Below are 60,948 nucleotides of genomic sequence, written 5' to 3'. Positions count from 1 at the left end.
GCAGCCAATGACTGCACATCAACATCAACATCATGATGGTGATGTGCAGCCAATGGGGGAGCCCTTTCACCTCTTTTTTGCAGGGCTCCTTCAGTTTAGACTTCCTCTGCATGAAAATATAACATTAACCTTTTACCCCTGTGGGCCTTTCTCTGATAAGGTAGTTCATCATTATAATTTCCTTGAGTACAGGTATGGCAAATGTAGGTGACCACAAGTCCAACCTACTGCTATTATTCCCACCATGACTGGATGATCTGAGCCACTGAATCCATAATCTGATCTTTAAAATTCTCTCAATATAATTTAAATTATTTTTTTGTAGAGATGGACCTTGCCTATTATTAGACGGCTATTCGACATGTAATCAAGACTATGCGCGGGTCATCTCATGGTTCTTAGTTCCTACCAAGCCATTACAAGTGGAATGGAAGATGTTTTTTTTTTTGACTGGTAAAAGACTAAAATGACCCTGGATCCGAAAAGATGAAAATTGCCTTGTAAGAAGATCAAAATACCCATGATGACTTGATGTGGTGGGTCCGACCAACGTAAAATTGTGAGCCCAACTATATACATGGGTTCATGTGAAGGTCGTGGGACCTACCCATGACAACTTGACCGTTGCTAAAAATCCTAAAAGCCCCATGTCTTTGTAGGAATTTTATGTTCTTAGTCCTTGTAATTATGCTAACTCGTGGGAAGATTTTTGGAACGTTACATCTAATTTCATTTATTCAGACTCAAGAGATTTTCCATGATTTGACAACATCTTTCTTCCACGCCAAGCTTCCTACATCACTCTATAAAACGTACAGGTCACAAAGCGACCGCAAAACGCCATTTTCTCCGCATTTTATCGTCACACCAAAAAATACACGATATTTTAAAGAGACCCCTGTAGGATTATGCGCCCCTCTTGTTTGTAGGCAGACTTTCAAGTGGGGCGCATAATCCTAAAGTGGGGTGAAAACATCGTCTCCCTACTTTAAAATATATCTTGTTATTTTCACTAGAATTTGAATAGGGAAATGTTATCAGCAGTGCTATATGTTGATGAGGGCACTCCTCATTTTATTAAAAGTACCGTATTGCCCGTACTATAGGATGATCCAAACCGTCCATTAGATTGGCCACACCCTAAATAGCTTGTGTCCCAAAAAATATTTCCATAGGTCGACCATAACCCTCCAATCTATGGACGGTTAGGATCGACCCTCTAACATTTAGATCGGAGGGTTAGGATCAACCTATGGAAATGATTTTTGGGAACAACATATTTAGGGTGTCGGCCATCTAATGGACGGTTTGGATCATCCTATGGTGCGGGCCATATCGTACTTTTAATAAAGTGAGGAGTGTCCTCATCAAAATATAGTAGTGGTGATAACATTTCCCTTAGAATATAATAGCTAATCAAAATTTCATTTGTACGTCATATGAGAAATTGAAAAGGAATGTCCCCTAGTTTCCGCCAATTTATCCTACAATATGGTTTCTCCCCAAACGATAAATTGAAAAGGCTTTCTTCTTTTGTCGTTATTAGAGAAGACGTGTACATCCAGGAAGCTACGTCAGAAGCACGTAAACTGCTAAGTGGGCCCAGCCTTATTTTTAATCTTTGTTTCTTATACTAACCGTGGTTGAGGATCGGTTTCCCAAAATATCGTGGTATTTTACAGACGTTTTTAAAAACAAATATCTCATTGCTCTGACTATTATTTTAACATTTTATTACATGATTTGGTACGGATCATCAAAGAAAGCATTTCTCAGACCCTCTGTTGCACGAGAAAGCAGACACATTGGGCATATATTTTGTCTTATTCATTTAATTCATCTGAGGTGCCTGCTCTCTCATGCAACAGCTGGTCCGTGAAACGCGTTATGCGATGGTCCCTAGCAAATGCCTTTTATTAATAAGGAAAAATACATTCCTCAGTAATAAGCACATTTCGTGTATGGTATGTACCTCATGTATGTGATCGAATCCATCAATCTTTGATTTGGGTTCTGCCGATGCATCTTAAACCGTTGATTTCTGTAGAACTTTATCTTACAAGTTACATACGAGATCTCCTTTTGATTTCCCATGCCTAGTTATTCTCTCTTATCTTTTAAGAGCAGATTTAAAATATTAAAACAAACAAGAGGAAGTTTAAACTGAAGGGAGCCCTAGCAAAAAAGAGGTGAAAGAGCTCTTCCATTGGCTGCACATCGTGCATTAATAACTGCCGAAAAGTCAAATATGATGGTGATTTGCAGCCAATGGGGGATGTGCAGCTAATGGAAAAACCCTTTTACCTCTTTTTTTTTTTTGGCAAAGGCTCCCTTCAGTCTAGAATTTCTCTTAAAAATATTTTTCCTACTGCCAAAATCCAAAGAGGGCCTAAAGGCTTGGGACCTCCACAGACCACAATGATTCATTTACCATCTAATTTCTGATTTTGTGAGATTTTATATGGTGTAAGCCCTTATAGTCCCGTATTTTTCAAAAAGTACTGTTGGTACCCACACTATAGGATGATCCAAACCGTCCATGTGAAAATAAGTTCCTCTGTATATCGGAGGGTTGGTCCTTAACCTCCGATAGTTAAAGAACTGTCAAAAGGACATTGCATTTCCCAAAATCTCTTACAAGCCATTTAATACTAAAAGACAAGATAGATTAGTGTCTATAACAAAACATAGTTGTGGTGATATCGTTTCCCTAAATTTAAACCCACTCTGAGTTAAAAATTGAAAAGGGGTTGGCTCAAGTCATATCCTTTCGCCTAACTCTTCCGCGTCAAACTTTAAAACAATATCTTTTGGGGAGTGATAAATCATTAAATCGTAGGGCCGGGTTTGGGAATCGTGGGTTTTCCGAAAAAAAACCCGACCCGACCCGACCCGAGATATTTCTCGGGTAGGGTTGGGTTCTCCAAAACCCGACCCACCCGACCCGAGTTGCAGCCCTAATAAATCGACTCCCTAAATTAATGAATAGACGCATGGGGAGTCGATTTATCCATTAGGGGAGTCGATTTATCACTGCCATATCTTTTGTCCTTATCAATTGAAGATCCCACGAGATTTTCACGATACGTTAGTTTAAATACGTAGACTATAAAGAAAGCGACACGCTATAAGACTGAAAACGGAAGCTCTCCACTAAAACGAACTGCTTATCTGATAACCAAGTCTACTTATCAGTGATAAGTCGGTGGCGGAGAAGAAGAAATACCCTGCAAAACGCATCGAAGAAAGTAAGAACTAGTCCTTTTCTTCTCTCTCTCTCTCTCTCCTTTATCTTTTTCCTCAACTTCCCTCTCTAGCTATCGTTGAAGATGTGAAACAAAAACCCTAGATTTTTTTTTGGGGGAGTGAGAGAAATATTCTGCCATAAACTAAACAAATTACAGCCTCTAATCCTCCCTCCCTCCTTCCCTCGGTGAGATTTTTCTACTCAAATCAAAATTCATTTTTTCATGTTTGTTTTTTGGTTTGATTTTATCTCTATTTGAATTCTAAACACTAACGTAGCACAGTTTTAGGAAGAAAAAATGTCTTCTTTGAGCAGAGAATTGGTGTTTCTTATCCTGCAATTCCTTGACGAGGAAAAGTTTAAGGAGTCCGTACACAAGTAATTTTTTATTTTTTTTTCCATTCTTCTTCTTCTGTTTTGAATTTTTCTGTTTATTATTATTATTTTTTTTCTGATGTTTTTTTAAAGATTTTTTTTTGGTTTTAATGGGTATGGATGATGTGGAGGTAGGTTGGAGCAGGAATCAGGGTTTTTCTTCAACATGAAGTATTTCGAGGAACGAGCGCAGGCAGGAGAATGGGATGAAGTCGAGAAGTACCTTTCGGGGTTTACTAAAGTTGATGATAATAAATACTCTATGAAGATTTTTTTTGAGATCAGGAAGCAGAAGTATCTCGAAGCGCTTGATAGGTATATGGGATTATAAAATCCCCCCCCCCCCCCCCCCCCCCCTGTTTTTTATTTTTATGTGCTAATTTATTTTATTTCAATTTTTGATTTTTTTTTTTGATTTTTTGTTTTTGTTTTCAGGCATGACAGAGCGAAGGCGGTTGAGATATTAGTGAAGGATTTGAAAGTGTTTGCTACGTTCAATGAGGAACTGTTTAAAGAAATCACGCAGCTTCTGACTCTTGAGAACTTCAGGTATTATAAAGGATATATTGATGCTTGGAAGAAAAATTACTAATTATTGTAAAAATTATCATTTGATTATGGAAACTGGGTAAGTAAGGATTTTTTTTTGTTCCTACTGCCAATTGAACACAGAAGATTTGAAAAAGATGAAAACATTTGTAACATTTATTTAGGCTCTGTTTGGATACAGGTAGTTAGTTACCTTGTAGATTAGTGGTATAAGTAGTCAATAGGGAGGAGACAAACATTTGATTTACCTAGAATTTTCCTTGTAGAATAGTGATAAGTAGTATTTGGTTGTCAAGTTTGTAGAGCAGTGAGAGGGGGTGTCATTACTAATATAGAAAGAGAAGAGAGAAGGAAGAGAGAGAAAGAACGAAAAAACATCATTTTCCAAGGCCAATTCCTTCTTTTTTTAGAAATTTGGCTTGGAAGGTATCAAGAGGGGACATTGGTGCCGCGCCACCAGACATGCAATTATTACCCCTGAAACTTGTCTGGTAGTCTCCTGGGCTACCAAGCACCATAAAGTTGAAGAAAAGTGCATTATTTGCTGAAAATGCGAGGCATGTGGCATCCAAACCGACCCTTAAGGAAAACATTTCTTATAATTTTTGGTTGATAGATCCGAGCTTTATACATTTGAGTTTTGACCAGCTCCCTCCTTGAGAAGATTGGCACCTCTTGATCTTTTTTCTAGCTTTCTCTTTCAATTGTTTGGATTTTATGTTTGCTTTTTTGTTTTAGACCACATCTGTCCCGTCGTTACTTCTTTCTTGGTTTAATTAAATTGTCGTCATTCAAAAAAAAAAAAAAGGAAAATTAATTTTAGTCTTGTACATCGATTATACAATGGCTAAGAATTATTAGCGGGGTTTGGACTCTGTGGTGCGTTTTGGTGGCATTCCCCATTGTTATTATGAGTTGGAGTTTAATGGACATTTATGGGAAGATTTTGGCCAATTCTAAGCCATTTTAACTGAACTTGTGTATTACTAATTCCCCCTTGATATAAAGGTAAGTAGGCTACAAGGGGCTACAATGAGTAAGGAAAAGAAACTATAGAAGCAAGAAACAAGTAGAAGATCCAAGGTGGACGATAAGATGCAAAGCATCGATTGTCTATCATAGGGAAGGCAGGGCCATGAGTGATATTCCATCCAACCGGTCAGTCAAGTTGCCTTAAACTCTAAAATCTCTTTTGATGCCTCCATCATTCATTGAGGGATTCTATATTCTCTCTCTAATTTTAATGAAGTTGCAAATGCCCTTGCTGTTCGTTTTCTAAACAGCAACCCTATACTGAGGAGAGGTCTTGGGTACTAGTTGCTTTACTGTTTTGTATCCTTTTCTCTATATGCACAGTTTTGATTCTTTTGAACCTTCAAGCCTAAGTTACAACTTTCAAAGTGAATGAAGTTCAGATTAGCCCAATGATTGTCATGTGAATTATTGAAATGTGTTATGTGTAGGACCGTCTGTTATCTATATAGGTCAAATGATGAAGATCTTTGGACATGATGCCCTTTTTCGTAGATTTCCCCTCACCCTCTGTTTTAAAGATGACACACATATCTATGAACTTGATGCATTTAAAGCATAGTTACCGGATTCGCCATCCGCCCTCCGACCCGCGATACGGGGTCGCACGATCCCAAACGTGGTTCTCTAGCGACCTAGATCGCCAAAAATGACGACCCGCGGGAGAGAAAGAGAGAGATGCATATAGACAAAGGGAGAGATGGAGAGAGAGCTACAAATTTTATATATTTTGGGTTGAATTGTAACTAGAGCTTTCTTTTGGAAAAAAAAAAATGTAAGGCATGCATGAGGTTTTTTATTTTGTTTATTAAATGGATGTAGTATAGAAGGATATTCATATATTACAACGGGAACTTTCTCTTTGAAAAAATATGTATGACATACATGAGGTTTTTTTATTTTGTGTATTAAATGTATGTAGTGTGTTCTATGGAATGATATTCTTGTAAAAATATATGAAATTATATATGTGTGTGTGTGTGTGTGTGTGTGGAGAGAGAGAGAGAAAGAGAGAGAGAGAGAGTATGAGTCTGAATTAGCGCTCCAAACTGACCTGCGACCCCGAATAGCGATCCAACATAGCATACCCTCATCGTACCGCGTACTTGGCTACCATCGAACTCCGTACCCGTTCCCGTACCACGTACCGGAATGAACCGCGTTCCAGGTAACATTGATTTAAAGTATGATTCTACCGATCGGGTTAGAGAAGAAGGACCGTGCAAAAAAACATAAAGAACAACGGAAATTACAGTAATCTACCTTGCATTTTCACTACTTCTCAAACAGGAAAAAAAAACTAAACAATTGTGTATTAGGTCATTACATAAAGGCCTTTACATAAAAACTTAAACCCTTGCTCTAATAATAGGAGAAAATATTTAAAGTACCTCATGATCATCACACAGTTGAGATTATACTTAAGTATTAAACATTTTTTGTCTAAAGCCCATTATACCCAAATGTGACGTCTTGAAACAGAACTGAAAAATGATGCAGCCAAGGAGTTTCTGGCCAAATGATGATGTCATCAATTCCCCTTGTTGTGAGGCCCGAGATATCGAGGAAGCATCCTTCCTTTTACTTTATTACTTTATTACTTCATTTGTCACTCCTTTTCATTGCTTTATCTTTCTTTCTTGTACAAGGGATAATAGAGTCCTTTTTAAATAAAAGAGAAATATTAAAGGGTATTTTAGTTATTTTTAGTGAAATTTTGTGATGTATAAAGAGGGAAAAGTGACTTGTAAAGGTTCTTTTTTACCTTTTGGATTTAGAAAGCATTGATCTTATGTGGATCTCCCTCTTTCTTCTTTGGTAGATTATTTACAGTGATTTTCTAGGTGCACCATTTCATGCCAGAGTAGGTTAATTTTGTAAGTCTCGAACTTTTGATTCAAAAAGATGCATTCATCAGAACATGAATTGCAATTCACAATTGCTGCAACATGAGCTTTTCTGATGTTCGTGATGGAGACTCACAATTAATCGAGTCAATCCAAAATCTAGACGAAGATATATTCTTTGATGCAACTTGTAACTTATTGAGAGAAGTCATGATCAGAAGCAATTGCCTTTGTGATACATGACTGGGGAAGTTAGTGAATTTAAAAACCTTCTCCTTAGTCAACCTCATGACTGAGCCTATCTTCCATGATGCCTTTTTCTTTCCATTTAGTTTCAGATTAATGCATCTAGAACTACACTGTATTGTGCTGTTTTATGCCTCTTCTGATCATTCAGTGATGACTGAAAATTCCCATTGTCAGAGATAAAAGGAGCACCTAAAGGTGGCCGTCTCATTTGTATTGGGTGGCAAAGCTAGACTTCAAATGTCGAAGCATCAACCATCCATCCATAAAAGAAGAAGAATAAATGCGATTTTAGAGTTTTAAGAAAGGTCATTTAAGTTTCCTTTTGGGTTTTGAAGTGTTTGAGGTGAGTGATTGAATTTAGGACCTATCCCTTAAGGCTTGCAAAGGAATTCAAATTTGTTTCATTTGTATTTTGAGTTAAAACATTTGAAATTGTGAGAAAAAAGTGACTGTTAATTAGAAAGGCTTTCACGTATGTATACCCTTAAGTAACTTAAATAGGGGTGTTTTGGTCCATTTTGGTGGCATTATTGAGGTTCAAATTGGGAATGAAAAAACCTAACGATTTTGAGTTTGCTTGTTTTTGAAGTTTCTAAGGATGAGTTCCTAAGTTTGTATTTACTTAACCCAGGTTGGGGCGCATTTTGGTTCCTTTTGATGTTTTTATTGATGTACAAATTGGGATTGAAAAATACCCCACGAGTTTTACTAGGGTTTTGTTTTCTCATTCTATTGGTTTCTAAGTTTGTTTTCAGTTCTTCTTTTTTATCTGAATGAAGACAAATTTCATTAAAGAACGGAAATAACAACAAGACCGAAGGGGTTCTCAAAAAAGAAAGCAAAAGAAAAAACAAACTACATTGGACCAACTATACACAAAAACAAGAAAACCGAAAGCAGCAAGGGCCTCAGGGAGGAAGGAAATCAAATATATAGATCTCATCTCTCGATCCTAGAGTGAGCAAGCCAGCCCACCTTGCAATCAGCTAAGTGCCAAACGTGTTGAATTTTCATTCTATGGCCCTCTATCACATGCAAAATCTCTTCAATATAATTGGCAACCCTCCATGGGAAGCAATAACTATCCCTAGCTCATCTAATAATGATCAAGGTTTGTTTTCAGTTCTCTTGAGTTAGATGATCAAGGGATGTGATCTATTGTACCTGGATACTCTTGTAGATCCAACATATTTTGTCAGATACGATACGATACTGATCCTCTGACTTTGCATGGATACTTTTGTTAGTCAAAATAACTATCACGTTCCAAACATGCTACTTTGAATTAACTATCGTGCTTATTTCTTGTTAGTGTCACATTTTTTTGAGAGAAAGTCTGTGTTTGTTGGAACTTTGAATTGGCTGTCATACTTTTTTCTTGTTTGTGTCACAGTTTTTAGAAAGTCAGCGTTTGTTTGAAACTTTGAATTAGCTGTCATACTTTTTCTCTTGTTAGTGTCACATTTTTTTTTTTTTTTTGAAAGAAAGTTATTGTTGCACATATATAGTATAATTTTGAGTATGTGTGTGTGTGTGATAGACACTATAATTAATATATTCATAATTCCATCTTTTAGTTAAATCTAGTTAAGTCTCATAATGCCTTATTTATACATGTCTTGAGATTAATAACTGCTCTGGGTATGGCTTGTAAAGAGTTATGCATACTTCTTTTTCTAGATTTTTTATTCTTTGTTCTTTATTGTCTTGAAAGGAAGGACTTTTCAAAAGCTAAAAGATATTACACAATGATATGAAGGAGTTGGCCATAGGGAGAAAGAGAGAAAGGAAAAGAGGGCATTGAAAAGGGAGTCAATGATTCAATGGATATTTATAGATAGATGGAATGCGATTTCTTGTTTTTCAATATGACGCCTAAAATTTTGTGAAATTATTCTACAAGATTCATGTGATGTGATGCTACGTGTTGCTACTAAATCCTTAGTACTCTTATTCATGTGGTGTAATTGTATTAAAATAAGACTAGATATGCAATTTGAACATGTATTGCTGGAGATTTTGTATGATTGCTTCTATAATATACGGTTCTATGGTTTTGATGGAAATTTCCTGCATCAAATTGGTATTAGAACTGGTTATCTGCAGTAACTTTAAAATATAAAAGATTAAATAATGCCTTCTCAAACAGGTCAAGCTTTTGGAGTAACTGGTTGTTTCACATGGTATTAGAGCCAAAGGTCCTGAGTTCAAACCTGGATAGCAAAAATCCACATACAATGGCCGAACCCAAAAGAGGGGCCACATGTGCCACGTGTAGGCCAAACCTAAAAGAGGGGCCACATGTGCCACGTGTAGGCCAAACCTAAAAGAGGGGCCGCCCCATGTGAGGGGGAGTGTTAAAGTATAAAAGATTAAATAACGCCTTACAGCTTAAGCTTTTGGAGTAACTGGTTGTTTCACAGGGATTAGACATTTGTTCTATCGCTAAGATAGTTTTGTTACCTTTGGTTTTTGGGTCCTTTAGTCATAAAAGTTCTTTACATCACCAGAAAGAGAAGCTCTTCCTGTGGGCCCTCAAACTGTGTTTCGGTGTTTCAGCTTTCAACAAGAATTTCAATACCGATATTAGGCAATGGATAGGCTAGTGCCCAAACTGGTACATGTCTTTTGTTGGCCAATGCAGCTGTAAGTTTCATTTTTTTTGCATTCATCCCGTTTAAAAGAAAATTAAAGAATTGGCTACAAATTCTTCTTTACATTTTCTTTTGGTGTTTTCGGCATTATTTTTTATCAAATTTCTTTGTTTTATATTTAATTAATGCCTGCAGTCCACTAGAGAGCCTTTTGTTCTTATAATTGCTCGAACTCGAATGTCTCCATTATGTAAAAATTTATTAACCAGTTCAATTTTTTGGAGACCTAGTTGTCCTCTGACTTCTGAATGCCTTTGTTGTGTAAAAATGTAACTCTGACCCTTTTTTTTATCTATTTTGCACATTCAAGGATCTATGCATAGATAGATGCCCAATCGACGAATTGATCCAAAATTGTGCAATTTGGGGATTTTTTTAATTCTAGTTTTATAGTCTACTTTTTATTTACCGTTAGGGATTGATTGTACTCAATTTCTTGTGAAAATACATGCATGATCCCTTGACATGCTAATGATATGGTGGATTCACTAGCTAGGAAAAAGGAGATAGGGATGATTTACATATTTAATGGCTGAAGTTTTCCTTTTGTAGCGTGCAGTTTTTGTGGGACTGATTTCATCTTATTTCTCCTCTTGGGGCTATTTCATCCATCTATCTTTACATTTTTTCATATAGTTTCTCATTATCTCTTAAAAAGCAAATAAAAACTAAAAATTCAAAAATTTTCATGAATGCTTTTGGTGAGATTTGATGGTTATATATGCAACTTTTTTATATATTTTTTCATGGGTTTCATATTTTTTCTACTCCTTTTCAAATTTCTTTCTCATGCAATCTTTTGTTTTCTTCATCAATATGTGAATCTATAAGCCCTATTTTGTTCTACTTTGTTTCCATTTTATTTTTTATTTACTTATTTTTCATGTTTATTTGTATGTTGGGTCTTGACATTCGTTTAGCTAGATTCACTTATTTAGGTTTATATATCATTGAATATATTACATCCTAGACATTTAGAAGCAGATAGTAATTAATACATAGCTATTAAATAGTGCGATACATGTTGCCTGATATTCAAAGCAATAGTTTCCACCATTTTATACTTTGTTATAGATTGAAGGGCATCTTAATGCTAGTTGCTTGTTAGTACCGATGCAAAACAGAAAATTTCCTATTGGCTTAATAATGCATTTGGAGTTTCTTTTTACATCCCGAAGCTCTTGGGAAGTTCTTGATATTGCAACTTAAGTTTGATTCATTTTTTTCAGCTCAGGATAAGTGGACAATTATCTAAGTATGGAAACCTTACATTGTTTGTTTCCTGTTTTTTCCCTCCTGGATATAGGGAAAATGAACAATTATCCAAGTATGGTGATACCAAATCAGCTCGAAGCATTATGCTGACAGAGCTCAAGAAACTGATTGAAGCGAATCCTCTGTTTCGAGAAAAATTGGTATTTCCTACTTTAAAAGCGTCAAGGTTGCGAACACTAATTAACCAAAGGTAAAGTCGGCACAAGAATGGGCTGTGTGGAACTTGCATTTTTCTTTCTTGTAATTAGGTTTGTGAAACCCAGCAATTATACTTTTAGGCTCTGTTTCTTTCGAGGTAAAAATGGACGTAAAATTTGTTTTATGTTGTAAAAATGAACATAAAACAAGTTTTATGTCCATTTTTACGTCGAAAGAAACGGAGGCTTACTGAAAGATGTCCACTATTGTCATTTTTTTTCTGATGTGAGCCACAAACTGCCATTTCTTATTTCATGGTGAGATATGAATCTTTGTTTGTTGGTTTTGGCAGTTTGAATTGGCAGCACCAGCTGTGTAAGAATCCGAGGCCAAACCCAGACATCAAGACATTATTCACAGACCATACATGTGCACTTTCAAATGGAGCTCATCATGCACCGACACCTGTCACTGTTCCACTTGCAGCGATTGCCAAAACTGCCACATACCCTGCCCTTGGAGCACATGGAGTATGCTTTTTTTTTTTTTTTTTTTGAAATTTGACAAATTTTATTAATATTAAGATTGCATTTGGGACTAAGTCCCATCTTGCTTTACAGAATATTAACAAGTAGCGACCCAGGCATACCCGAGCCAATTCGAAATACATAAGCTGAAATAACCTAACCTACTATTCTGTTACTTTCATACATCCCAAATGTTTTGATTTGTTTGGATGAAAGATCCACAGTTTAGGATGCTTACTACTTTATCTTTTTGCATGGTTTTATCTGAGGCAGCTTTTTCCACCCACTGCTGCAGCCGCAAATGCTAATGCTTTAGCAGGTTGGATGGCAAATGCCTCCGCTTCCTCATCTGTTCAGTCTGCTGTTGTTACTGGATCGTCAATGCCTGTTCCACCAAATCAAGGTTAGGGTTTGGATGTTGTTTCATTTGGCTTTATTGGAGTTAATATTTGCTTGATAATAGGAACATACTGTTAAAATGGCATATGGATCTCTTTGAAAAGTTTTTTTTGATTAAGAAGTGTTTCTTTTTTGCAAATGTTTATTCGACAGTGCACAAGCGTTTGAAAACCATTGGGAACCTTCTAATCTTCCCACTTTATTTCTTTCTTTTTTTGCATAGGATTGGGAAAAAAAGAAAAAAAGCCAGTCTTCTATATTATCTAAGAATGACTGTTTGTTGACCCATTATACTCTTAACTCGAGAATTATAATTAATCCTGTCTGCAAAGGATCTATAGAAAGAAAAATTACAGTTCAATCTCAACCCTCACCCCCCAACTACACCATGCTCACAAAAAAAAAATGTACCCCAAGCAAATGCCTCTTTAATATTGTGGCTGTCAACCTCAATAATTCATGTTTACTTTTGAATAGGCTATATCTGAGGCAATCTGAATGACACCTTTTTCACTGTTGTAGTTTGATGTAGTAGAAAGGAGACAAACATCACGATCAAACGAAAGAGAAGAGTCTGACATCCTCAGTTAAAAGTTGCTGACGTTTTTTTTTTCAATACTCAGATTTTGCAATTTGGCAACAAGCACTATGGTGTTTTTTGTGTTTTCCTGAGATAATGGAGGATCCAAGAAACACGTGACACTAGGGTTTCACTAATTAAGATGAGCTGTGAAGATTCAATTAAATTTGCATTTTGAAATTTCTGTGAAATGATGCAAATTTTTTAATTGAATGCCATAAAAACGATACATTTCTTTTTGATAAATTACCAATAAATATAATAATGACATTCTGATTGCAGTGAAAAGGTATGCTGGAAATTCTGAAAATTTGGGGGTAGATGCAGGTGGAAGTAGTAGTAGTTGCATTTGTAGGCTCATATAGGGCTCTTCCAATTCGTAGTGTTTGGTCATGGTTGATCTATCCAAATTTAGTCTTGGCAGCTTAAGATGCTTTATTTGGCTTTGGTGAAGCTATGTGCTTGTGCCTAAGGTTGTTTGGGTGTTGGAGCTTAAGAAGGTTGTTGAGGAGTTTGAGCTTAAGTCTTGACTGACATTCATGGTTATAAAGGGGTGTCTCTAGAAATGCCTCTTTAACATATAGAATACGATGGCATCTTCTGGAATCAGGTGTTTAATACTGTTTCCGATATTGCAGTATGGTTAACCCATGGTGTCTACATATTGACGAATGGAAAAAAGCTCATTCACGTGAGTGTAGTGGAAGTTTCTCTTGCAGAGTGCCTTTTCATGAATTGGGAGAATTATATGTTACATGCAAATGTGTGAGCATAGAAAAGGGAAACTATTTGAATTTTTTATTAAAGGAGCTTTTTCTGATTATCTCCTAAGACTTCCTTTCGAAGAAAAGTTGTTCTTAAAACTATTTTATTTTACCTTCTGGAAGGATCTAATGTTTTTTGTAGAGTTTTTAAATTTTAGTTTGCATTAATTGAAACTAAATGTGGAGGCATTTTATGCTTGCACCTGCAATTTATTCCCACTGGTTTATATTCTTGTACAGAGTATGAGCACTCTATCTCTTCTCTTTTCTACAGTTTCCATTTTGAAACATCCGAGAACTCCTCCAAATGGTCTGGGTATGGTTGATTATCAAAGTACTGACTCTGAACAACTAATGAAACGCTTGCGTTCTGCTGTGCCTCCTGTTGATGAGGTAATCCAGATTTCTTCATAATTGTCTACTCAGCATTCTGAAATGTATTTCTTTATATGTTTATACTACCGATTTATATGTGTTTTTTCTGATTATTAGAGCTTGATACCATATTCAATTTATTTGTTTTTCTTTCTTTCCCCCTATATTCAGGTAACATATCCAGTCCCTCTTCCTCAGGCTTCATGGTCAATGGATGACCTGCCAAGAACACTGGCTTGTACTTTTAATCAGGGATCTAATGTCACAAGCATGGACTTCCATCCTTCTCACCGGAATTTACTTCTTGGTATGAAATGCCTCATATTCTGTTGATCAAAAGAATAGGGCAACATCTATGTTCATTATGGTTAAATTAGGACGCAAACTTTGCGCTTTTTGTAACTTGGATTTGTATTTGAATAGTTGGTTCAGGAAATGGTGAAATAACACTTTGGGAAATTGGGCTACGTGAGAGCTTGGCATCAAAGCCATTCAAAATATGGGATATGACATCTTGTTCATTGCCCTTTCAGGTTCTGATCACTTCATTGTATTGACAACTTTATAATGACATAGTGCCTGCCTATTTATTTTGAGATTGACATGTTTATGTGTAGAGTGCACTTGGCTTGTTTTAGGTTTTATGTTTACTGTCTTCTATTGGTCATCCTGACTCCTCGATGTATATTCTTTAACTGTTAATAGATTTACTTTTGTTACTGCTCAAAGAAAGTGGCATGATTCTTGGAGAACAATTGGAAAAAACAAAACAATATTGTTTCTAGACACGAGTAAATATATTTTTCTCTTTTTGTTGGCCATCTTAGTTTTTCTTGCTGAAACTTGCAGACTGCAATTGTCAAAGATTCGTCATTGTCTATCACTCGTGTAACCTGGAGCCCAGATGGAAGTTTGATGGGTATGTGTCCCTAACAGGATTGACTGGATGGTTCTGGTTTCTGTTAATATTTCTTATGTTTTTTTTTTCTTGTTGCAGGGATTGCATTTACGAAACACTTAATTCACTTGTATTCTTACCATGGATCTAATGATCTACGCCAACATTTAGAGGTTTGATACAAGTTTTCTCTGCTTTTAACCATGACTTGAAATTTCGGTTCCGGTTTCGGTTTCGGCTTCGCCGTCAGACTAAAACGCAATTTTTGGTGGAAATTTCAGTGAAAATCTTATAATTTCGGCTGAAATTTGTATATTTCGGTCTCGATTTTGAATTTCGATCCCGGCCAAAATCCGAAATTTCGGGCCGAAATTTAAAACCATGCTTTTAACATGGAAATTGACTTTTAACTGCAATCTGACTTGTTTCTTTGCAGGTTGATGCTCATGTTGGTCGTGTCAATGACTTAGCGTTCTGTCATCCAAACAAGCAATTATGTGTAGTAACTTGTGGAGATGATAAGCTGATAAAGGTACGGGCAGGAATAGCTCCCTTCACTTTTAGCCCTTTCCTTATGGTTCAAGCCATTCTCACCTTCCCTAAATTAATATTTATATCCATTTGTTGTTTTCTAGGTGTGGGATTTGAATGGACGTAAGCTTTACAACTTTGAAGGGCATGAGGCACCTGTTTATTCTGTGTGCCCTCACCACAAGGAGAGCATTCAGGTACAAGAGTCTTATCATGTAGAGTTTTTAATCTGTATCTTAACTATCTGTTGCTTCCAGAATTCAATGATCAATAGTATAGGATACCAAAAAAAAAAAAAAAAGCCATCTTGTTGTATTGATTTCTGTTGGATTGAGCTCAACACCTAGAACTCTACTTTACCTTTGAAACTTCTAAATGAATAACAATTAGAACCTCACTGTGCCTTCAAGTATTGCCTCAGAATTCAAACACACTATGACAAAAAGGACTAAATTCTGTATTTTTGAACAATAAATATTCATGGCCGTTGTTAATTTGGTGGAATTTAAATGTAGTAAAGTGGTTGGTTCTTTCTCTAAGAACTTTTGCAATTTAACCTAGAAGATCTTATTTATCCATTAACGATAATACTTTAAAGCATACAATAAATGTCTGTTAAAGTATAAAAGATAAATAACGCCTTTCTCCAACAGCTTAAGCTTTTGGAGAAGTTGGTTAGTTAACATGGTATCAGAGCCAAAGGTCTCGAGTTCAAACCTCCCGGATAGTGAAAATCCACATGCAATGGTCGGCCCAAAGTGGGACCACATGTCCCATGTGTTTGCCAAGTGGGCCACACGTGCGGGGGAGTGTTAAATTATAAAAGATAAATAACGCCTTTCTCCAACAGCTTAAGCTTTTGGAGAAGTTGGTTAGTTAACAATGTCAAAGTAAAAATACCTGTCAACTGAAAATGGTTGACAAATTATGTTATCATTAAATAGAAAAGAGGATTTCTTCCTAATATATACATGTGTATAACATAAGCAGATATTACTAGTTGGAAATAAAAATCCTAGAAACTAAATAATATGGAAATAAATCCCTAAAAATCCTAATGGGCAAATATTCCACTTATTGGGCCTACAAAAAGCGTCAACTCCACTTGCATAAAGCGCCTACAGTAGTTAGGGAAACTACTGCCGGTTCAGACTGATTTCTCACACTAAGTTTCCTCCCGACACTGGATAGAGTTTTAGGTTGCTTCATTTCAACAAACTCCTCGACTTCTGGTTGCTTCACTTCTAGCCAGCAAGGGCCTAGGAGTGTCTATAGCCACTTGTCTCCTGCTAGACACAACTCTCCCAACTTCAAGGAGTGCCTAAGAGGTAGTTCCCTCCTTGAGCAGACAATGTATGATCCGTTTCTTGAAATCAGGTATCATTCTGTCAGATTTATACTCAAGCTAGAGAGAGTAGCACTGTTATGATTCGACAACTAGTATGATCCACTAGAAAGAGGGCAATACATATAAACCTAGTGCTTAAGACTGACAACTAGTAATCCACGAGCTTCATTGGTACTTGTACAGTTTCATCATCATCTTCACTGGCGTTTTTACAACCAAGTTCCAAGTACCAATGCTGCATAAGCTTAAAAAGAGATAGAAGAAAAGCCGCATGTACTTCAATGACGCCTGCAACTCACTAGTTACCACTCTGAACACCGTGCTGCCATGTAGATGCAATAGGGAACTCACACTGCCTCGGTAATGCAGTAACACTCTTTTAACTAAGTGGAGGCTTCATTCCAAATTTTAGTAAAAAAATCCTCATCCAGAGTAGGGCTTCAAACAGGCTAGGCAGGCCAGTGTCTGCCCAAAACCTGGTTTGTTTCTAATGTCCTGAAAACTATGCTCGACTTTACTCGTAATTCTTAAGTAGTCAGGCTGAGTCTTAAGACTTCCAACTCAGCTCTGTACCCAGATGATTTCTAAATGAGACTAAAAACTAAGCCCAAACCTATCTGCAACTGAGCGATTCCTTAGAGGGGCCTTTCCAACCATTTGCTGTCTTAATCCAAAGCTGTGTTTCATCCCTTTTAAGCCCCATTCTGATGCATATGTGACTTGTGGAGCCAAACCTTCTTCCCTATTCCCATGTAAATGCTTTTCTTTACATGCCCGTTTGGATGCAAGGAATGTGATGGAAGCCATGGGGAAATGACATCATTTTCCTATCAAATTCCTTTGACGAAGCATTTGGTTGCCAGGGGAAACAATTTTCAATTTTTGGGTTTCGCCTTGTCGACTCCGTGTTGGGTGAGGTGGCGCTTATCCCCCTGCACCCATGTTTATTCTTAAAGGAGAGGAAAATTGGGAGATTCCAGAGAGTCACGCTCTCTCTCTCTCTCTCTCTCTCTCTCTCTCTCTCTCTCTCTCTCTCGGGAGAATCCGATGAGAGAAAATTGTTTTCTTTGGGCAACGTCTTTCTCTCCTATCCCTTCACATTCGCCTAGACGCCTAGTACTCATTTCAAACAGCTCGGCTATGCTCTACAGGTCGCCGACATATTTCACAATGATAAAGAAGCCTCTCTCTTCTGATGAAGTTCACCCTACAACCGTTGCCCTTCACCTTTGCCTGGGAGCTTCGTACTCAATCCGAACAGCTCGACAATGCATTCCAGGGCCACCGATGTATTTCACGAATGACGATTATAAAGAAGCCTCTGTCTTATGACGAAGTTCACCCTACTACTGCTGCCCTTCGACGAAGTTCCGACTATGACCTTCCGCCCATTGCCCTACGACCATTGCACATGTAATCAGCCGAATTGCCATTGCTGCCTTGAGAAAAATCAGATTTGTAGCTTCCTTTTGTTCTTTCTCTGTCACCTTGTTCGAATGATCCTAGCTCTTTGATCTAGCAAGGTTTTTTTTTTTTTTTTTTTGAAATAGTGATTTCAATAAAAGAACCGAGATGGTTCAAAAGATACAGAGCAAAAAAAGGAGAAAATCAAATACAATTATGGAGGGAGATGATCAAACCACTCCAAACTAGATCTGCTAACCCTAGCTTTGGCTAGAGAGTCAGCTTCACCATTTGCCGATCTCCTGACATGCACATAAGATACAGAAGAATCCGATGCAAAATCAGCGATCTCCTCAATAAGACTAAGAAATCTCCAAGGAGGGGGAGCAATACCAGACAACCAATGAATTACATTAGAAGAATCTCCTTCCACTATCACCTTGTTCAAATAACGTTCATCTAGGTGCAGGATACTCGAATAAGCTGCTCTAACTTCCGCCTCATTTGAATCACTAATGCCATTAGGACCCGAGAACGCCCAAGACACCTCTCCTTTCTCATTCCTAAGAAGACCTCCAATCCCCGCTGCGCCTAGATTTCCAAAACAAGCACCATCAAAGTTTAATTTTAGAAAACCAATTGGAGGCGGGACCCATTTTGGAGTGACTTTCCTTCTCATTGATGCCTCATTACAAATAATCTGCCACCCTTCCCACAGATCATAGGCTGACACAGATCTGAATTGAGGTGGGATGACTTGGATTTTCCTTCGAAAACTCTATTGTTTCTTTCTTTCCAATAGACCACCACAGAGCCAACAGAGAGATTCTCCAGAGCATCTTTCCCTTCTTCTTCCAAGGAACAAAGTCCCAACACTCAATTTGTTGAAGAGTAGATTTCGGGAAAACCCATTGGAGGCCAAATCTACCCAATAGCAGCCCCCAAATTTCTCTTACATACTTACAGTGTATAAATAAATGGTCTATGAATTCTCCATCCTCCATACATAATGAACAGTGATCAACTAACCACATGCCTCTCTTTCTCAGAAATTCAATAGTTTGGATACGGCCATTGCAAACAGACCAAGCAAAGAAACAGGCTCGCGGAGGGCAATGAAAAGACCAAACTCTTGCCGATAAAGATTCCACATTCTCTGAGGGATCCCGATCATAAAAGGATTTTACTGAAAAAATTCCAGATGAGTTCCACTTCCAAATCCTTCTATCCGATCCTGACTTCTTAATACATCATTTTTCAATTAGATCAAATAATTGGGACAAAGATGCCAGTTCTCTTTCGAAGAAGTTTCTTCTAAATTGAGGACACCACAACACCTTCTGATTTACTCTTTCAAAATAGTCACAAACCAAGACTTCCTTCACTGATGACACAAGGAGTAAATTTGGGAACATTAGGCCCAACAGATCCTTTGAACACCAAGAATCAAGCCAAAACCTGATCCGATGACCCGAATAAATCTTAAAATGGCAACCTCTTTTGAATTCTTGATTCATTTTAAGAATATCGCGCCAAGTGGTAACTCCCTTTCTCTCATACCAATCAGCTGATTCCCAATTTCCAGAGAGACAGTCATATTTACTCCCTATTACCCTCACCCACAAAGCTGATTCCTCCTCTCCAAATCTCCAAAGCCATTTGCTTAAGAGAGCATGATTAAATCTTTTTATTCTCCTGATTCCAACCCGCCATAGTTTCGAGGAAGGCACACCTTTTCCCATTTAATCAAAGGAATACCACCCTTGTAATTAGCTCCTCCCCAAAGGAACCGGCGCTGAATTCTTTCAATTCTTAGAACTACACTTACAGGGCACTTGAATACTGAAAGAAAATACACCGGAATGTTAGCAAGGACCGAGTTTATCAAAGTTAGTCTCCCTCCTTTTGACACTGAATTTCTCTTCCAGGTATCCAGTCTCTTTTCTACTCTTTCAACAATAGGATCCCAAAGGGATTTAGAAGGCCTACCCACTCCCAAGGGTAGTCCAAGATAAGAGGAGGGAAAGATATCTAACTTGCAACCCAAAATCTCAGCATAGATCCCCATCTCTGCTGAAGGAACATTTATCGCAAACATTCTTGATTTAGAAAAATTTGATCTCTGCCCTGTTATTAATTCATAGCATCTCAGAATCGCCTTTAGATTTAGTAATTTCAAAGATTCCGGAACAAAAAATAGGAGGCTATCATCTGCAAACTGCAAAATAGATACTTCCACTCTATTCTTTCCCACTGTGAAACCTTCAATTAAATTCTTCTCACTCCCTTTTTGAATCAGTTTACTTAGAGTTTCCGCAACAATGACAAAAATGAAAGGAGATAAAGGATCTCCTTGTCTTAAGCCTCTTGAGGATTTGAAAAAACCTTTTGAGGATCCATTTACCAAAATAGAAAACCATGTCGAGGGCACACATCTTCGAATCCAGCCCCTCCAAACACATCCAAACCCCATTCTCCCCAGAAGATAATCCAGAAAATCCCATTCAACTCGATCATACGCCTTCTCCATATCCAACTTGCAGACCACTCCCTTTTCACCTTTTCTCATATAGTAGTCAATTGATTCATTAGCAATGAGGGAGCAATCCAGAATTTGCCTATTACTAACAAATGCACTTTGACTATCTGAAACCACCTTTGGCAGGACAACTTTTATACGGTCAGCCAGGACGTTAGATAGAATTTTGTACAAACAGCCCACCAGGCTAATGGGCCTAAACTCCGATACTTTCGAAGCTCCCTCCACTTTGGGAACCAAACCAAGGCAATGAATGTAGCTCCTATTCCTTTATCCAGCTGACAGCCTTCATGAAATTCCTTAAAGAATCTGAGAATGTCAGCTCTAACATAGGACCAACAGGATTGGAAGAACGCGAGACAAAATCCATCTGGCCCAGGAGCCTTGTCCCTATCCATAGAGAAAATAGCGTTTTTAATTTCATCCTCTTCCAAGGGCTTTTCCAAATTGGAGCTCTCCTCCAAAGACAGGCTACTAAACTCCACATCCTCCGGAATTGGACGAGACAAATTCTCAGAGGTATAGAGAGAAGAGAAGAAATCAACAATGGCCGAAGAAATCTCTTCCTTGCTCGAAATCGTAATACCATTTTCAGTGATAACTTCAACTCTGTTCCTTCGCCTTCTGGAGCTAGCCATTGCATGAAAGTAGGCTGAATTCTTGTCCCCTTCCTTTAACCATTTGACTCTAGACTTTTGCCGCCACGATATCTCTTCACGCAGAAGAATCGCTTGGTGATCTAGCAAGGTTCTATAAACAGAAACTAAAGTGTTGATTTTCGCAGTTATTTATCTTATGCATAAGAAATTTGTTTGGCATGGAACCTAGACCACTTGACTCACCTCATGATACTCTTCAAGTTCAACGGCTTGGATTGCACATAGATGCACCCATGTGGGACCCTAGAGTTGATCAGCACCCCGGATCTCGACAATACAAAATGCCCTAAAATGGGGAGCTCAACAAAGATGAAAAAGATACAAAAATGCCATAAAATGCCCTTTAGAAGTAATGATAACTGCACCCATGTTAGAGGCTATTTTTTTAATGGAACTCAGGACCCACTTTCCTTACGAATTGACAACCAAACACCCCTTGGAAATTGAAAAGTTTGCATGAGTTTCACTTTCCTGCTATTTTCATTTTACATTCGCCACGTCGTTTTCATGGATTTCATCCCTTTCACTCCATCTAAACGAACCCTAGGGGCTTCTCTATTGTCCTGAAAAAGGAAACCAAGAAATGGTTTCCGTTATTTTGCGATAATAAGAGCGCTATGCGTTGAACATGGTCTTCCATGTCCTGGCAAAGCACATCAAGGTTGAATGCCTCTACATTTGTTAGGAGTTTCTTTACTGCTCTGTACTCTTTTCTCATCTTCTCCCTTCCACGTAAGTTTCCGATTTGTTCATCAAGATTCTTGCCATGGCTTGACATCAGTTCCTCGTTAACAAATTCTTGATGCCTAAGCAAGTGAAAATTACATTTCTCCGTGCTAATCTAGGTGTAATTAATACCCACACCAAAATTCGAGGGAATGTCTTGATAAAAGCATTTTCTAAGGACCTTACTGTCGTTTCTGTTCTATAATATTCTTTTTCATATTGTAGGCCCAGAGAGGTATGCAGTTTACGTAATGTTGAGAAAAATAGTCATTTCTAATTTCCTTATATTGGTAATTCTGGTATTTGACGACATTAATTACTGAAACTGATTATTGTTTGTTTTTCTCTTTCAAGTGGGCTGATCACTTTACACCTTCACTGTCTTCAATCATCTCATATTTTTTATTTTCTCTTTCAAGTGGGCTGAGCAATTTATACCTTCGCTCTCTCCAATCATCTCAAAATAGCATTTAAATCTTGAAAAGTATCTATAAAATTGTAATTAAATTACCAGTTTCGACTCTTAAATCTGATCTAACTGGAAAACAAGTAGCAGAAGCTATTAAATTTGTGTAAATTCTCTGGCTCAGATAGGAGCACTCAAAATATTTACTCTCGAAGTTATTAATAAAATACCCTAAAAAATCATCCAGTCCCGAGCCCCAGATCTTTCCCGTGTTAGTGATTAGAATATGAAACATGTGTTCAACCATTCAGGCTCAACTTCGTCCTTGTTGGGTTACCATTTCCTTGTCAAGGGGCTAGAGCATTGAAATCCGTACCCTGAGTCACACAAAGACTCATCTTTGAATAGATGGCAGTAAGATAACCTACGCCACCAAAAAAAGTTAGGCAGTAATATTGAGTTCAGAAATAGTTTAAAATGAGATTAATGTGAGCTGGATCCTGAAACAGGAAGGATGAACATATTTTGCTTATAAGATTTGTTATGTGTGAACCCTTTCGTTCCATAGTGGCACGCCCAAATAACAATTTGATTTACGTAATATCTTTGCAGTTTATTTTTTCAACTGCTCTTGATGGAAAAATTAAGGCGTGGCTGTATGACAATATGGGTTCTCGAGTTGACTATGATGCTCCTGGACACGGGTGTACTACAATGCTTTATAGTGCGGATGGAAGTAGGTAAGTGAATTGAACTTCAATAATTAGACAATAAATTGAGATTTTTTTTGAAAGGTATAAATTGAGAATTTTAGATTAGAATGTTTATGATACTTTATCTTTTCTATAGATACATTCCTTATAATCATTAAATTTTATCACTCAGATTGTTTTCTTGTGGGACAAGTAAAGATGGGGACTCTTACCTGGTTGAATGGAATGAAAGTGAAGGAGCAATAAAGAGGACGTATTCTGGGTTCAGAAAGAAATCAGATGGTGTTGTACAATTTGACACTACAAAGAATCACTTTTTGGCTGTTGGGGAAGATCACCAGATAAAATTTTGGAATATGGACAACGTTAACCTTCTCACTAGCACTGATGCTGAGGGTGGACTACCGGTTAGCTCTAATTTGTAGCTTTTTAAAGTTTTAGTTTTTGGAATTGACATCACTTGATGTTAATCAGTTCTCTGACATTATTAATTTAATTGCTTCAGAATCTTCCCCGCGTGAGGTTTAACAAAGAGGGAAATCTACTTGCTGTTGCTACAGCAGACAATGGTATCAAGATCCTCGCTAATGCTGACAGCCTCAGATCTCTGCGGTCAATTGAGCCTTCTCCTCCAATTAAGGTTTTGATTTTTGTAATTAAAATATTGGACTCATAGGGGCTGTTTGGATACGTGGATTTTAGAATCCAGGTTTTAGTTTGAAAGCGGTGTAAAATTGTGATTTTTTTTTACAATCCATTATCCTGGATTTTAAGTGAGAAATCCAGGTTTTAGAAATCTCTCCCCCATCCTAAGATTTCTAAAACCTGGAAACACGGGACGATCTCTCTCTCTCTCTCTCTCTCTCTCTCTCTCTCTCTCTCTACGTAAAGAACGGTGATAAATCAGAAAACGAGAGATGGTCTCCTTCTTTTGTCATCTCCCATCCAGGATTTTGAGGAAATCCAAGATTCTAGAATCCGCGTATCCAAACTGCTCCATAAGGTTTCTTTACTGATTCATGCCGTGTTCATTGATCAGGTATCGGCTGCTGCTGTGGTTCCAATAATCAATGCAACTATTAGTAGAGTGGAGCATGTAGACAGCCCTGCAAGGCCTTCTTCTATTCTTGTATGTGATAAAGAGGGACTTACAATTCTAGTGCATTTTCAGCTTGTACATGTCAAAAGATAAATAAGCATTTTTGCGTGAATTTTCTTACCGATTCTGTCATCTAATATGTATTTGCCTCCCTATCATAGTTTTAAAACTCCCTCGCGTCATTGTGGACTCCCCCGAATCGACTCCCTTTTCCCTTGGCCGCGTTCCGCTTTTTGCCACCGTGTTCCGCATTTTTTCCTACATAGTCAATAAAAACTTTTTTGACTCTCCCGTGTTATGACCGCATCAACCGCGTTCTTGGCCACGTCCGCCCTGAGTCGACAAGGATTTTTCTTGGCGGCATTTTGACCCGCATCCGCGTTTTTAAACACTACTCTCCATTCTTATGACATGGGCTGCTATTTTGGCTCTAGCTTGCTGTACTTTGCATCCCTCTTAGTTTTATTCACAGTTAGCTCTGAACCACTTGGGATAGTATAATCCTATGTGTCTAATATCTCTATCAAGGGTGCTTCCTTTCCCAGCCAGTTGGGTTGCTGTTCTAATTCTGTAATCCAGTCTAGCCCTAGATAATATAAGTGATTTATTTACCTAAACAACCATTCCATTGTGTTCTGTAGAATGGGATTGATACTGGTTCTAGAAGCTCGGAAAAGCTGAGAGTTTCAGAAGAAATAGCTGATAAAACTAAACCCTGGGAATTGGCTGAAGTTGTGGATCCCATTCAGTGTCGAGTTGTCACCATGCCCAGTGGCACAGATCCTCCCAGCAAGGTGTGCTTCTGTTTATTATATTTCATATTTTATATATGTGGATCTACCCTCATTTATCGACCCCATTCATGTCAGGTTGCTAGACTTCTTTACACAAACTCTGGCATTGGCTTATTGGCACTCAGATCAAACGGGATTCAGAAGTTATGGAAGTGGAGCCGCAGTGAGCAAAATCCAAGTGGCAAGGTAATGATTAAAACTGTATTATTTTCATGCATGTTGAATATTTATGTGAAATGTTCGATTTAAGACGAGATTTCTGAATCGAGTGAGGTTTAAAGGCCACTGCCAGTGTTGTTCCACAGCATTGGCAACCAAACAGTGGTCTTCTTATGACTAATGTTGTCTCAGATACTGAACCTGAAAAATGCGTCCCGTGCATAGCGCTCTCGAAGAACGACTCATATGTAATGTCTGCATGTGGTGGGAAAGTATCATTGTTCAATATGATGACTTTCAAGGTAAAATGATAGTATTTCTATATTGAATGTAAGTTTTGTCAAAAATTTTGGATCTGCATGTCATTACGTTATTCTGCAGGTAATGGCGACATTCATGCCACCTCCACCAGCTTCAACATTCTTAGCATTTCATCCACAAGATAATAATATTATCGCAATTGGAATGGAGGATTCAACCATTCACATCTACAATGTTAGGGTGGATGAGGTATACTCTTGCTGAAGGATTGGAATTTCGGTTTCGGCCAACCGAAAACAAAATTTTGGAGAAAATCTTATAATTTCGTCCAAAATTTTTAAGTTTCGGTCCTGGGCGAAATTCAAAATTTAGACTGAATTTTCGGTATTTTGGCCGAATTTAAAACCATTTTCTTGCTCCTGAACCCCGAGCACCATATCAGGTCTTTGAATTACTTTCTAAATAGGAAGTGGTTCCTTTTGCTGTTTTTGTAGGTAAAAAAAATATTGAGGGGTCATCAGAGGTGGATAACTGGTTTATCTTTTTCCAACAACCTTAACATCCTTGTTTCTTCAGGTGCTGATGCTCAGGTAACTCGTACAGTGGTTCTGTTGCTATTTGTTGTCCTGCCATAGGCCTTCCATTACTCTACCATTTTAGCTATGATTGCATTTTTTTTTTTGAAAATTGTTGCTTTGTTCGCTGAACCCCCTCGCCTTTAAACTTGGGTAAGAAGCTTTTCTTTCTCTCTTTTCAATTTTCTCAACTTCTCTTTGTTGTTCTTTTCTAGCCATGTGCAAAATGTGCTTATTTGCATGTATCCAAGTCACCAAATGCTCGAATATACCATTTGTCTCCTAAGAGCTGCTTGAAATTACATACCTTGTATCTGTTCTGGGAATTTTTTGACTGCCTGCAAGTAGCCTTGGATTGGACAGGTTTCAAACTGATAGTACATCTCAGCTACAATGTGGACTTTAGGTTGTTCTCTTACAAAACTCCCGAAATGCCTAAGAATTGGGAAAAAGAGCATGTACTATCTTTCTGAAAGATGTTTATCATAATTGTATGGCAGATATCTATGTTTTATATCTATGCTGTCACTTTTTTTTTGGTAGGCAAGCTTGGATCGAACCGCCGACCTATATGTTGAAGAACAAATCCTTCACCATTGAGCTAGAGGCTCAATTCCAACTGTCACTTATTGATGCAACTTGTAATAGAAATAAAATCCAAGTGGATGGATAGCTCTTGGTTACGGGCTCCAACAAGATAAATAAAATTGGCATTATATCCTATTTGCAAATAAGACGAACTTAAAAAATAATCTTAGTTACAAACAGGAGTCATTTTTGGTGGTATGCAAAGAGGCCCTAAAATAGTCAAAATAGTTGTTCCAACCCTTTGACATTGGGACCTAACTGTTCTTGAGAATGCTAGATCTGAAAATGACAACCATGATTTTGCATTTAAAACCCATAAGCCTTTTGTTCGTGTACATATAAACATTTTGCAATAGTGCCTTCTATTTTTCTGTTAGTAGTTCAGTCTTTGATATGCTAAGATGTTTTTTTAATATATATATATATATATATATATATATGAGGAAAGTGTTGGTGAGCTTAAGCTCACCAAACTTATGGTGAGCTTAAGCGCCCAATCACATTGGGGCCTACTTTGTTAGGATGATCCAAAGCATTCATTTGAAAGGCCCTTTCATAGATGGGGTGTGTACCAAAAATCAGCTCCATAGGATCATCCTAACCCATCCATTTGTGGAGGTCAAAATGGACAGGCATTATTTGTCCACAAATCTGCCCATTTTGTCCTCCACAAATGGAGGGGTTAGGATGATCCTATGGAGCTGATTTTTGGTACACACCCTATCTATGATAGGGCCTTGCAAATGAATGGTTTGGATCACCACAAAAAATGTGGGACCCATGTGATTGGGGCGCTTAAGCTCACCAACACTTTCCTCTATATATATATATATATATATATATATATATATATATATATAGCAGAAGAGAAAATGAGAGAATTATTTGAATTTCTCCCAAAATTCTATGAGAATTACACGTCACTTTTTTTCACTTTTTTTTAACAAAGGCACCCATTCAACCCACATATTTTCAATCCTACCACCTACCCCCTCCTTTATGCTTTTTAACAAAGGCACCCATTAAAGCCACATAATTTCAATCCTACCCCCCTCCTTTATGCTTTTTTCATAAAAAAAGTGGACAAAGTCATGGTGGCATTTTTGTTTTTGCAAAATTAAGGATTGGGTGCATATGTTACATAATATTACGAATTTTTGTTAACATATTACATAATAGTACGGCTTCAAGACACCTTTCAAAATATTGACGAATTCTAGGCACCTTAAGAAGAACAACATATTATGGAAACCTCTATAGATTGGAGGGCTAGGATCAGCCTATGAAAATGATTTTACGGGCACAACCTATTTGTGTTGTGTTCCATCACATGGACGGTTTGGATCAACCTATGATGTGGTCCGTACTGTTCTTTGTTGCCCCGTGCATCGCACGGGGTTTTTTATTATATATATATATATATATATATATATATATATATATATATATGAGGAAAAGGATTGTATGCTCGACCGTACCTAAAGTTAGGTACGGTAGAGTGCCAAATCACATGGGTCCCCCATTTTTGGTGAGCATCTAAACCATTCATTTGCAAGGCCCCATCATAGATAGGGTGCATACCAAAAATCAGCACCATTGAATCATCCTAACCCCTCCAAAACTGGAGGCCAAAATGGGCAGATTTGTGGACAAACACTGTCTGTCCATTTTGGCCTCCACAAATGGATGGGTTAGGATGATCCTATGGAGCTGATTTTTGGTATGCACCCTATCTATGATGGGGCCTTGCAAATGAATGGTTTAGATGCTCACCAAAAATGTGGGACCCATGTGATTTGGCACTCTACCGTACCTAACTTTAGGTACGGTCGAGCGTACAATCTTATTCCTCTATATATATATATATATATATATATATATATATATATATATATATATATAGAGAGAGAGAGAGAGAGAGAGAGAGAGAGAGAGAGAGAGAGAGAGAGAGAGGGAGAGGCGTTCCTCCGCTGCAGCGCAGGGAGCTTAACTGCGCTTAAGTGGTTTATAAAGCCTCCCATTGGTTCGTACAGCTGGTCTCCCTTTGAAACGTATAGCGGGTCCACAAGGAACCAATGGGAGGCTTTATAAACCACTTAAGCGTAGTTAAGCTCCCTAAGCTCCCTTAGTTATACATAATTTTAAGGGATTTGCTAAGCTCCATCGCAAAAGGCTTTTCGTGGCTGGTCTGTCGCAATGGAGACAAAAGCTGTTGTCTCCATTCACGAGGTGGCTGGTCTGAATTGCGACAGACCAGCCGCGAAAAGCCTTTTGCGATGGACGCTAGCAATTCCCTAATTTTAATTTTATAGCCTCATCTGTGGTTTTCTTTCCATGTTCTTGAATTCCATTTCTTTCATAATTTTATGTGAAGTAAAGTTCTTTAAGCGGCTTCACAAATGTGTATAACATTGGCAATTTGGCAAAGTTTAGTGTTATAATTGTTATCCCCTGTAGCTTTGCATATGGAACACTGATACATGGGAAAAAAGAAGAACAATTGCTATTCAAATACCTTCTGGGAAGGCACCTGTCGGTGATACTCGAGTTCAGTTCCATTCGGACCAAATTCACTTGTTGGTATCCCATGAAACACAGCTAGCAATATATGATTCCTCAAAGATGGAGCGCATTAGGCAGGTAGGAAGTTATTAAACTGGCATCTGGCATTGATATAGCACGTAACATAACTATAATTAATTTTTTCCGCAGGTAACAGAATTCTAATTAACTTTTTTCCTTTCAGTGGGTGCCACAAGATGTCCTATGTGGGCCCATATCTTATGCAGTATACTCCTGCAATAGCCAGCTAGTTTATGCTTCCTTTTGCGATGGTAATATTGGTGTGTTCGATGCTGATAGCTTGAGACTAAGATGTCGCATTGCCTTGTCAGCATACCTGTCTCCAGATGTCACAAACAGGTGATTTCAAGTTAAATAGAGACTGCCTAGCGTACTTTGTCTAGAGTTGCTGATGAATTTTTTTTTCACATGTCCTAAGATTTTAAATTGGCTGTCATTTCTTTAACTTAATCAGCAACTGATTAATCATGATTATTCTTCATTGTTTTCATCTCTGAATATAAGAAAAATCATATCCCGACTCCCATATTTTGATAAAGGCACTCCTTAAGCACTTTCTGATTAATGTTGATACCTTTTTGGGAATTTTAACAGCTTTGATGATCCAATTAGAAATGTAAATTTCAGAGAAGATTGCAATTATCAGATATGGGAGGGCGAAATCATTCCCCTAGAATATAATCTAATTCTCACTTGACTGATCTCTTTTATCCAATTTTTACTCCCATTATTAAATTCTGTTCTTATGAAATCTTGAATGTTGCCTTTCTCTGTCATGCCATTTTTATTTCATTTCATCTTGCCTGTTAGATCTTTGTTTATCTTGCTGACTGGTTACTTTCAGATCCCCAATGGGACCACTTTTATATTGCTGTCGTGAGTTGTGACTGGTTACTTCTATTATTATCAGCTTAATATCAGCTATTGCTTATAATTTTTCCAGTTAATAAAATCATGATTGATCATTAAAAAAATCATGTTTATCTGAGGAACTTCTTTTCATTATGAAGAAACTGATTGTCAAGCTCGTTAATTTCTTTGATCCATCTGCTACATCAATTATGGTTAATCTTTGTCGTTGATGCCATTTTTTGGGTTTACATGATTGTACCCCTCATATTTAAATCAGTTGTGTTCCTACATCACTTATGGTTAATCTTTGTCGACGATGCCATTTTTTGGGTTTACATGATTATACCCCTCATATTTAAATCAGTTGTGTTCCCTTGCTGTTAAATTTTTTTTTGCTGAATTTAATCTTCCACTTAAAACATGTAATTTCTCTTTTCTCGCAGCAGTCAGCTAGTGTACCCTATTGTTGTTGCGACAAACCCGCATGAGCCGAATCAATTAGCTACTGGGCTAACCGATGGCACAATCAAAGTTTTAGAGCCCTCAGAGTCCGAGGGAAGATGGGGATCGGCAGTGCCTATCGACAATGGGTTACCAAATGGTAGGGCGGCGGCTTCATCCACCAACAGCAACCCAGCTGCACAGCAGCTGCAAAGATGATGGGTAACACTTATTATTCCTCTATCTGTAATTTATGCTATGTACAATAGTAGTTTTTTCCCTCTCAGTAGGTAAGCATAGGAAAAAATAATTAGAGTAAGATGATATTTATCCTGTGGGGGATTCTACTTATATCATATTTAGATCTTTGTTTCGAATATCTATCTTTGGAAAACTCATCTTCAGATGTTTTATTATCTCTAATATCTCCACTCTCCATGATATTGCTCCTCAACTTGCCAGTTGAAACAAAAAAAAATAATCTCTGTACCAGAAATTACCTCAAAATTCATCCACTCAGATTATATTGGTTGGTTTTCTGGCTCTGTAATCCTTCATTTTAGGCCATAGAATAATTATAGATGGGCATATTATTTGCAGTACATCTCATAATTCGTAGCTATTTGGGCTATCTTGGAGGGTTTATATTAGAACAGATCTAATACAGTACTGCCACTTCACTTCGCCATCTTCTAAGCTGTCTAACTAGTCTCTGGCTGACAATACTTACGCCAGGAGTTCTAAACTGAAGGGCGCCCTTGCAAAAAAGGGATGAAAGGGAGCCCCCATCGGTTTGGTGATTTACGACCGATGGGGGCGTCCTTTCATCCCTTTTTTGCAAGGGCGCCCTTCAGTTTAGAACTCCTCTACATACATACATTTTTGTTGTTGGAGATTTTACAAGGTGTGTGGCCCTATAGTCCATTGTTTTTCAAAATGTACTATATGGCCCACTTCATAGGATGATCCAAACTGTTAAATAGGTTGTGCCCAAAAATCATTTACATAGGATGATCCTAGCCCTCGGATCTATAGAGGGACTACACATTAGAGATTCGCGAGGGTTAGGATCGGATCGGAAATGATTTTTGGGACACAACCTATTTACATTGTGGGCTAACCAATGAACGGTTTGGATCATCCTCTGGAGTGGGCCGTACCGTACTTTTTGGAAAATACTGGACTATAGAGCCACACACCATATAAAAACTCTGTTTTTAAAGCAATCATTTTCCATGAAGGATGGGAGATGGTGTATCCTCTTTACAATCTTCAGGTGTTTTTGTTGTACATTAACTTTGAATGTATCTTTCAGTCTAAAATACCATCATTATTCCTCCATAAAATATGATTTCATGTTGGAAAATTTTATGTGAGCTCTTTCTATTGAAGCTGTAAAATGTGGGTCCATGAAAAAAACAAGAAGAGTGGTCTTTATATCATGCCTAGCAGATCCAATTCGTGACCCAATAAAAAGAAGAGAAAGGTGAAATCTTTCCCAGATTGTATTGCCTTCAGTTCATGGGTAGACTTCAATATTGTGGAGACTTACTACTTGGTTGCAGAGAAACTAAGTTTAAAATTACAGGATATAGATGCCATTTTACACAAGCAAAGGGCAAGTGGTCAGAAGGCATCTTGGTCAATAACAAAAGGGTAAAAGTTGGACAGACATAATACAGAAGAGAGGCGGGTAGAAATTCAGAAAAAAAGGGTGTGCAAATGTGAGTTCCCTTTATTTTAAGGAAATCATATATATTCGCCAATTTTTCTTCCCTGGGCCACCCGATTGTAGTGTGAAATGAGTAGTAATAAATAGTGGCCCTGGGAAGAAAAGAGGTTGAATATATCAATTACCTTATTTCATCATATCTGAGTAAGGGTGTCAATTTTGGCTCGGGCTCGGAAGCTCGCTCGAGCTCGGCTCGAATACTTAACGAGCCGAGCCCGAGTTAGGCCAGGCTCGGCTCGGCTCGGCTCGGCTCGTTAAGGCTCGTTAAGAATTTAATATATTTAAATATATATATATTATATATTAATATATACATTAAAAGGGTTGTCCATGGAGTGAAAGGGGGGGGGCAAAATGTCACTTCATTTTTGGAACCCCATTTGTTACTAGGACCACCGCCCATAGTGTAAAAAAAGTAGTCAAATTAAACTAGTAGGGCTGTCCAGGGAAGATGAGGGGTGTGAACATAATATAACCCGAGCTCGGTAAGGCTCGCGAGCCTGACCGAGCCAAGCCGAGCCTCACTTGTGAGCTTAACGAGCCGAGCCGAGCCTGGCCAAGCTCGGCTCGGCTCGGCTCGTTTACACCCCTATATCTGAGCCAACATTTTTTCTTCTCTTTTTAAGGAGTTATATTCTTAGGGAAATGTTATCAGCACTACTGTTTTTTGATGAGTGCACTCCTCACTTTATTAAAAGTACAGTATGGCCCGCACCATAGGATGATCCAAACCGTCCATTAGATGGGCCACAGCCTAAATAGTTTGTGCCCCAAAAATTATTTCCATAGGTTGATAATAACCCTCTTTATTCTTGTTGCACAAAATACAAAATGACCTCATACTACAGTTTTATGTTTTATAAGAGCTTCTAGCAAAACGAAACCCCATTTTGTTTATAAATAAATAAAAATTTCTTTGGAGATATGGGTCCCACTGCTCCGCCCAATGAGGCCTTCAGACGTTTAGACTTCTATCCGTTGGTGCACCATTAAATTAGGCCGTAGAGAAAGCTCTTTTTCACTTAATTTACCTTCTTAAAATGAAAACCATGGCTTTCTGATAGTGATAGAGAGAGGGGCTTTTTTTCTATTTTTACAAAGAAAGTACCTGCTCTGTAAAATGTGAAAACGACAACTTAAAAGAAGAAACCGTTAACATGTTTCAGGGCCTGTTTTTTTGTTAATTAAGGGGCTTTTAATTAATCTAAACCACCCCAAATCACATTAGAAATTCCAAAGGTTACTTGAATCACGAAAATACCCTCCGTTTGGATGCCAAAATTATTTTGGCCCTTGGGACTTCTGTGGAACAAAAAACTTCCTAGGAGATTGGTGGGAAAAAAAACTCCCGGTAAAATAAAAATCCCATGTTTGGTTGACCGGACTATGGTGGGAAAAAAATATCCCGGTAAAATAAAAATTCCTTTTGTTTGGTTGCTTGAATTGTTGGGAAGAAAAAAGTTCTTCTTTTGGTTATTTTGGTTCCTCGGATTTCGTGCGGGATTATTTTAGTTCCTGGGATTTTTTTTCCAGCATTGGGTTTCATGCGGGGTTATTTTGGTTCGTAGGATTCTTTTTTGCCCACTATATAACTAGCAACCAAACGTGGGTTTCCTGCGGAAATTCCACAAAAGTCCCAAGAACCAAAAAATTTCTGGCATCCAAACGGTGCTCGTGATCTTTTTTAAGCTAGCTTGGAAGTACTGATTCTTGGATTATACGTCTCTCAGTGCTGGCATTATTCATGAAAACACGCTTTATGACTTAGATTCGGCCCTGGGAAAAATAAGTATTGAGATGACGAAAATGCCCTTCCAATGTGAGAGATCTTTTTTTATCAAATGTAACTGGACTTAAATGACCAAAGAAACCTGTAAACAAAAATTAATTGACAAACATAGGAGCTGTTAGTATAATAGCTAAACATTTATTTACTTAGGAAATATATTAGAATGAAGAAGTAGGGCCCACCTCCATGGACTGGGGCCCCCCCTAAAATCCTACGAATCAAAGAAATCCAACCCTATTTTTTTTCGAATTTCACATATAATCCAAGAAATGCAAGACATTCTTTAATTTTAAAGTTAAAATGGGGAATAGAAAAAATGTTTGGGGGTTTCTCAAGATTTTTTTATTTATTTTCAATTATTGGGGGAATTTAGTAACTATGCTATATAGCCCAATGTCTGTGAGATAAAATGATACTGACCAATTGATGTTGTAGAGAATCATTCAATAGCTTCACTTAAGTTTTTAATTTTCATTGATGGTTTGGCAAGAAACATGTGATTAGCTTTTTTTGTTAGGTAAGATTGGATTGAACCTAAGACCTTAAGGTTGAGAGATACAAAGCCTCCAGACCACTTGAGCTGCAGGCTGGATGCAACATGTGATTAGCTCTACCGTCACGCCAAGTAGACTGTCATAGATGTACCCTACCAATTAATTGGAGAATTTTGGTCCTATGGGCATTAACTGAGGAAGAACAAAATTGGGAAACATGCAAGTGATTTGTGCAAAGCTATCACATAACTATAGTGAAGCAAATAGAATTGCCTACTGAGTTGCTAAAATGGCTGCAAACTTTTAGAGGAAGGAGATTTGGATAAAAGATCATCCCGAGAAAATTAGTAGTAGCCTAGCAACTGTGTTCTTCAATGTTTGGCCAAGCCAAGAAAAGGAAAGTCATGAACAAGGAAAGAGATCTTGGAGACTGGATTCGAACACCCGCCTCTAGCTCTGTAACATGGAACGTCTGATAAAAGTATCCTCGACAGCTGGAATTATAGTTGGGAATTAAATTAATATGATCACATATAGAAGGCAAAAGTGGGGTCCGATAAGCATCTCTTATGAAGGAATGTACCAATCCCTTTCTTTTTAGCATTTCCCACTTGAAAAAGAAAACATGAATGCAAAACCAAGGAACAAAATCTATTTTTGTCATTCCTACTAAACATTGGGTGTTCAAAATTCAAAGTTATCATACTTTGGCTGAGACAGAGAAGGGTAATTTGGTCATCTGAGTAATGAGTCTATGTATGAAACAAGAGAATATAGAAGAGATAAAGGGTGGCATGAATGACGGGAAAATTGAGTCTGTTCTGTCAAGTGAGTGAGTCCAGGCTAGCATTTGAGGCATGATTGAGGTGGGCCCCACCCTGTCCTGGCAACCACATGCGACTCGAAACCCCATGCACAGACACACCTTATTTTTGGTATTTTTTTGTCTTCCTATTTTGTTTGCTCTTAAATTTGCAATAAAATGAGGAAAATATAAAGAAACCCCACCACCCTTCCCTTATTCTTCTTGCTAATTACTCAAGAAGGGGGTGTTTTGAACCGTTTTTATCAAATTTTGGTGTCGGCAACATGGACTTAAATGCTAATTACTAGCAGGGTAATTAGTGATCGCTCATAATTTATTAAGATATTCTCTTGCACTTCATAATGTTTTGTTTTGAGGCATTTTTTTAGCATTTTTCCTTTTTTCTTTTGTTCAATTTTTTTCCATTCACATATAAACAAGTAGCTTCCTTGTTTTTTTTCCTTCTTCATTTCTTCTTTCTCTGGTTGCAGCACTCTTTATGCTGTTTTGCCTTTTGGTCTGTGGAAGGAGGCTGCTCATGAAGAGGCTAGTAAGTAGGTTTATTTGTCTTTTTTTTTTTTTTTTTTTCCAATCTTTAGTTGATTTTTAAGACATGGGTTTTGCTTTTCTTGTTGTTGGGTGTGTAAAAATTTTGTCTTTTCATCTGGGTTGTGAAGATTTTGCTGATTTGGGTTGTATTTATGAAGTGAATATTTTGTTCTAAGTTTGTAATCAGGTTTTTCTCTTGGTTTTGGAAATCTGTTTCTTTCGGGTTTGATTTTGTGGTGCTAGATTTTTTTTTTGTTCTTAGATTTCTCTTAGTTGTACGGGTTTATTGTTCATGTATATGAATCCCTGAATCTTTGCTTTTGTGGTTGGTACTATTTGGCAATGTTTTCACTTTTCTTTGGCTTTGGAATCATGTAAGTGTTCAATTTTTCTTTCCTTGATTTTCTCCAATTTGGGTAATAACTTCATGTTTCTTCATTGGTTTTTCCAATCCCCAATACATGTTCTCAGATTCCATTATTTTCCCAATGTTTTTCTTTTCTTCCATGGATCACATACACTTATTTTCTTTGTGTTTGGACTGCAACTTCTGTTTGTCATAATTTGTGGAGATTTCCAGTCCTGGACTTGATTATCAGAGCTATGTTTATATATTCATTTGATTAAGACAGAGTCTTTGCTCAAGTCTCTTCAGTTATCCCTTATTCAAATTCACTCATTTTTTAAAATCACCTGTGATTCTTAATCAATATATGAGTATGAATTGGATTTCAGTTTTCATGTCTCCTATGGAATTCATTCACTACTTAAAATTTTCGGGATTTTGTGAATTCATCAACACAACGTTTCCTTTTGAATCAGCAGAGGCTAATTGGACTTTCGAAACCGTTCTGTTTGTTGGTTTTTAGTTTCTGGGTATGCTTTTTTCTTGTTTTATTTGGGGAGCTCTCCCCTCAAATTATCAGGAGTTCCTTGAAATTTCACCAAACCAACATCTGTTTTTTAATTAGAGTAGGATGGCAAATCGATTTCTAGAACTGTTTTTTAATTAGAGTAGGATGGCAATTCGATTTCTAGAACTGTTCTTGATTGTTGGGTTCACTTCATTCATTTACATCTCGATTTCCTTCAATTTATGGAATTTACTTGAACCAATCTCTCTCTTTTGCCTTTCATGGGTTGTAGAAACTCGTCTGACAATAGGTTTTGGTTCTTTTTCTGTCTCTTTTTTAAGGTTTTTCTTCAGGTGGCACTGTTATTTCTAGTGGCACTGAGTAGTGGTGTTAGAAGCAATGGAGGAGGAGCAGGTGATGTGCAGTGTAAATTTAACAGGGGTTTGAGTTTGAGTCCTAGACCTCACAGTGTTTCCATATTGGAGTTTGGAGCAGTGGGAGATGGGAAGACATTGAATACAGTTGCTTTCCAGAATGCCATATTCTATCTCAAGTCATTTGCCGACAAGGGTGGTGCTCAGCTCTATGTTCCTCCAGGCAAGTGGCTCACTGGAAGCTTCAACCTCACCAGCCACCTCACCCTCTTTTTGGAAAGAGATGCTGTTATCCTTGGATCTCAGGTCTTTATCATGTATATCTGACCATCTCTGTTTTTTAATTTTGTTATTGCATTCTTTTTTCTTTTTTTTTGAATGATTGGTTATTGCATTCTTTGGGCTATGAATTTCTGCATATTCATTATACACAAAGTTGGTTTATGCCTGTTTATATCTGATCATCTTTCTCCCTTAATATCTGTGAAACAACCAATTACTCCAAAAGCTTAAGCTGTTGGAAATGGCATTATTTAATCTTTTATACTTTGACTCTCCCCCTCACGTGTGGCCCCTCATTTTAGGGTTGGCCTACACGTGACACATGTGGCCCCTCTTTTGGGTTGGCTATTACATGTGGATTTTTAATATCAAGGAGTTTGAACCCAAGACCTTCGCTCTGATACCATGTGAAACAACCAATTACTCCAAAAGCTTAAGCTTTTGGATATCGCGTTATTTAATCTTTAATACTTTGTCAATATGGGTTGTTTTGTTTTTGCATTGGTGAGGAAAGGAGCCTTGTTTGTTCTTGATGCTTTATGTTGCTTTGGGGTGTATATTTTTTGTCAGAAATATTGGTTTAATTAGATGGCTATTTCATTTGAGAGGATGGAGTTTGAATTGTACTATCAACACTAGTCTGTTTGGATTTGATATCCTTGTATGAGACACTGGGTCTCTTCTATTGGCACATTTCTTGATTTCAAAAATGGCGAGTGGGGGTGGAGATTAATTTTCTGATGGAACAGTGGATATGGATAATGTAATCCGATATCTGACTATGTTGAAATTGAAGTGGAAATGTCCTATATGAAAGAGGTTGAAATGATGCCTGACAAGGGAGCTGAAAGAATATTGTTTTAGATTTGTCATTACATACGTATTCTAGAGACCTTTCCCTGTTCTGAATGAGATCTAAGAGTTTCAAGTCTTCGGAATAAGATGATAATTCCATTTTCTAGACTTACATCAAAATTCTTTCCTTACAACTAAACTGATTACCTCATTGCTGAAATATTTTTTCCCTTTTTCTTATAGGAATCATCTCAGTGGCCAGTGGCGGAACCTTTGCCCTCATACGGTCGAGGAATTGAGCTTCCAGGAGGAAGACATCGCAGCTTGATAAATGGCTACAATTTGAAGGATGTCGTGATAACAGGCATGGATGCATATCGATTTTTATCTCTAAACAAATAAAATTGAGTTGTGGGTCTCCATGTTTTCTCAATAGAGTGTTATTCATCTCACTTAGTTTGCTTCATTCATTGGTTGCAACAGGTGATAATGGAACCATAAATGGTCAGGGTGCCGTTTGGTGGGAGTGGTTCAACTCTCATTCTTTAAATTATAGTCGCCCTCACCTTGTGGAGCTTCAAAGCTCTACCGATGTTGTGATTTCGAATTTGACTTTGTTGAATTCACCTGCCTGGAACATCCATCCAGTATATTGCAGGTATGTTGCCTAGATTCTTCCCCTACATTAGTTAATTCGCCCTGTTTTTTTATGTTCAAATCTTTGCTCTAGTAAGAAAAGTTAGAAATGTTTGAGAATGTTGAAGAAGAGGAGCCAAACTCATATTTATTTGGATATAATGCAGCAATGTGCACATTCAGAATGTAACAGTCCATGCTCCATCAGACTCTCCTTACACCAACGGTATAGTCCCAGGTTAGTGTAATTCATCAAATCCCTGTATTTTATTCTTTTACATGTTTAAATGCATTTCCCTGTTCATTACAGTTATTTATGGAATTTATAATTTTTAAGAGTTTCATTTGTTGAGCTTTTCATGACTTACCGAAAACCAAAATTCAAGATTCATAAGAATTTAGATTCACCTAAAAGATGGGTGTCAATGGATATTTATGCCATAAAAATGGTTTGTGGTGATACACATCCATGGGCACCATTTCTATACTCGTGTACACCCCGAGTTCTTTATTATTGTAAAATCATAAGTATGCAGATTGAGGGCTGACAAAGTAGACACCTCTAAATAACCTGGAAGGTGTGGTACACAAAACCATTATCTCATATTGCCGACAGTTGTATTTGGGGAATTTTGTTGTCCAGCTCCCTAAAAATCTGAAAATGGAAGAAGGAAACAATGAAACAGTATAATAAAATCTCTCTGATATCGGTTTACTACAAGTATAAAGCCAAACTTGCTGAGGTACAGACAAAAGCCATACATGAATGAACAAGGTGGGACCTTGTTCCATGAAGGGTAGAATAAACCAGAGATAGTTCTTTCCATAGTTTCAAGACTCCCCCACGTCATCTTTTCACTCGCACGAGTTGACTCCTTTTTACCTTGGCCGCGTTCTTGTCTGAATCCTCATTTCGCCCTACAAAGTCAATCAAAACTCCTTTGACTCTCCATAGTACTCAGACCTCCTCAACCAAGTACTCGTTTGTGTTAACCGATTACTCAGCCGTGTCGCGCCAAGTCGACTTGGATTTGCTTTGGCCGCTTTTTGACCCGCATCCATGTTTTGAAACACTGGTTCTTTACACCAAGATAGTGTTTTTAAATGCAAAATGATTCGAAAAGATCTTTCAGTTCTAGCTTTTTATACTGAGAAGGAAAAAAATGAATTGTAAACAAATACCTTATAAATTCTTTCCACCAATATAACTTCTTTAAATGAAAAAATGATTCAAAAAGATCTTTCTAGCTTTTATACTTGGAAGGAAAAAAATGAATTGTAAACAAATGCCTTATAAATTCTTCTATATCTTAGCCTCTTTGGTTATAGATCGCAAACAACACATTAAACATCACTAACCGCGATTACCTTAAATTTGGAGTGAAGGTACTCAAAGCAGAAATAATACTGAATATGTATCTGAATCACATAAGTGAGAAATTTCGTTTAGAATTTGGTTATTGGTCATAACAAATGCAACCTACTTTATGTCATGGATGCATTTACATTTGGAAGTTAAGTGCCAGAAAATGGGTGTGGTGTGACCCATTTCTAAGTGTAACATAAGTGATAAGGCATACTACTGATCAACTCTTCACCATTGCCTCAGTTTACAAATTCAATCTGCCATGCTATGTGTGTTCATAAATAGCCAGCCGTAGAAATGTGTTCCATGTTCTGACTTTTGTAACTAATTTCATTGATTTTTCAGATTCATGTTCTGATCTATGCATAGAGGACTGCTGTGTTAGTGTTGGACATGATGCCATTTCACTCAAGAGTGGTTGGGATGAATATGGCACAGCTTACGGACGCCCCACATTGAATGTTCAGATTAGTCGGGTAAATCTACAAACCTCTCTCGGGTCTGCCCTCGCATTTGGTTCTGAAATGTCCGGTGGCATCTCCAACATAGACGTCGACCACCTCCATATCCATGATTCCTCCATCGGCATCGTACTCAAGACAACCAAAGGCAGAGGTGGTTTCATAAAAAATGTCGTCATATCATACGTGGAGATGGAAAATGTCAATATCGCAATTAGAGTCACGGGTCAATGCGGAGCCCACCCCGATGATCATTTTGATCCCGAAGCTTATCCAGTCATCGACGGTATCACTATAAAGAACGTGGTTGGTACAAACATCACCACTGCTGGAGACCTCAGTGGGATCCATCAAGCTCCCTTCACTGCCCTCTGTCTGTCAAATATTTCATTATCGGTAACTTCTGAGCCTTCCACCTCATGGGTCTGTTCGGACGTCATGGGATTCTCTCAATCGGTATTTCCCGAACCATGTTCCGACCTCAAAAGCCCATCTTCAAATTCTTCATTGCTCTGTTTCTCACTCCTCTACTCTAATGGTCATGCAGAAGCCTTATAAGATTGTTTCTCCTACATTTCATTTGTTCAGACCCTGTACAATTGAGACTAAATTTCCAATTCCATACCAAATTCGACTGGTTGTCCAATTCCTTCGTAATAAATCCGATGTTCAAACCGTTCCGCCATTTCAGATTCCTATTCACTTCTTCCCTTGAAACTCGACGATGAGTTGCCGGTCATTCGCTCTCTTCGAAGATACAATGCGGCTACTTGTACAGCTTCATTTCTTCATTCATGTGTAAGGAAATTTTTGGTAGGGTTCGAAGCCCAGACATTTGATTGATATTATTGTATTTGGTTTTTTCTTTCAGTTATTATATTATATGTTGTACATTTAGTCTGAATATTAGAGATGAGAAAGGTGGGGAGAGGTGGATTTCTGTATGAGACAGAATGGAATAAAAGGTTGCTGTTTAATCAAAGATAAACCATGTTCTTATTTTTTTTAGCAGCAAACACAGTTCAGGGTGGTTCTGATACAAGTGTAATACCACCATCTTGCAGAATATTCATTTAAGTAAATTATGTATGTAGGTTACATGTGAAAATAATAGAATGAAGGGCGCCCTTGCAAAAATCAGCTTCAAGGGCACCCTGATTAGCTGATTTATGCAAAGTCAACACGGTTTCCACTTTTTTAGGCGTCGCGCCCTTGAAGCTGATTTCTGCAAGGGCGCCCTTCATTCCATCATTTATCCAACTTATTACAGCCAATTAAGAAAAAAACTCACCCTTACAAGCTAGCCGTCAAGGGGAGAGTGCCCAAATCTTTATAAGCCCATCCACATCCTTTCACATATCCGATGTGGGATTATTGCATTCACGTGGAACCCCAACAGAAAAGTATGTATTTTATTTATGAAAACAAAGGGGGTGTAAATATCAGTTTTCAACATTGTAATGTTGCTGAAATGCTGAGGGTTTGCTATGACCAAATCTCATGGGAGTCTGATTTTGGTGATGAGAAGTGGGTCCCACTTGTATCAACGACCACTTAAAGAATTAAAGTAAGTGTGGCCCACTTCATGATCTTGATTAACGGAGAAGACTAATTACACGCCTGTTTCCCCTTTTCCTTCTCGTACCATTGTTATTATGCGCATGAATGAACAACCACACACGCATGCACTGCCTCCACTTTTTGTAAATTCTGTACCTCTTCGGCTCTTCCTTCTTCATTGTCAGGATCTCCACGTGCTAATCACTTCATTTATATCCTGCTTCTTTTGATATTGGCACCCATCTCTTTTATATTAATCCCTTTGACCCATCCAGGCATCCATGAGGTTTTTATCAAGGCCCAGAAGGGCCCGCGGGCCGGGCACGGCACCGCACGGAAGGGTTCACGGGCCGTGGCGTGCCGGGCCGATTTTCTCCAAGGCGAGCACGGCCCGCCGTGCCGTGCCGGGCTGGCCTGTTCAATCACATTTTTCAACCAAAGGACTTAAATATCCAAAAATAAATAAAAATTGTTCTTGGATCCTAGCCCTACAATCTATAGTGGAACTGCATACAATGGAAACCTCTATAGATATGAGGGTTCGGGTCATCCAATGAAAATGATTTTTGGGGTAAATATGCGGCCCATCAAATGGATGGCTTGAATCATCCTATGGGCTAGCCTTATACTTTTTGAAAAATACTTACTATACGGGCTTACACCATATTACATGTATATCGTGTAAACTTATGAGTTTTATATGGGAAAGATATATATATATATATATATATATATATATATATATATATATATATATATATATATGAGGAAAGTGAAGCTACACCGCCGGACTTAAAATACAATGGGCCCACATTGTTTTGGTGATCCAAACCATTCATTTGATTGGCCCTCACATAGATAGGGTGTCCACCAAAAATCAGCTCCATAGGATCATCCCAACCCTACGATTTGTGGAGGCAAAAATGAACGTGTAAACCAGAGAGAGAGAGAGAGAGAGAGAGAGAGAGAGAGAGAAGTGTAGCTACACATACATGTAGCTAACTTAGCTACACCGACGGCTTAAAATACAGTGGGCCCCACATTGTTTGGGTGATGCAAACCATTCATTTGATGGGCCTTCACGTAGATAGGGTGTGCCCAAAAAATCAGCTCCAAAGGATCATCCCAACCCTACGATTTGTGGAGGCAAAAATGGACGTGTAAAAACCTTCACAAATTTGTCCATTTTTGCCTCCACAGTTTGAAGGGTTGAGATCATCTAATGGAGCTGATTTTTTGGGCACACCCTATCAATGTGAGGTCCTATCAAATGAATGGTTTGGATCACCCAAATAATGTGGGCCCACTGTATTTTAAGCCGTCGGTGTAGCTAAGTTAGTTACATGTATGTGTAGCTTCACTTAACTCATATATATATATATATATATGTCCCATTTTTAGTAATTATCTAATGGGAAAGTGATTATCTAATAATTATTTTAATCTAATGTGACAGGTTTACACTAACCCATCCATATCTTAACTAAGGTACGTGTAGACACCAATGAACCAATATTATAATCACAATGGGTTCACATGGTAATTTCACATCACCATTCTCTTCAATTCAATCTATTCATAGGCCCACAATTTCAACGTGGCAAACGTGCCGTGGGGCAACAAACTCAGAATGAATACCTTAATTTTGAATAAATTTTTCTTTGAGACCTCCCATTGTTATAATTTTTTTTAATAGGGTTGCTATAGGAAAATACTAATCACTTTTTGGATAAAAAAAACTATGCAATAAACTTGTGCCATGTGTCAAAGTGATGAGAAACATAAGTACTAAAATAACCTTGTAATAAAATTGTTGGAGGGGGTATTTTCGAGATTTTATGAAATATATAAGTTTTGGACGAAAATACCCCCAAACTAGCCGTTTGAAACACCTTTTGGGGGGTATTCTCTGGTTTTTTAAAAAAAACATTTTTTTATTAAAAAAACACATTTTTAAAGGGGGCGTCCGGGCTCGTGGGCCGTGCCGTGCCGGGTGGTGCCGGGCGTGCCGTGCCGGCCTGCCAGGCAGCCCATCCAAGCCCGGCACGGCCCGTGACTTCGTGCCATGCTGGCACGGCACGCATCACTATAGCTATCCGTGCCTCGCCGGGCCGCGGGCCGGCACGGCCCGTTTGCCACCTTGAGGTTTTTACTTGGATTTTCTTAGGATAGAAGCTCTATCTCTCTTCTCTCTGTATATTGGTAATGACACCCCCTACTGCTTCTGTGAGGTTAAGGTTAACAACCAAATACTACTTACTACTATTCTACGAGGTAACTACGAAAGGACTCCAGGGCTTGTCTCCTCCTATTGACTACTTGCCAAGAAAAGTTAAAAGTGAGGATTCTTTTTTGTAGAGCTTTATCTTACATATGGGATTTCCCTTCCGAGTGGGACCATAATCATGTGGGTGGGCTTATGATGATCTACAAGACCAATGGTCATGATTGCACATAAATGTTACATTTTGGGGGATCCATCTGATTGGATTGTCCGAGCTCACCTGGACTCTATTAGAACAATAGTCGCCTACTAGAGAAGTTTGAAACATACATCAAAATAAGAGTTTGAAAATCAAGAAATTACACCAGAGTAATGGTGTAAGTCGCGTTGTTAATATTTTTATCACTAGTTTTCTACTAGTGTAGAGAAATGAAGCTCCGATCAGTTGCACATTGATGAGATTCAGTGGCGGTGACGATTGTTAAAATCAGTCACATTGAGATTCGGTGTATTTAAACTTATAATCAGTGTTTCAAAATGCGGATGCAGCATAAGAACTCACCCAAGGTTAAGACGAGTCGACCCGGGCGAGTAGAGGATTGAAAGGTTGGGAGTTTTGAAATAGTGGTTGCAATGATTGATGAGTTTACAAAACTTCACAATCCAGTGGTGTCACTTTCTTATCTCTTTTTTTTCTTTTTTGGCTTTTCATTCATCAAGTGCCAACACACAATTTGTTTTTCTCACACTCAATGAGAGTGTTCCAAATTTCTTAACATGTTTATTTCCACCATTTTGTTGGGTTCACTTCTTTCTTGTCTCTAAGCTAATAAGAATTACAAAAGCATCACTTTCCACCTGATGAAAAGACTGAAAAAAATATATTCTAATCCACCCAATTAAGTTCAAATGCCTTGACCTTGATTTCTTTCAAATGTCCACTTTACGCCCCCTAACTTCATCATTTACTATTGATATCCCATTATTTATTTTATGGGAAGAAGCTCGTCTGATCAAACGGCTTAGATCATCTGATCAGTGTGAGTTTTAGATCATGGCCGATCCACACCGCAGGGCTATGTTGTCACATGTATGGTGCTGATGGAATTGGATTCCAAAAGTATCATTTTTGCCCTTTTTATAATATTCAGTTGGTACATCGTGATTATCGTCTTTGAATTGACACTTGAGAGATTCTACAATAGAAAAAGGGAAGTGATATATCCGCCCCTTTTGATCACTAGGAGCACCCCCTGTCAGTGTTTGTGGCAATCAGGGGCATTGAATTCTTCCGACATAAGTACAACAGCCCCGATGCACTCACAGGGGGTGTTCCTAATGATTAAAAGGGGCGGATATATCATTTCCCTAGAAAAATTGCGGATTATTATAATTAGTTCACTGACCCAACTTAAAAATACATTAATCAATCTTGCAATGTCCGGTGGTATTTGCTAGTCCTGCATTATTGTGTCTTATTCAATTTTTCATTCATATAATGTTCTCAATGATTGAGTGTTTGTTGGCCACTCCAAATTATTACGATCAAGGGTTAGTCATAAAAGAGAATACAAGGCACCCACTCTTCACAGGAAGAAAAACAAAAATCCTCTGTTGCATGAGAAGAACGACTACCTTGAACGTCACTTGTATGTTCCAATAGGCAATTTTGTGGGGGTGGAGTAGCATGTATTTGAAATCAAGGCCGTTGATCTTGCAGAAAATCCTAAGGCTACCCTACATGGTTTTGGTTCAATCCAGAACGTACATACCATGCATAAGATAAAGGGATACAGATACCAGCGGTTCAGCTTTTCTTGGCAGATCCCTAAATGAGGCTTCATAGATCAAGGGCCTAGGATCATCTGATGAAGGTGTTCTCAACGGCATTTGGCTGGACTTGTGATTGTTGTTCAGATCAACGGATCTGATCAGATACATAACACAGAGGTGGGGCCCGGAAAGTATCATTTAAAGAGCGTTACCAATGTTTGCATTAGTTGATGGGCTCATTTGACCAATGTTTGCTTGTGATTGTGGACTTTATTTTTTGGTGGGCAAGTTTGGGTTTGGAGGACCTCACCAGGAGTATTAATCAAGGGAAATATGAGTTACATTCTTACATATTCCCTCCTCTCACTGTTGTGGTGTACAAAACTTAGGAGCATAGGAGGCTAAACAAAAATAGAGGTGTTCTTTCCCTTACATATGATAGAGAATCCTAGCTAGACCCGAATAGAGGGTGCCAATGTGCCAAAATACTTTTAGGGGCCGTTTGGATATGTGGATTTTAGAATCTTGGACTTCCTCAATGAGACAAGAGAAGGAGACTGTCCGTTTTGCTTCTCTTTAAAATCTTGGATTTTAAGTAAGAAATCCAGGTTTCAGAAATCTCTCCCTATCATGAGATTTCTAAAACCTGGAAACATGGGATTATCTCCTGCTCTCTTGTTGACGTAAAGAAGGACGAGAAATCAAAAAACGACAGCAGGTCTCCTTCTTCTCTCGTCTCCCATCTATGATTTTGAGGAAATTTAAGATTCTAAAATCTACGTATCCAAACGGAGCCTTAATATTTTCATTCATTTATGTGATCTATTCATGAAGTTATTTTTCTAATATTCAAAAACTCTACTAAAACCAGAAACAACATTTCAGTTTCCCACTTTTTTCCACTACTTTTCTCCTCTCATTCTCTCAAGTCTCTTCCCTCTCCCCTACTCCTAACTCCTAAGCAAAGTTTTAAATTTCAGTTTAGGAATGCGTTTTGGTCCTCAGAAATTTTGAAAATTTGGCCGAAATCTGAGGAAATCTTTTAACGGCTATTTTATATCTTGTACAGAATTTCTATCTAAATTTCTGAAATTCGGCCGAAATTTTGCTAACTTCGGCTGAAATTTCGGGATAATATTAAATAACTATCAAGAATCGAGTTTTTTGGGTAAAATCCCTTATATTTCGGATGAAAATTCAGGATAAGACCAAAATTTCGAAATTTCTATTGAAATAAAGTAATGTTTCGAGTATTAGGCTCACAATTGCTTGTCACAATCTGAAACGCCTTAAGATTATGAGTTTATGACAACCGATTGTGAGTGTCAAACCAATTCTTAGACTCTCTGAATGTGAATGGAACGTTACCATGCAACAGGTGGATCCATGGACACCCATATTGACTCAAAAAGTGTAAAACAAGGTGATTTGTCCCGTTATCAAAACAAGGTCTCTTTTAGGGGTGCAACTTGGGTCGGGTTGGACGAGGTTGAGGCCAAACCTAATCCAACCCCGGATAGAATTCCCTCAACCCTAACCCAACCTGAGCCTCGGGTTGAGGATGGTCAACCATAACCCCAACCCGTCTCTAAATTTCTCAACCCTTACCCAACCCATCTAACTTGAAATCAGGTCGGGTCGGTTCTAGTTCACTTTGGACCAAACAAAAAAATACAATAACCCAAAGAAAATCAGTATAAAATTAGAAGATGGAGATCAGGTTGCCAAGGCCTCAACCCTAAGCCCACCCGAAATTAAATCGGGTTGGCTTTTCCGAATGCCAATCCAACCAGAGCCAAAATCTGGTTGAACCCGTCGGGTTCGGGATGAGCCCGAGCCAAGTTGTACCCCAAGTCTCTTTGATATTAGGAGCCTTTTTTTTTTTTTTTTTTTTTTTTCACTAAAGAAAATGCACAATTGGACTTGTATTATCAGAGTTTTTATACGGTGTAAGACCTTATATAGACCTTATGGTCCCATATTTTTCAAAAAGTACGGTACGGACCACACTATAGCATGATCCAAACCGTCCATGTCGATCGGCCATAACGTAAGTAGGTTGTGCCACCAAAAAATCATTTCAGTAGAATGATCCCAGCCCTCCGATCTACAGAGGAATTCCATGTTATGGAAACCTCTATAGATGGGAGGGCTAGGATCATTCTAGGGAACAACCTATTTAAGTTGTGTTCCATCACATGGACGGTTTGGATCATCCTTTAGTGTGGTCCCGTACATTACTTCTGGAAAAATAGGGTGCTAATAAGTGCTTCCACTGTATAAAATCTCTATATTATCAAACAACATGGGCCCCATTGAGAGAGTCCATTTGACAATCCATTCAAACATTATCCTATAACCTCTCTCCCTGTTCTCGTTTCCTTCGGAAGATCGAGGGTTAGGGTTAGGGTTAGGGTTTTATTCCATCAATGGCGAATCGAACGGACCCAGGAGCGAAGAGCATAAGGGGGACGAATCCACAGAACCTAGTGGAGAAGATATTGCGTGCGAAGATTTACCAGACCACGTATTGGAAGGAGCAATGTTTCGGGCTGACGGCAGAGACTCTGGTGGACAAGGCGATGGAGCTGGACCACCTTGGAGGAACCTTTGGTGGCAATCGAAAACCCACCCCTTTCATTTGTCTCGTTAACAAAATGCTCCAGATTCAGCCCGAGAAAGACATCGTTGTTGAATTTATCAAGAACGAGGATTACAAGTCAGTCATATTCATTTATCTTTCTTCCTAATAATTGTTTTAGGGTTTTGCTTGATTTCTATTTGAAATGACAAAGTTATGCACATTTAATTATTTTAGGGGTTTTCGAGAATCGTTTAGAGAGAATTTGTTTTCGATTTTTGTTTGATTGTTTAATATATGCATAATAGCAGTATTATTATGTTTATGGGCAGTTGTAATTTAGTTGTTATGTGGCTGTGTTTCATTTGAAAGATGACATTTAGAGCGCCCCATAGACATAAATTTTGATTGATTTAGATTTGAAATGACAAAGTTATGCACATTTAAAGTTGGACCTAAGAATCCATCCTGAAATGTACGGTCCGAAAAAAACAAACCATAACTCTTATCCGAGAGGATTTCTGGGTGAGGTCATCGCCGTTGAATTTATTAAGAACGAGGACTACAAGTGAGTTATTCTGATCTTGTTCTTGTTAATAATGATTAGGGCATTTCAAGAATCATTTAGGAAGAATATGTTTTCAATTTCTGTTTAATTGTTAAAGAAGTTTCGTAGTCAGTGATGAATTCTGTGTTTCGAAGAATCTATCTTTCCAATAGAAATTACAAGCAACTGTTTAATTACCGTTATTGTTGTTTCCTTTTATCCATATATAAGAAATCTGGAAAGTGGGATTGATGATGAGTTAAGTTTCTATGAATTTATTAATCTGTTTGAAAACACGAGCAAAATATTTTACCTGGGCTAGTCAGAGGAAAGGAGGAGAGAAGGAAAATAAAAGAGGTGTACCTAGAGGAGGGGCAGTGTAGGGTTCGAGAGAGGGGTTTGAGTTTATGTAGGAAATGGTTTTGGCAGTCTTTTTTGAAAGGCAATAATGACACCGAGGTGGTCATGTGCAAGAGCAAAGAGAAACAAATTTCGAATGAAAATTTTCCCCGAAATTTGATCAATGTTTATTAGATTTCTCAATAAAAATAGGGGGCCTTTTAAGGTATTTCAACATCTCCCCCCCCTCGGGAAAAAAAGTAATCAATGGGAGGGTTAAGATTCATGAAGAACCCCTCATTTGGTCACAATTACTTTTCTTCTGGCTTTGCTAAAACCCTAAACTGACGTGAAAGATGACCTTTTTAGTGCTTGCTCTCAAAGTTCTCTTCTACCACACCATTCTACACATCGGAGCATCTTTTTCGAAATGGAACATCAAAACATTCTGGTGGCCTAGGAGAAAAACGAAAGAACCTCGATAACAGAATTGACAACTTAGCTATCGTCCCACTCCATTGGCTAAACATAAAAAGCAATTACTAGGGGCTCTAGAAATAAAATGTGCTTCATTTCTCAAACTTAAATCACCGTTAGAGTAAGATTCAAAACATATAAACTCAAAACCTAAAAGGGGAACATTTAATACAATCTCGAATCTGGATGGCTCCTTTCCATGATGTGTCTCGGCCAAGTGGTTCTTGGGAGGCTTGCATCTCAGATTTAAGGCATCCTCTTACACTCAAGGTATACACTCCAAGGAGATGAGGCTATGCCTTGCCTATAGGTGCATCTTGAGGTATATGCTTCGTATGGCTTTTAAAATGCTGTATATATATATATATATATATATATATAAGAAACCCCGTGCGATGCACGGGCAACAAACAAAACCTAAATGATTAATAAACATATATTTTTTAAACTACTGATAAATGAAAAACAAACCACAAAATGTGTTTAAACAAAAATAGCATACAATTCATGTATTTGCTAAATGAATAAAAATGTACAAACCACATTACCTACAATCCTACAAACAACTATCCCTGAGATGTTCTCAGTAAACCCAATGAATTGTTGCCAGGACTCACCTACAATGAACAACCCACTTCATACAAATGCAATGAGACGCAGTTGGTAAATTCCATATAATATCATCATACATGGTATGTGTGGGATTCCAACCAGAACAATAACAATAATAACACTATGGAATAGAGTGTATATAACAATATTTATTCAAAATATTTTTATTAGATGATTCTAAGAACTAATGTTGAAGGGAAGCTAAAACAGAAAACAGACTAAAGCATTGCCAGCCAATTGTTCAATTTTTACGATTAGTAGTGGCAAGGGATTCAAATCAAATCAACCCAGACACTAGTGAGCAGTTTCAAAAATAAATAAAAACGTGAAGTGAAATAATACTGTTAGACCACATATTTAGCAATGGTTTCCTGAGCTCAGATAAACATGACCTACAGTGTAAATGCTTAGGTAGTTTGAATGTCTGAATTCGAAGATATTTCCTTGCAACTCCTAGCAAGGAGAATCCAAACCAAATTTGGAAGAGTATCTGTACCTTGTTTCCTAGTCTATTCTAATTTACTCCCATTTCTTTTTAGGTTCTGTTATTTTTTCCAAGTAAAAATCATTGCCAAATCTATTAGACATTACCTGAAAGCCCATTACATTGCAAGAAGGAAGAAAAAAATTGAACTTACCTAACCCAAAATTTAGACTAAGACCATAATATTTGTGCTGCGCTTGGAAGATTTTGGTCCGGAAGTTGCAAACTTTTTTTTTCTTATAGCCATTTCATTGAACACATTGTGTGCATGCGATATTGAACAACAAAATCGGGAGTTCACGGAGGTCTTCAACTTCAAGACATGAAACCCAGCAAAGGTCAATGTTGGATGAAGGAGAAAAGAAAAAACAATGGCTTTTGGATTTAAGTTTTAGAATTGAAGGAAGATAATGGCATTTGAAGTACATAATAACATCAATAGAAACCTGTCCGAGAATTCATTTGGTGAAAAATTTCACATTTAGTTAATGTACTAACTGGATTGCAAAGAAAACATTTCTGACGGAATTTTTTGGTTGGGAATTTTTTTTTCTTTTCATGATTTAGAGGGAAAATGATATGATTATGGTCAATTTAGAGGTATATTCTCATAAAATGAAAGTACATCTAACTAAAAATTGAATAGGACTGGTTTCCTTTCCAAACTTTTCCTGGAAATTCCTGCAATCCATATTCCCTAAACTGGAAATGCAAAAAACCCAAACTGGATGTATTGAAAGCGGTATGCATAAGATAATCAGAAGCCGGACTTGTTTAATAAATTTGATCCAAAATAGGCAAACCAGGACATATCAGAACCAAAATAAAAACCCAAGAAAAAGATATAGAAAGGAGAAAACAGAAACCTGGAACAAATTGCCTATAGCTGATCAATTGGGTCGGAAATAGGTGCCGATGGCAAGCTTCAACGGCGAAATGCTTCTGCAGATAACAAAACCTGGATGAAGAAAGGTGGAAAACCTAGCGCGCAGGTCTTTGGAAAGCACAAAGAGAAGAAGCAAGAGAGTAACCTCATTTTATGCATAAGTAAACTAAAGTCAACAACAGCTAAATTTGCAAATTCAAGTATTAAACTATTAACCCATCTTCAATCCACAACTCGAACATAAGCCTCCAAAAACTTGGTAAGAAGTCTAGAAAGAAAATGAAATTAAACCCCAGCAAATAATAAAAGGAATGGACATAGGGTTAGCTGATTCAAGAGAGCTGAGTATTAATGCTCCAAGCCTTGGATCTAATTATCTTATGAAAACCCTTTCTCTCTTTCCACAACTCGAACAGAAGCCTCCAAAAATCATTGCCAAATCTCTATGGAAGCAGCAACTTTGAAAGCACTCTGTTTGGGCAAATAGCAAAGTGAGACTCTTGAGTAAACGAATATGTAAAAGAAGAAAAAGAACAAAGGCCAAAGAAATTAAAACCCAGTCTGTGAAATCAATTTGTATAGATGAACATAAAGAAGAAAAGCCCTAGATACCTGGTTCAGAGATGGAAGAAGCCCCAATTCCTCTAGAAGATTTCTCTACAGTTATACCCACCAATACTTACATTTAAGAAAAAGGGTTTGAGGTGAGTTATCTCAAGATCATGGCTCTTGTGACCACTGCAATTTCTTCTGGTGAGGGAAAGAATCGAGATAGAGGGCAAGGTGGCCGTTGGGGGTTTGCATGGAAGTTTAGGAGGAAGTGGCGGTGAGAAAAATGGAGAGTTAGAGGGAGAGACGTGGTTGGGTGGGAATACCTGAGACGTGCTTGGGTGGGAGAACCTCGACATGACGCGTATATTTCTCTAAAGTCGGTGAAAGCTGGATTTGCATATATAACTTGAGGGGAAAGCTATATATTGAAAGGCCAAAACTGCCCCTTTGAAAGTGCGATTTTACCCTCCATATAGATATATGGATAGATATCTGGAGAGCACTAAACGGTAAATAAAAACTACCTCGACGTGTTAATTCCACAGCTTTTTCAAATAATTCAGAAAATTCATTCCTTTTCTCTTTTGCTATATGGTAGTAGTAGTAGTAGTAGTAGTAGTAGTATATATATATATATATATATATATATATATATATATATATATATATATATATATATATATATATATATATATTTTTTTTTTTAAAATAAAATAAAATAAAATAAACCAGCATTCAATGGTTCCACCTAAATATAATATTTGTTGTTGTTGGTGAGCTTGTTGTCTTTCTATTAGCTTATCAGAGTGTCAGATAAACATGTAAAAATGAAAAAAAGCAATAAAATAACAAAATAGAACAAAAACTAACCAAATAGATCATACATATGTCAATCTAGCTCAAAGATAATTGATCTAGCAAAGTGGATGTTAAAGATAAGCACACCTCAAAAATCAATAGTATCCATCGCAAAACTTATTATTAACTCAACATGTGACCTTCGATTTCTTTCATGTTGAAGATGGAGGTCTTTTTGGCTTTGGAATGTGTTATTGAACATTTCCTTTATTGAGCTTTGGATTAGAGTTTGTTGTCATTCGGAACTTAACACCTCTAAATTGCTTTCAGAAATGGTCAGTACGATGTTTTCTCTGTTACATCAGCATGCTGAAAATTTAGTTTTAGGTTGGAATCATTTTGAATTCTTTCAAATGAAAATCTTGAATGTTACACGATCAAGGTGCATTATTGTTTTTTATTATAATATATTGTGAATTAAGTTTTACAACATACGCTTGTATCACTCTTGGCTTTCTGATTGATTTATCTGAACCTTTTGTTGCATGTACCTGATAATTCTTTGTGCAAAATGATTTTACTTGTACGTTTAATGCCTTTGAGTTATTGAACTCTTTTGTGAGCATGCCAAGTCTTTGCCTCTATTTCTGCTTTTATTTTTTTATGTAATATTTAATGGTTTTCTGGCAGATATGTTCGTATACTGGGAGCTTTTTACATGCGTCTTACTGGGACGGTCACTGATGTCTATCAATATCTTGAGCCACTATACAACGATTATCGAAAACTGAGGCGTAAATTACCAGATGGACGTAAGCTCATGATTTCATTTTAGGGGTTATTTTAGATTTCTTTGATCTTCTTTCTCTGATACAAATTTGTTCTTATTTTAACCTTGCTACCGTAAGTTACTTGATTCGGTAGAAGATGCCTATAGAGTTTCTCATGTAGAATAATATTTAATGTTACACTAATTTATGTTAAGATTTTTCTAATCCTCAGGCTTTTCCTTGACCCATGTGGATGAGGTCATTGATGAACTTCTGACAACAGATTATTCTTGTGACATCACTATGCCACGCATCCAGAAAAGGTAATTTCCATTTCCACTTAATATTGGCTTAAGCCTTGCCTTATATACTTTGGAGATTTTTTCTCTATGCTACATTTGATCCATATTGTTTTATATTCTTGTGTATTGCTGGCCTATTAGTAGTCTGTGTGGTTGGTACCATCAACCTTCTATCAAAATCCTCCAGGAGGCGGAAGAAATTCTAATCTTGATCTTTTGAATACTTGCATGTCCTGCTCTTCTCAATATTCTATTATTATGTCGCAAGGCCGTCTCAACCTTCCTATCAAAACCTTCGAGAAGGTGGAAGAGATTCTCAATATTCTAATGTTATTTCTCATGAAGCTATATTTTTTAATATCCTTTTATTGTTTGAACATTGCTACTTTCATATTCTCATTTATTGCTTGCTGTGTTTGCTCCTGTTGTTTAGTTACCAATATATTCCGCCCTGTGGGTAAACTGACTGGATTCATGCCTCGTTTGCCAGCAGTGAAGCACAATGATTGGTTTATCTTCTTATTCGGAATTGTGTAGTCATTGCTTGTAACAATGGACAAGCTTACTGTTATACCTTTTAATGAGTTTCCCACTCTCGTTCAGTATGATAATTTAATTTGAATATGGTCCATACCTGCACTGTTAACATCTTACCTCTTCTTTTTTTTTTTTTTCTGTTTATTTTAATCTGAGGAACTATATTTCAGATTTGCTCTTTTTTTGAGTGGTTATTTCAGATGTGCTGTGGTTTCAACTTTGTTTCTTGAATAAATTACTTTAACATTTATTTTGTTAATGACCGGGTCTGTACTATTTTGTACTGCAGATCTATGTCACAAACATCTCCGATATTTTCAAAATATAGCGTTTTTATCGCGACATTTTGATAAAACGACAAAATCCTGAACTAATCCCGAGATTTTAAAAATATAGCGAGATTTTCGTTTTCATCATAAAATATCCCGATAATATCGCGATATCATCCCGATATATTTACGATATTTTTATTTTTTATTTTTTCTTAAATTTAATATTTATATATATTTTTAAATAATTTTAATTTTACCGTTTATTTCCCGATATAAACCCGAAAAAATTAATAAAAATTAATATATCCCAAGATTTTCCCTTGCTGAGAAATTCCCAAGAACGACATTTGTGACATAGCTGCAGATAAGGAGATTGTGCGTTTATCTGTGTATATTACATGAAAAAATATTAACTGAATCTTCCCCACAGTGAATTACAATTAAGCCATGAAATGCATCCAAAGAACCACACCATTCATTACTTTGATACTTCTTTGAACTTATTTTTCATTTTATACATCTTTACTCTCATACATACATGCATGACTAATAATGTTTTCTTAGAATCATGGAATCTTTCTTTTTCTTTCATGGTGAATCATGGTATTTTATCCACTTTGGTATAAAATATCTCTCACACTTTCCTGCGCTTTTGCACTGATGAGAGGGTTGTATTACTTACCGTGATTGGGCTATTGAATCTTGACGACTCAACCTTGAACTGGAATAGTATGCATGAATTGGAAACATAGTCTGAAAAATCTCCAATATTTTGTTTTTTTTTATTACATGGAAAATCCCAAAATTCTCTCATGATTCTGAAAAATTGACATAATCTTCAAATTTTATTTTTTGCTTCAAAAATATCTCTATAAATTCACGATATTATTTTTTGTCCTAGTTTTGTTCATAAAATTTATATTTTTATGTATTTGATATGTTATTTTTCAGTTTTTCTCAATATAAACCGAAAATAACAAAAAATATAATAAAATGTTGCAAGATACACCCTTCTTGACAATCACTTTATTTTTTATTCTAAAAAAAAGAAAAAGAAAAGAAGAGATACAACACCCTTCCTGAGGAATTCTTGAGACAAATATTTGTGACGGATTGAACGAAAGTTTACTGCTTTTTCCCCCCTCCTTAACTATTGGCGGCAATTGGTTTTAAGTAGCTTTCTTCTAGGAAAAGCATATTGGTGGTCTTGTTTCTCAGTGTGCTTCATTGTGCCTAGGGTTGTCTTTGCATCATGATTTTTTCTGATGGATTTAATATCGACAGATGGACTCTTGAATCATTGGGGAAGTTGGAACCTAGAAGAAGTGCTTTGGAAGATGATTTTGAAGAGGAAGAAGAAAAAGAAGAGGATGACCAGACCATGGCTGACTTAGAAGCTGGTGCTCATGAGAAGGTGGAGAGTTCTCTTTTTTAAGTTTTCTAAATGGTCCTGTTTCTGATAGTACCTCATTCCTTACTTTGTGTATTTTTTTTCCTGATTCTAGGATTATTATCGGGGACGTAGTCCTACGAGGGACAGAGACCGAGACAAAAGACGTGATAGTCACCGGCAATATAGGTATGTTCCCAGTGATCTCCCTCCCTCTCTCTCTCTCTCTGTGGTTTTCCTTGATCCATTGTATGTTGTAGGACATCAGTCCTTAGATTTGGTTACACATGGTGATGTGTATCCCAAAGCCAGAAAGATCACAGTCGCCATTAGTTCTGTGTTGTAGTTTGATAAGCTTGTGTATCCTAATTCCACATACATGGTTTGGTAAGAAATGAAATGGGGAACAGAAAAAGTATATGCACACTACCACTCCATGGGAAAACATTTTCTGCCTGAATATCCTGAATATTGTTCAAAAGAAAACATTAAAGAGTTCATTGTTGATAACAGAAAAAATATGCCTACAACCTATAAGCTTCTGGATTTACCTGTTCCCGTCTTTTATTGTCTTTGTAGAAATCATCCCTCGGGGTTCATAATATGTGTCCAAATTAGTTGTAGAATACGCATATACTTTGTTCTGGATCCTAATGTTCGAATTTTTATTGAAACCCGTGGTTTTGAACTTGCTTGTGATTTTAATCGGTCCATTTTCAATTAGATAGCATATTATGTTGGTGCATGTTTGACAGAAACAGCTCTCAGAATCTTTTCTATGATTCTTTTTCCTCGCTTTTTTTAGATGGATGGGTTTACAAGGCAATCATGGTGCGTTGTGGAAGAAATGCTTTCAATTCGAGATTTTGTATCAAAACTTCCTCTTGCTTCTAAATTTATACCAGAACTAGTTTGATGTAACTTGATGGATGGTAATTGAATATAAGTTGGGTCTTTAGAAAAAATAATAGCATATTTTGCACGAAACAAAGAATTTGGCTTCATTTCTAAGAGATTGTCTTTGGAGTGTCTGATGTAAATAGCTAGTTATTGTTGCACATCAGGTTAGAATCACGGCTGTACGGTGTTTGCCTTGAACAATTCCTTACAATAGGTAGCACAAAATGGATATACTGGAATAAATTTCTTTGATCGGGAGTTGGAATTCTGGAAAGGCTGTTTGAGTTGTTAGAATCTTGTTACACCAAGCGCTCTGGGCTGACAAAAGGGTATGGATCTGGGACTCTATTGGGGTCTTTTCTGTCAAATCCTTCTACTTCCATATAGTGCCTTCACCTATCTCCTCCATTGAAGCAGTAGTGTGGAAGATCCAGGCTCCTCCTCGAGTGTGCCTATTTTGTTGGGCTGATTGCAGAGGCTGGAATTCAGATGATTGACTCCTTACGCAAAAGGGGTATGTGGTTGATAGACCATTGTTCTCTATGCGTTCAGACTGGTGAATCCGTAGACCATATTTTTATGCATTGGGAGTTAGCTAGTGTGGTTTGGGGTTGCATTTTATCTATGTTTGGTATTTCTTGGGTCTTTCCATCAAAATTGTCTGAACTGGTGCTTAGTTGGGAGTAGGGCTGCAAATGAACCGAGCTGACTTGTGAACATGTTTGGGTTCGGCTCGTTAAAAGCTCGGCTCGGGCTCGTTCGTTTACTAAACGAGCCAAACCCGAGCCCAAAAATTAGGCTCGCCAAATAAACGAGCCGAACTTGAGCTTTGTATAGTTCAGCTCGGAAAAGCGCGCGAGCTTTTTGGGCTCGGTTCATAAACAAGCAGAGCCGAGCCGAGCTTTAAAGCTTGGATTATGTTTGTTTTTATATATAAAATAAAAGAATGTGGGTTGTTTATCACAAATGAAAGTTTGGCCGAGTGGTTAAGGCATTTAGAGGGGGCTTGGGTTCAAATCCCACAAAATGTATGTTTTTATCATTCTTGTCTTCTTGAGCCGAGCCGAGCCGAGCCCGAGCCGAGCTTTCTCGAATATTTCACGAGCCGAGCCGAACACGAGCCTTTTCGAAAACTAAACGAGCCGAGCCGAACACGAGCCTTCATAAAAACTAAACGAGCCGAGCCCGAATACCCCAAAGCTCGGCTCGGCTCGGTTCATTTGTAGTCCTAGTTGGGAGGGAACTCCATGAAAAAGAAAGGGAAAGTACTATGGAATCTCTGCTTACTGGCAACCACCTGGGTCCTGTGGAAAGAGAGAGATTCAAGAATTTTTGAGGGGAAAGCTAAATCTCCTTGTTTTCTTTTGATCAAAGTCATTGCCTCTGTCATTGCTTAGGCTCAGACCCTACCCTTGTTCCAATTTGTTTTGGCGTATGATCTTTGGCGGGAGTGGAAGGAGGTGTTTTTTAGTAGGGAAAACCATCCAAAAAAAAATCAAATGTGGAAGGAACCTCCAGAAGGCTTGGTTAAATTAAATTTTGATGGTTCTAGCTTAGGCAACCTAGGTCTGTAGGTATTGAAGGACTTTCAAGGGATTCTTGTGGCAGTCATTTGGGCTTTTTTGGGAAATTTAGGATGCTCGGATGCAAGTGAAACAAAAGTTAGAGCGGCCTATCAAGGAATCCAAATTCTAGATCGATCTTTAATGAACTCACTCCACGACTGTTGAAGGAGATTTTCTGAATGAAATTCTTTAGCTTAGAGAGTCGGTTCCGCCTCGTTGGAGATTCACGCGCCTTTTTGACGAGATCCAGGATCGGATAGAAGGATCTTCCATTGTCTTTAACCGTATTAGGGGATACGTTAATAGTAAAGCCGATAAATTAGCGTGTGATGGGGTTGAAAGATTGGGTCTAGACATGTTTAACTTGTTGCCCCCTTGATTGTTTATTTTATTTTATATCTTTGTATTCTATCTACCATTCAAAAAATAAAAATAAAAAAAAATCTTTGTATTCTCTCTTTGGATCCTTTTGTATTGCTCTCCTCTTCTGTACTTATTTTGGGTGGACCATCTCGGTCTTCCCTTCTTTAATGATACTTTACCATTTAAAAAAGAGAGGATATACTGGAAGCTGTTTTCTTGTAGATCAATTACATTTCGATGCTTTTATAACTACCATGGCATTTAAAGCCCTTCGTAAGATAGAATGCTTCCTACAGGAATTTGTGATGACACTGCCAGGTTTCACTGTACTGATAGTGTGCATTGAGAAGTATGATGAGTCAAACAGCCGTGTTGCAATTATAGTTGCACAAATCATATGCTTAGGGCACTTCTCCTGCTGTAGGGTCTTGTGATTCATGTAGAGCCATAGAATAGTTATTTGGGGAATGCTAAACTGAAGGGGGACCTTGCAAAACCCAGCCGCAAAGGTGGTCCCATTCGATCGACATCATCAAAGTGCATTTATTATTCCCTTTTACCTTTTTCAGTGCTATTATAAATGCACTTTGTTATGCGGATCCAATGGGGGCGCCCTTGCGCCTGGTTTTTGCAAGGTCGTTCTTCACCTTAGCATTCCCCAAATAACTATTCCATGGCTCAATCATCTCCTCAATGTATGATGGTATTCTTTTTTGAAATGTTACTATTTTATTGATGAACTATAATCGAATTACATCATGGGGACAAGATGTCCCACTGTTGTAACAACAATTACAGTAACCCTGGCCTACATATAGTTCCACACCCACACATGGCCTTCATAATGGCCTCCCCTGCCCGTGAGGGCGTCTAGAACTAGGTTCTTAACCCTTCATCTTCTCCTTCATTCCTCCTCATGAGCATTGCCTGGTCTGCCTGGAGAATGACCATCTCCTCTCTTTGTGCTCCTTTTGCGACTTATCTGCTTCTTCACTTGCCGAACGACGCATATGCCGAAATTGAGGGGATATAATGTCACTAGATCCCTAATTTCCATGATGACATCCGCTAACTCCCATAGACCTACTTTTTTTTTGAAAATTAAACTCCCGTAAGTGCCCTTCAATGATTAAGTTGCCATTCCCATGGATTGCGAACCACCTCAATTCCCATAACAGAGCTCGGGCTTCCTATTCATTTGAGCCGCAATACCCCACCGGTCCGGAGTAAGATAGAAGAATGGTTTTTGGAATCCCCTTACACAATCAGGGCCTCCCAAAAGTTATGGATCC

General features: G+C 37.7%; 3 protein-coding genes across 4 annotated transcripts in view; all 3 read left to right on the top strand.

The window, feature by feature from the left end:
• Positions 1 to 3,261: 3,261 nt before the first annotated feature.
• Positions 3,262 to 31,003, top strand: LOC143852250 (protein TPR1-like). Of its 2 annotated transcripts, none has more exons than XM_077361653.1 (26): positions 3,262 to 3,433; positions 3,537 to 3,625; positions 3,758 to 3,937; positions 4,058 to 4,171; positions 11,260 to 11,418; positions 11,719 to 11,896; positions 12,167 to 12,296; positions 13,911 to 14,029; positions 14,183 to 14,318; positions 14,435 to 14,544; positions 14,861 to 14,930; positions 15,009 to 15,082; positions 15,346 to 15,441; positions 15,545 to 15,637; positions 23,135 to 23,262; positions 23,408 to 23,642; positions 23,741 to 23,875; positions 24,275 to 24,364; positions 24,976 to 25,128; positions 25,204 to 25,314; positions 25,410 to 25,589; positions 25,669 to 25,797; positions 26,043 to 26,138; positions 29,169 to 29,351; positions 29,458 to 29,633; positions 30,593 to 31,003. In XM_077361653.1, the coding sequence occupies exons 2-26, from the start codon at positions 3,546 to 3,548 to the stop codon at positions 30,804 to 30,806; spliced, it is 3,369 nt and encodes a 1,122-aa protein (XP_077217768.1). In that variant the 5' UTR covers positions 3,262 to 3,433; positions 3,537 to 3,545; the 3' UTR covers positions 30,807 to 31,003. The 2 variants fall into 2 exon arrangements, with proteins under 2 accessions (XP_077217768.1, XP_077217766.1); XM_077361651.1 differs by having other exon boundaries at positions 30,590 to 31,003.
• A 4,569-nt stretch (positions 31,004 to 35,572) lies between these two features.
• On the top strand, positions 35,573 to 41,712 carry LOC143853139 (Pectin lyase-like superfamily protein). The gene is made up of 7 exons (XM_077362873.1): positions 35,573 to 35,719; positions 35,899 to 35,957; positions 37,152 to 37,490; positions 38,505 to 38,625; positions 38,745 to 38,919; positions 39,065 to 39,135; positions 40,609 to 41,712. Exons 2-7 carry the CDS (start codon positions 35,907 to 35,909, stop codon positions 41,280 to 41,282), a joined length of 1,431 nt encoding a protein of 476 aa, XP_077218988.1. The 5' UTR covers positions 35,573 to 35,719; positions 35,899 to 35,906; the 3' UTR covers positions 41,283 to 41,712.
• Positions 41,713 to 48,596: 6,884 nt separating this feature from the next.
• LOC143853100 (PRP38 family protein) overlaps positions 48,597 to 60,948 on the top strand; it is a 14,013-nt gene continuing 1,661 nt past the window's right edge. The window contains exons 1-5 of the mRNA XM_077362826.1: positions 48,597 to 49,000; positions 54,248 to 54,369; positions 54,560 to 54,650; positions 56,723 to 56,852; positions 56,944 to 57,017. Coding sequence (XP_077218941.1) covers positions 48,711 to 49,000; positions 54,248 to 54,369; positions 54,560 to 54,650; positions 56,723 to 56,852; positions 56,944 to 57,017 — 707 coding nt within the window. The 5' untranslated portion in view covers positions 48,597 to 48,710. The remainder of the gene's footprint in view (positions 49,001 to 54,247; positions 54,370 to 54,559; positions 54,651 to 56,722; positions 56,853 to 56,943; positions 57,018 to 60,948) is intronic.

This window comes from Tasmannia lanceolata, unplaced genomic scaffold, assembly GCF_043159265.1.
Source record: "Tasmannia lanceolata isolate RefF3 unplaced genomic scaffold, GAP_Taslan_0.1 ptg000019l, whole genome shotgun sequence".
Lineage (NCBI taxonomy): Eukaryota > Viridiplantae > Streptophyta > Magnoliopsida > Canellales > Winteraceae > Tasmannia > Tasmannia lanceolata.
Note: the sequence above shows the minus strand (reverse complement) of the source record. Positions and strands in the feature narration are given on the sequence as shown.

Coding starts and splice junctions, on each gene's coding strand:
- LOC143852250 (XM_077361651.1), top strand. CDS start 3,546: ATGTCTTCTTTGAGCAGAGAATTGGTGTTTCTTATCCTGCAATTCCTT. Junction 4,172..11,259: donor CTGACTCTTGAGAACTTCAG/GTATTATAAAGG, acceptor TCCTGGATATAG/GGAAAATGAACAATTATCCA. Junction 15,442..15,544: donor GAGATGATAAGCTGATAAAG/GTACGGGCAGGA, acceptor GTTGTTTTCTAG/GTGTGGGATTTGAATGGACG.
- LOC143853139 (XM_077362873.1), top strand. CDS start 35,907: ATGCTGTTTTGCCTTTTGGTCTGTGGAAGGAGGCTGCTCATGAAGAGG. Junction 38,626..38,744: donor GAAGGATGTCGTGATAACAG/GCATGGATGCAT, acceptor TGGTTGCAACAG/GTGATAATGGAACCATAAAT. Junction 38,920..39,064: donor ATCCATCCAGTATATTGCAG/GTATGTTGCCTA, acceptor GATATAATGCAG/CAATGTGCACATTCAGAATG.